At 38.3% G+C, this 70,491-nt stretch overlaps 4 protein-coding genes across 7 annotated transcripts; 3 read left to right on the top strand and 1 right to left on the bottom strand.

Moving 5' to 3' along the window:
- The first annotated feature begins 3,099 nt into the window (after window positions 1-3,099).
- Window positions 3,100-9,233, top strand: LOC110016637 (sulfotransferase family cytosolic 2B member 1). Of its 3 annotated transcripts, none has more exons than XM_023963849.1 (6): window positions 3,100-3,280; window positions 6,728-6,936; window positions 7,005-7,131; window positions 7,296-7,390; window positions 7,576-7,756; window positions 7,945-9,233. In XM_023963849.1, exons 1-6 carry the CDS (start codon window positions 3,145-3,147, stop codon window positions 8,052-8,054), a joined length of 858 nt encoding a protein of 285 aa, XP_023819617.1. In that variant the 5' UTR covers window positions 3,100-3,144; the 3' UTR covers window positions 8,055-9,233. The 3 variants fall into 3 exon arrangements, with proteins under 3 accessions (XP_023819617.1, XP_023819616.1, XP_023819615.1); XM_023963848.1 differs by lacking the exon at window positions 3,100-3,280 and adding an exon at window positions 5,602-5,832 and having other exon boundaries at window positions 7,005-7,134; window positions 7,299-7,390; XM_023963847.1 differs by lacking the exon at window positions 3,100-3,280 and adding an exon at window positions 5,608-5,832.
- Window positions 9,234-26,706: 17,473 nt separating this feature from the next.
- Window positions 26,707-32,197, top strand: LOC101170789 (neural cell adhesion molecule 1). The gene is made up of 16 exons (XM_011485079.3): window positions 26,707-26,875; window positions 27,250-27,321; window positions 27,417-27,614; window positions 27,740-27,877; window positions 27,949-28,092; window positions 28,174-28,291; window positions 28,604-28,758; window positions 28,844-28,977; window positions 29,104-29,239; window positions 29,350-29,517; window positions 29,619-29,738; window positions 30,120-30,247; window positions 30,344-30,512; window positions 30,618-30,810; window positions 30,887-31,015; window positions 31,133-32,197. Exons 1-16 carry the CDS (start codon window positions 26,812-26,814, stop codon window positions 31,161-31,163), a joined length of 2,097 nt encoding a protein of 698 aa, XP_011483381.1. The 5' UTR covers window positions 26,707-26,811; the 3' UTR covers window positions 31,164-32,197.
- Window positions 32,198-33,580: 1,383 nt separating this feature from the next.
- On the top strand, window positions 33,581-55,213 carry mroh1 (maestro heat like repeat family member 1). 2 transcript variants are annotated; one of them, XM_011485077.3, is made up of 45 exons: window positions 33,581-33,689; window positions 34,487-34,566; window positions 34,655-34,800; window positions 38,994-39,125; window positions 39,227-39,389; window positions 40,032-40,130; window positions 40,248-40,399; window positions 41,120-41,260; window positions 41,418-41,510; window positions 42,116-42,194; window positions 42,396-42,509; window positions 42,587-42,660; window positions 42,752-42,874; window positions 43,283-43,390; window positions 43,471-43,615; window positions 43,793-43,833; window positions 44,294-44,435; window positions 44,527-44,579; window positions 44,722-44,829; window positions 45,087-45,206; window positions 45,298-45,420; window positions 45,543-45,689; window positions 46,357-46,383; window positions 48,389-48,511; window positions 48,590-48,669; window positions 48,903-49,044; window positions 49,206-49,301; window positions 49,788-49,892; window positions 50,000-50,135; window positions 50,299-50,411; window positions 50,583-50,735; window positions 50,821-50,877; window positions 51,031-51,128; window positions 51,274-51,439; window positions 51,519-51,685; window positions 51,778-51,915; window positions 52,021-52,135; window positions 52,233-52,379; window positions 52,459-52,525; window positions 52,599-52,720; window positions 52,828-52,977; window positions 53,114-53,248; window positions 53,380-53,482; window positions 53,695-53,760; window positions 53,847-55,213. In XM_011485077.3, the coding sequence occupies exons 2-45, from the start codon at window positions 34,545-34,547 to the stop codon at window positions 53,921-53,923; spliced, it is 4,908 nt and encodes a 1,635-aa protein (XP_011483379.1). In that variant the 5' UTR covers window positions 33,581-33,689; window positions 34,487-34,544; the 3' UTR covers window positions 53,924-55,213. The 2 variants fall into 2 exon arrangements, with proteins under 2 accessions (XP_011483379.1, XP_011483380.1); XM_011485078.3 differs by lacking the exon at window positions 46,357-46,383.
- Window positions 55,214-56,360: 1,147 nt separating this feature from the next.
- LOC101167231 (cholecystokinin) lies at window positions 56,361-59,809 on the bottom strand. Its single transcript, XM_023964596.1, has 4 exons — window positions 59,709-59,809; window positions 58,187-58,266; window positions 57,950-58,112; window positions 56,361-57,403 (listed from the first exon to the last, which is right to left on the bottom strand). The coding sequence occupies exons 2-4, from the start codon at window positions 58,262-58,264 to the stop codon at window positions 57,270-57,272; spliced, it is 375 nt and encodes a 124-aa protein (XP_023820364.1). The 5' UTR covers window positions 58,265-58,266; window positions 59,709-59,809; the 3' UTR covers window positions 56,361-57,269.
- Between the last annotated feature and the right edge of the window lie 10,682 nt (window positions 59,810-70,491).

The following is a 70,491-nucleotide window of genomic DNA, read 5'->3' as shown; positions in this document are numbered from 1 at the left end:
TCTTATTGGCCTCTCGGACATTTATCACTCCCGCCTCCCCCGCAAAGCCATCAGGATTGCAGGGGGCCCCTCCCACCCATCCCAGAAACACTTCAACCTGCTCCTATCAGGGAGGAGACTGCAAAGCCTGCAGGCCAGAACCAGCAGACTAAAAGACAGTTTCCTCCATCAGGCAATAAGAACACTCAACTCCCTCCCTGCCCTCCCCCCTCTGCCCCCTCCACTCCATCAGACGAGCTCACACTGAAAACTTTCACAGCAGTTCAGAACACCATCTTCACCAAAGACTGCCATCACAGACTCATCCACTTACTGTTCTCACCACTGTTGTCACTTAAAACTGCCACTTTAACCATGTCATTGCTCTTTGCACTGTTTAGATTACTGTTATTCTTCTTATAATTACTGTCACTTTATCTATTTTTTTTAATGTTGTTTATTTATTATTGTATGTGCTGCTTGCACTGTGGGGTGAGAGAAAAGCAATTGCATCTGTGCTGTATGTCTTGTGGATGCATCACATTTGACAATAAAGCTGACTTTCACTTTGAACTCGTTTCTTAACATCTTTACATACAGTACAGACCAAAAGTTTGGACACACCTTCTCATTCATTTGAATAGGAAGGTGTGTCCAAACTTTTGGCCTGTACTGTATAATAAAGTCCCTTGAACAAAACAGCAGTATTTATTTAAACTTTTTCTTCCTTCCCTCAGTCTCTCTACTTCTGTATGTAATTATGTAGCCTAAATTAAGTTCTAAACACACTGGACGGTGAAGATATAATTCCACTCCAAAACGGTCTGAATTCTGCAATAGATTGATGTTGTCTTGCAGTTCCAACATTTGTGGACCCAAAAGAGGACTGTCCAATACCGGGACATTGATCCCAGGATGAGGATCAGTCATGTATCCACTCTCCTCCCATTCAATCCCTGGAAACAGCATACCCTGACAAAAAAAGATAGTGTTTATGAACAGTGCTGTTTCTTTTAAAACGTTTAAGATTATGTAGGCACAGTGACCTACTAATAATTGCTTATGTTGTTGCTGGCAGGCAGACCTCACATCTCCATAACTTTTTTTTTAATTTGGAAATAAGTGATCCTTAACAAAGTAGTGAGATTAGTACATCTTATAGCTCATAATGCCATGCATTTTTAACCTGCAGATGTGCTATTCTTCCTACTTGATTAAGAAAAAAATTTAATTTAGGGAAATTGTTTGCACCACCCAACAGTAATGCTTTTGACAAAATGTGCGATTCATTTTCAATGAAAATTCATTGTAATTGGGATTTCATGATACTGTTCTTGATACTTTTGTCGAATTGCACACAAATCAGTTGTACAGTACAGTGAGATTCAATCAAGCTTTTACCCGGGGATCAGAAACTGTTACGGGGAATCAAGATGACCCAAATGCAGGAACAGAGAGGCACGAGAAGTGAGGAGAATTATTTAATAAGACTCAGAAATCCTCTCCAAAGAACCAAGCCAAGTAAACCAGGAACCTAGGGAACAAACAGAAACTACACTGCGACAGACTGCTGAAACAGGTGAGCTTAAATAAGACAAGAAACCAATTAACTAAATGCAAGCAGCTGTGCACACTTCAGGAATGACAGGAGGAGAGGAGGAGTCCTCCAGGAGCCACAGCCAAACTACACACACAAACAAAGGGAAACTGACAAACTATAACAGAAACAGGTTTCTGGGTCGAGCCCAACTGCCACAGCTGATTTGGTGTCATGTTTTGCTCCTTCCTGATTGGATGGTTGTCCCACGCGTCACTAAAGACATCCAAACTGGCCTTGGATGCTTGGTTGGAAAATGTCGTGGCAGCAGAATAAGTGAAGGATATTACTGATATTGAGCAAGGCTTGGTCCTTGGGAGACTGCAGGATATTGTAAAATAAACCGGTAACACTCATGAAGACGTCATGCCAGAGGGGCTCAATCCCGTATTTGGAAAGAAGCAGAAAGAAACATTATATTGTCAGATTTCTTTTTAATATATCATTAACTTCTATGTATATATTAAATATATAATATTATATTTGATTTTCTTTTGCTTCTTTAATAATTCAGGTTGAGTGATGAAAATACATTATTACAAACTATGTTTTTTAATTTAAAACATTTTACATGAGAAACTGACTTTTTTTCAATATAGAAATGGCTTTCACTCGGAACGTTATTGAAATACGTTTAACAATGTAGATCTGTATTCCTGCTTAAACTGCAAGTTCATTTGCTGAGTTTCACATTCCCCAAGATAAATTAATTATGAATATTAGGTTAGGAGAAATTTAATTCCCAACAGGCAAAACATTTTCAAGATAAAAAAAAGTGTGCCGTGAGGTGAGTCCAACTAGATTCATTTCAGACATATCTTGACAGGACCTTCAGGAAAACTTTGCTCTATATATATCATTTCTGTACTGAAACAAGTGTTGATGTGGGATAATTTTTCTGTTAAAAGCACAAGCGTCATTAAAATCTTTTGGGTACCGGTACTCTTTTCACTTTTTCTTAATCATTTCGTCATCACCTTCTTTATGTTCCCCCCTGAATGCACATTTTTTCCCCCTCGGTGAGCAGAAAGACCAACAAAGCTCTCATTATTAAAATGCCCCAATGAACGTCTGTGTTTGCATGTGGATGCACACCTTAGCACACAACTGGACTCACATGCTGGGGAGACTTCACTGACACTGCAGTGGATTATCACGGAAAGACAGAAAATGGTATTTGGATATCCTTGTACAAACTCTGATTTATATTAAAAAAGAACCTCCCACAGCTAAAAACCTTCATGTCTCAGTGAAATTTCATAGTGCTCCCTGATTACATCTCAAACACTCTCTCAAATAGATGATGACTCATTCTTGTTCTTTCATTCATATTACAAAGGCTTAATGATAAAGCTGCAGAGGATTTTCTGGACTTCATCTCATTTGTCTTGGGTTGCTAGTAAACCGGAAAATAATTGTTGTACAGAGAAGGGGGGGGGGGGGGGGGGGGAGTGGCTCAGCCCATCCTGCAAAGGGCAAATAAAGAGGAGTTTGAGGAAGGAGAGTCAAAAAGTCCATCTTTGACAGAGAGGTAGGATCTCGGCACCAAGTCCCTTAGACCAGTTAGCATGTCCATCAGCGAGAACATCCAGTACCACGGCATTCTTCTGCCCGCTGCGGCCCACACCAAGGAGAGCTTGGAGTATGCTGAGAATTTTTCTGTGAAAGACAGTGATGTGTTTGTTGTTACATATCCCAAGTCAGGTGAGTTTGTGCTGTTTGTCCTCTTAAAAAAGGTGAACTTATTCTTCCACTGTCACACTGATTAACATTGTTCAGTTGTACAGGTGTAATGGGGTTTGTATGAATCATTTTTTTAATCCCAGCTTTGTGCATAACTGACAGTCTCCTCAGGCAAACTCAGAGCGTTTAAAAAAAAAGTATGCCAGTGTTTAATAGTAATATGATGTGTTAATGCTTTTACCTGAATAGTTTCATTGTAATTTCTGTTCTACATTTATTTTCTTCAATTTAGCTTTGTTTTATATCATATTTAATTGATTGTTTCTGTGTTTTTACTGTATTGTATTGTTTTTATTGCTCAGCGCTTTGTAATTTTATCTGTGAAAGGCGCTATATAAATAAAACTTACTTAGTTACTTAAATATAAAGTTAAACCATCACCTCTTTACATTGTATCTTTGTCCTCCTGCATGGAACAGCAAAAATAATGAAGTATGAAAGTGTCTGATTTTGTGCAAAACCTTTTTCTTTCAGTGGGCAGACAAGTCTTTTTCCATTTAGATTAAACTGAACCTAATGAAAGACGAACAGCCCAACCCCAGAACTAGAAAGTGGATGCATGAATACATCAGCGGCTACTGGTCTTTCAGGAAGCTCATTTTCGGCCTACAGCATAGAATTGTCTATTTATTTAAAAGTAAATTCTGCCCTACGTTCCTTTTCAAGAAAATGGTCTCTGACACTGTTGTACCAACTAGGAGTCTTTTCAAGTGACTTGACCAGTGTCCTCTCAATGGCCAGCAGAGCTAGGCTGCTTAAACGGCCTTGGTCCATTGTGTTTCGGGTGTAGGACTTCAGTCGCTTTAAACAGGAGAAGCTCCTTTCTACACCTGCAGATGTAGCTCCAATTGTTGCCACTAATGAGAACAGTTTGTAAAGCTGAGGCATTGCACTGTCCAACTCCATGTCTTTAAGGAACACCAAGTAATCACACAGCTTTCCCCTGTTACCCTGCAAGTCCTGATCTGAATACAGGACTTGAAGTTCTGACCTCAGTCTTCCTGAATCAGTGATGGCCATAACCTTTCAGGACACTTTGGAAGGCCTCCTCTGGAAATACCTGTCTCATGTCATCAAATTTCCCTGGATTGACTAATTCTAAGAAGAGCATGCTTTCCAAATTTGAAAAATGTTGAGGAATCTCCTCCAAGATGTTATCAAGGATGGCCATGTACAGATTTCTGTATCGCACTTGGGGATCCTGCAATTGGGTCAGATGGCGCTTTCTCATGGGCTCATCTCGTAGGTCTGATGTGAGATCTGCTGTTTTGGCATAAATGGCTTGAAAAAAAAACGTTCAAACTAGCCCCATTGAAAACAATGGACACCGGGCTTCAATAGGGAAATGCACTGTGACTCTGCAGGAATGTATGAGAAGGAAATCGAGTCAGCCGACCTGCTATATGTAACTGATTCTGAACGAACTCGTCTTTGAGATGAACGTTTTCTAACACATTTTTAGTCATTAAAATGTTAATACAATAGTACATATTTGACCATTCATTTTGTGACATTATAAGGGAAGCCGAGCTTCCCTTGGAGTCTTAAAGAAATCGCCACTGCATTTACAGCTATCTGAAAAAAGATCCGGGACTATGACAACATGCTGAAACAACACCGACGTAACTTTGTAACACCTTGAAATATATAAAGTTTATCATTAGACAACTATATAAAGACAATAAAAAAAGAAGCTGAAAAAGAATTGAAAACTGAGAATTTAAAAATACAACTGGAAAAGTCACTGGAGTGTGCTGGAGCATTTTTTGTTGTTGCTGGGTTTGGATAAAAGTGGGGCACACCCTGGACAGGTCAGCTATCCATCATGAGATGTTTTAGTGTCAATCTTGAAAGAGAAACCAATCTGTCACTCATTAAAGACCACCCTCCATAACCTTGTAAGATAATTCATGAAGACAATTTAAAAGGATGAACACAATTGACGTCTAACACAACAAACAGACAATTGTGATTAAAAAATATAGCACAGAAAACTGGACAACAGAAGGTCATGCTTTGAAGATGTTTTAATAAAGAAAAAATATCGCAAATATAAAAAAAATGTGCAATTTTTAATTTTTTACAAGAAATGGTATACTCATTGTGCTTAAAAATAATATTTTAAAAAAAATCACATTTACAGTCTTATTTGTGATTTGCTATGTATAATCCAGAGTGTTTTATTATAATTGATGTTTTTTTTTTTTTTTAAATAAAAACAGAGATGAATAAAACTGTGAATTTCGCAGTCATTCCCATTGGCTACTGAACAATTTTAGACTGATTGGTGATTGGTGTATTTTCCGAGTGGACCTGAAAGCACCATTGGAGCCAGAGTCTTGTAGCGGCATTCCAAGTTCTTACAGGAAAAATGTCTCTGTCAAATGAGTTTTTGTTGGAGTATGAAGGGATTCTGATTCCCAGAGAGACTCACTCGTTGGAGAGTCTAAAGTTTGCGCAGGATTTCAAGTTTAAAGACGATGATGTCGTTGCAGTCACATACCCGAAGTCTGGTGAGTCAGTCGGTGTTGTTTCTGCACCGCTGGGTCGTGTGAAGACTCTGTTCCTGTCGGACTTTGGACACAGTGTTTCCTTGTTCTCACAGGACAAAGTGTGCAAATAAGATTGGAGGAGAAGATTTAGGAGAAATCTGAGAGACTTTTAATGTGTGTTAAGTTTGCCAGCCTCTGGAATCGCAATAAGAATAGCGGCTTTATTACGATCCAGGAAGTGCTGTCTGTTTGTGTTTGATTGCAGTCAGTTCTCCTCCCAGCTTCCTAACATTCCTTTATATGAAGTTTCATTGACCATCTGATTTGGGAAAATGAACTTCGATTTGCTCATTCACAGCTATAGAACGGTTGTACAGATATTTGACCATTGTTTCTTTGTGCAATACTTTGTGTGATATTAAACTCTAATAACTTAGTTAATTATTCCACATTGTTCTGGTGCTCTGATGAAAATTGTGTTTTTAAAAATACAGTTAGAAAAAGCTTGTAGGTGTGACGTAGAAACTACAATCTGCAAGCGACAAGCTCTCTGCTCCGCTTCATTCTGATGCATCAAATGTAGTCATCCAAGCTGGCATCTGGCTCAAACTGTATGGCTGGATTTCTTTGATAGTGCTCACCACTTTTTTGTTTCACCAGTAATGTTAGATTGGACTGGATTGTGTGAGGGGCTGTAAGTTAGCAGGAGAGTGTGTAAACGGAGAGCTTTCATCAACGGGAAGGGGGGTGGGGTTGCTCCCTGCAGCGATCCTACAATTTAGAAACTATGTTCTAGAAAATTAACCAGGTTTTTATTTTATTTAAAACAGCATAATCATAATTAAAGGATCACTGGAAACACTTTAAAAGTACACCAAAAAATGGATGGTGGGTTTTTATTCTTCTGTTTCTGCAGGCACCACCTGGATGCAGGAGATCCTGCCTCTGGTGCTGAGTGGAGGAGATCTGACACCAATCCAGTCCACTGTCAACTGGGACCGGGTGCCTTGGTTGGAGGAGACCAGATTGGCAAATGTTGTGGATAAGATGACATCTCCACGTGCCATGGTTTCTCATTTTCCCTACAACCTCATGCCTTCTTCCTTCCACAGCTCTAAAGCAAAGGTAAACAAACAAAGACTTTGTCTAACTTCTATTTATGAACTAATAACCTCCACAGTTGTCCCTTACAGGTGATCTATGTCATGAGAAACCCCAAAGACGTTGCAGTGTCTTCATTCTACTTCCATCAAATGGCTTCTTTCCTCGAGGATCCAGGGACTTTTGATGAGTTCCTGGATAAGTTCCTGGAAGGAAGAGGTTAGATATTCAACGGTTGTCACTTATAGCAGAACATCAACCCAATTTGAATGAATACACAGGAATAATTGCTCTCATCGGACAAAAAAAGGAGAGTAAAATCGGAAAATGTTGGAGTAGCTTGATGTCTTGTGTGTCTAATGCATCGTTTGTTTTATTTGCAGTGCTTTTTGGGAAATGGACAGACCATGTGAGCAGCTGGAAACTTGCAAAGTTGGGAGAGAGAATTCTGTTTTTGACCTACGAAGAAATGGTTCAGGTGGAACATCTCACATTAGAAACTGTTCTCTGTTTCAACCACTCACTTCTCCAACATCCGCTAAACTAACTATAGTCAGTTGGTTGAGGATGAAGCTTCTTTAAGTCTGAAGTCTCTTCAAAAGTGTAGTTCAGGAAACTATGGGTGACAACTTCTTGTTTACGTGACTTGGTGCATCTCTGCAGGACCTGGGTGCAGCTATCAGGCGTATATCTGACTTCCTTTGTCTAGATCTGAGTGAGGACATCATTCAGAAGATTGCAGAACATTGCACTTTCAAGAGCATGAAGGCCAACACCATGTCCAACTTTAGCCTCGTCCCCAAGAAGTACATGGACAGTGACAAGTCTCCTTTTCTCAGGAAAGGTGAGCCCCCAGGGTCCCATATTGACACAAGGAAGTGCTGTTGAAGCCTAAATGAACCACACTTTCACACTAGTAACTATAGTGGGACTCTCTCTTAAGATTTAAATATAGTTCAAATTACAGAATGGACTGGGTTTTGTATCATACATTTGTGTCTGCATGGCTCTCTTGATATGCATTTGTCTCAGGTGTTGCTGGAGACTGGAAAAACCACTTTAACTCGGAGCAGGAGGCCCGCTTCACATCAGTCATTCAGAAGGAGCTGGAGGCAGCTGGCTTGTCTTTCCCTTTTAACTGAACCACACAGAAAGAAAGGGATGTTAGTAGACAGTGGAAGGGATGGTGGAATTCAAAATCCCTCCAGGTATTTTAATTGTTGCTAATTGGAGTTAGAGTCTCATCATTTGAGGTTAATTGTAAGGAGAAGATTTTAGTTGACTGCATGGAGGTGCACTGTAATCTATTTTCTGCATTTTTACTCAAAATAATGTGAATGTCAGCTTTTGTTTTAGTTTTGAAACATGTAAAGCAATAGTTAACAAGACAAATAAACACAAAAAGCACATTTTTTTGGAGTTGGCGACACACCACATAAAAGACAGAGCTGCAACTGTTCCCTGCTGCACCTGAAGACTGCTACCTCTCAGCCAGCCCTGTTCACAATCCAGGACTGCAGTGAAAAGTACATACACAAATGAAATAAACAGTTGGTGAAACAGAACTCACTATCTACAACTTTGTGGTGTATGAAGTGCTTCTGTGGTCTTTCCTGTCCCTGCTGCCTGGGAGGTGCCGGACGCACCCCAACTTGCCTCGGCTTCCTGGGTGCCGGACGCACCCTGGCCCGAGCTGCTGGTACCAGAGTCCTGGCCCGGACCGCCTGCCCCAGACTCTGAGCCCGAGCCGCCTGCCGTTTGCTGGCCAGACACACCAGGCCGGACAGCGCGGCCTCCCGGCCGTCCTCCGGACCCGCTTCACTGTACAGCGCGGTCTTCCGGCCGTTCCCCAGACTCTGGACTCTGTTGCCCCTTTACAGTTCGTCTTCCGGGCCCCCTCCTCCTTGGCTGTATTATGGAACCTCGGTGCGGTTCCTTGAGGGGGGGTGATGTCACGGTCTCAGTTTCTTTGCCTTTGTGGTTTGGTTCTTTTTGTTCTGTGATGTTTGAGTTCACTTCCTGTTTTATTTTGTAGGGTTTCCTGTTTTGTGTTGTATTTGAGTTTTACTTTGGGTCCCCATCTGTCCTGATTGTGTTCACCTGTGTCTCTTCTTGTCTGTGTGTATTTAAGTCTTGTCTTTCCCTTCCTCCTGTGCTGCTCCATAACATTCTGCTTCCCTGTTGTAAGTCTTCTCTAGTTCCCAGTTTCTAGTTTTGATGTTTCCCCATTTCGAGTTTTCTAGTCTTTCGATTTTGCCTGCCAGTTCTGCAGTGGTTTTATTTTTGTAGTTTGTTCTAGCTATTAAACACCTTTGTTCCTGGAACCTGCCTCCTCCTCCTCTCTGCGCCTGAGGCACAATCTAGTGAGCTGGCTCTAAGCAAGGATAAATACAGAGAATTATGTGAGGAAGGCTGCCTGATGTAAAACCAAAGCCAAATAAAATATGCTAATCATAACCAGAACTTTCATATTGGAGAAGATTGTGGTCCAGATAAACAACACTGATTCTGTTAATCTACAGGGTTCTGGTAGAAATTGGTCTACTTTTGGTTAAAGAAGAAGAAGAATTTGTGTTTTTTGGCAGAGAAAGGAAAGAAAAAATGTAGAACGGAGTAGTAACTTTGAATGAAAACATAGAGTTTACCCACATGATGGAGAGATAAAAGATGGATATCCTGTGTGTTCGAGTGACCAAATAGAAAGGTATATAAGATAAACGATTAGGATCTGGTTTAAGTTGTTTAATCATGGTGTGAATAGAAAGAACAGGGGAGGAGTGCTCCTGAAGGAGGAGTTTGCTAAGAAAGGGATATGGACTAGGGGATCCATTGTATTCCTTGATGTGGCGGTTGGGGTAGGCTTTAACTGACATGTTGGTCAACAGAGGTGTTGACCAGAGATGGGGAAGTTTGGTATTAAGATTAGAAATGGAGAAGAACAGAGACTTCCTCCCATTTTGCCAGGCGACTTTATCCTACAAAAGGATAAAGTGCATCCAGGGTCTTTTCCAGGGGCTTCAAACAGTGGTACATGCCCAGAATACTTTTTCAAAGAAGGATTTGGGAGGCTTTGCAAAGAGATGCCAAAGCCACCCTGTCAGGTCCTTTGCTTTCTCCAGCTTAGGGTTAAGTTGAAAGGCCTAGTTGCTTGAGTACATGGAATCAACTCATTCATTTCCTTTGCTATTTAGGTTGATAACCTTAAAACGTGAAACAATTAAAGAATGTGAAACACCTCAAACTGAAATTCACCATTTACGAACAAAAATGCATTTAATATGAGTAAACCAATGTTTTCCAACCGAATTTTAAGTTTTACGAGTCCACACCAGCTGTGTCTCAAGTTTCCTGTTGGAGCTGGAGTGCTTCTCTGCTGCATGGATCAAACAGAGGCACTGGCGTGTGCCATTCCTATCAAATGAGTGAACTGAGTAGAGGGTTTTGCTGTTGGGCTCAGTTGGCTTGGGTGTTGACGCCAAACTTCCTTCACCTTTACTGGCTTCCGCCAGTTAATCCTACTCACCACCAGATAATCAGTTGAAGCCCCGCCCCTTTCTTCACCTGTCCAAGACTTACTGTCAAAGGTCATACAATACAACCACAAGGTTGATCATTGACCATCTGCCCAGGGTGTCCTGGTTCTACAAACACGGATGAACACCTTTGTGCTGGAACATAGTGTTCATTAAAAATGTCATCAAGACCCAGCAAGTTAAGCTGCAATTGTACCGGTTGGTACTTCTCCTCGAGGGCCAAATAACTGAAATTCACCATTTCACTTCTCAAAAGATGAGTACTTTTGGACCTTGGTGGTCAGTCGGATCCCAAATAGTTGAATATTGAGGGGGACCCCCCCACCCCACACACACACACACACACACAAACAAAGCATAGATGCTGACGTCCAGGTCATAACTGGATGTCACGTCTGACCTTCCTCACAAGTACACTTTTTAATATGGGAGCTAATTTGACATTTCTTTGAAAAAATTATCAGTTTGAAGTTGAACTTTCAACATGCCTGTCTGGACCCAGGAGATCCTTTGGTAAAGATCTATTCTAGATTCTAACTTTCTGTCTGTTTCAAACTAGGACTCTGGAAATGACATTGTCAAGGGATCTGGATAAGCCAACGTTTACCTTTGGACTCACTGGGGATTTTTCCTTACAATCTCCTCCCTCTTACATTCTGCTCCTCCAAAGCCAAGGTAAAAAAAACAATTCTGCCCAATATTTCAATATCTGATCCAGCAAACATTATACAGTATATTCTCTTCTCCCTTTGGCACACCTGGGTCATCTATATAATAAGGAATCTGAGGGATGTCAAAGAATCTCTTTATTGGTCATCTTACAACATTTGCAACATTTGGAACAACATTTGAAAAAAGCTGCCTACTGCGTGGATGAGTGGTTTTAATGTGTTCACTTGACAGTGCTGTTTAGAAAATGGACTGACCATGGGGAGAGCTGGAAAAAAGCAGAGCTTGAAGATAAAATAATGTTCAGCACATATGAAGAAATCTTTAGTAAATACTTCCAATAAAATCTGTGAATTATATAGGTTAGCTCATATGAATTCTGTTACTGCTTTATCCTCCACAGGGTACTTTGAGTTGCCACTCTAGAGTGAAGGTAGGTACTTTTTTATTTATCTATTGATTTATTAATTCATTTTTTGTATATCAGACTATCTGCTTGAGTTTGATTCAAGTATTGTTTGAAATTGCAGAACCGCTTTGGCTCAGAGCAAATTGTTTGTCTCACATCAGTTATTAGCTTGTGGGAGAGAGTTTCTACCTACTATGAAGGCTGGATGAATCAACACAGACAGAAAGAAAAAAAGAACAGAGAGTTTTAAAAGAGACTAGGTCAACTTGAAACCTGATTATTTTATTTTGGGTTCATTTACGTTCACAAAATTAATTTAATTACACTACTCACATTTATTTAGGTTATTGTCCATATTTTCCAAGTAAAACACCCAAAAATGAAAAAAACAAAACAAAACAAAACACATAAGTTGATTAAAAGACTTCTATCCCAACAATGCTGCTGTAACTTGTGCTATCCTAGTCACTTTAACATTGGGAGTTGGGTCATCTAGACCCACTAGACAGTGCGCTGAACCTTTTTTCTTCAATAATTTGTGATCTTCACTGGTGTCCATGGATTACATGGAATCTTTCCACCTTTATCCACCTTTGTCATGGTAGGGAGAACACGTCAATGTAAGGGTGGGGTCATCTAAGATAGCGCAAGGGTTAAGCCTGTGTGCTTGTCTGTTCCCATTTCATCCAGCAGAGGTCATCCAAATGTCTCAGCTGCATTGACAAATTCATCCAGATCAGGGGTCTGCAACCTTCAGCACTAAGTGAGCCGTTTAGGCCTGTTCCTTACTGACAGGAGCCATAAAGCCTTACGTTACCCTTTAGAAGAATACAGCACTGCTTTGTATTTATACCAATAATACAAACAAATGCAAGTTGTTTTTTTTTGAATGAATGTAACATTGTAATAGACACATATAAGTTACCGTACTACTAAAATAAGACACTCTGTGCCAAAAAGAATCTCCTGCTGCAGAAAATATACTTCAATAAAATATTCAAGTCTAAACTCTTCTCTTGTTATACCTCACGTCCACTGTGGGGCTGTCAACCTTTTCCTTTCTTACTCTTCCTGGTATTCTGAATATAAACATGACTTCAGTTGTTTATGATCCAATAGTAAAGTATATGAAGTGTCTTCAAACGTGGCATTTTAGCAAAGAAAAAAAAGAAGCTTGGGTTACACTAAAATGCAAATGTATACTAAGCATTGCCACAAAACTGTTTTAATGATAAATTATTTGAGCAAATTGTAAAGTGGTAAAAAAGCACTAAAATATTATGGAGTACTAAGAGGTAAAAAAAAGACTCTTGTAAATAATTTATGTCAACATCACCATTTTAGTGTTAGAAAAAAAGAAAAAAACATAGATTATTATCACACCTCCTAAAAAATAATATTATCATTCTGGAAAGCTTGCAATAAAATGAAAACATATGAAACAAAAATAATGTTTCTATTGGTGCTGTTAACTGTTAGTTTGTATTCAAGCAAAAAAGCTGTCACATATGATTACAAAGACAGCAAGAAAGGCAATTCAGAACATCCTTACATTTAAATATATGTAAATATTTTGTGCTGGCATTATTTTTGTTAATCATATTGTTCTATAACATTTAGAGTTTCTGCTAAATTATTTTACTATTCAAGCAAAACTTACACTGCTATTGTGAGTTTAAGTTGAGCAGACGTAGTAATACCAACACGTCACCAAACACAAAGCATGAAATTGATTAGATGGACAATTCTGTTCATGCATGTTATACTTATTACTGATCAAATTCATATGTACTATAGCGAACTTCATGCATGCTGGGTTGGGTGTAGGAGCACATGTGTTCGTCTCTTGGGTGCTGACACTGCCTCAATTATGGCATGGCCTTTTGTTATCAGGGAAACGTTTGTGCTAGTGTGTGTGTGTGTGTGTGTGTGTATCCTAGACAATATGTCCTGGACACCCACCTCGATGCCGCCATGTGCCCGCTGGTCCTGCCCTGGGCTGCCCACAGGATGCTACCCAGCTTTGATGCCCTGCTCAGCAAAAAAAAAACAAAAAAACACACTCTCTCACACACACACACAGTACAAGACATCCAACAACTTCTCAGGAGATTGGTTAACGTTTTGATGTTTTATGATGCTTGCATAATGCCACTTCAACTAAAGCTGAAGACAACAAAGTGCTTTTAATGAGCTATCTAATTCTGCCAGTAGTTATATGACACCTCCTGTCAAATATATGTTTCAGTGGAGTCCTTCACATTTCTTCTGACTATTTGTCTCATAATAACACCAATTAAATTATTATATGTTTACACTGTTTGGTATTATTATGATTTAATTCTTTATGAACAAACAAACAAACATAGCCATGCTGGGAAAAATCCTTTGGTATTCACATACAATATTTTTTTTGTTGCTTTTTTTTTCTTTCTATCATAAATTGCTTGGAGTTGGAGAAGTTTGAGAAACTGGTCTCATGCAAGATGGAAAAAATGTTTTTTTGCTAATGCTGTGTGGGAAAGTCAGTGAGACCATCAATTCTTTTAATTTGTCATGCCCTGTAGCTCTTGTAACAGTGTGTCAAAGAATAAACCTCACACGAAGAGAACAACATATTTACTTCTTTTTAGCTAAAACATTTTTAATCCCTCAAGCTGTAAAATAAGTTTATCTGCAAATTTAGTAAAAACACAACAGACATTTTTTTAATCGGCTTTTACTTCCCTAAATCCCATTATGATGTGAAGCCATGCAAATACAAACTATTATTAAATCTACACATGTGTGTTTTTCCAAATTAGCAGATCACCAACTTTTGATGTGAAGTATAGGATCCTCTTTTGTTTAAAAGAAAAATAAAATGCATTATTTACCATCAGTGTACATCACAAACAGTTGCTGCCAGCCTTCCCGAGGGTCAAATAACTAACTGTAGACATTTGATGATAGACCCATGATAACATACAGTGCAGACATCCTTAACATCCTCTCCGTGTCTTCTCCACAACAGAAACATTGACAAACCATTACTTTTGAATGAATTATGTCATGAACTAATTTTCCAGTTTGTGTTTCTGCCTGAGATCCTATCAGTTGCTGCTTCATGCTTATGCTCATGCTGTCTTAGAATTGTCTTTCCAAGAATGCCCAGCTTCCATGTTACATTTATCAAACATGCTTTTATTTTGAAGTATGGCTGTTCTGTCTTCAAAATTTAGTTCACTTGTGAACATTTGATCTTTTTTTTACTGCTGTCTCAATGTTTCTTTCGAAACTGCCAGACAGATCAGGTAAAATGAATTTGCTGATGCACGAATTGTTTCAGTTTCTCAAAGGCACACATGCCCCTCAGTCACGCCCCACCCAGGGTGTCTGCGCAGTTCCAGGCCGTGGGGCAATTAGCAGTAATAGCAGGAAGCTAGTTAGTGTTATCTGTTGCCACGGCGGCCTCCACTGGCACTGACAGACCCTGGACCGGTCACGTAGAGATGCAGACAGAGAGCCTGGGAGGGAGGAGGTAGGGAGGCCAGAAAGCCCCCACAAACGGCCCAATAGGACAACTATGTCATACAACTGCTTCAGAGATAGGAGATACCAGAAACTGCTGGGGCATCCGTTTACAGTTGACAGCTTCATACAAAATCTGACAATCATACATTGAATGAAATGAAAATAAAAGGTATTAAAAGTTTGCAGTTTAGATTTTTCATCAAGAGCAAAGGTGGACCATCATCTGCCGTTCGCCTGAATGTTGCTCGCGTGATGGCAGTTCCTGCCTGTAGTAGAGATGTCCCTTCATTGTTTGAGCAGCACGTCTCTCTTCCTGTATGCATGACAATAAGCACAAGCCTGGGAGTGGCTGTGTTTAGGGGTACAGCAAGGGTGACGACAATAAGAGTAGTGCAGAAAAATGTAGGAGGATGTGGTCAGGGAGGCCCGAAAAAGACCTAACATAATAAACAACAGAAATCCCTGAATGAGGCTCAGACAAAACAAAAGTCACGTAGGTTTTACCAGCTCCAGGTCACGCCATAAGCCTGGCAGGAGCATGCAATCCACAGAATCATATTGCTCCTGGTGTAATTGTATGTTTTTGAGTTTTTGTGGAAATCTGTTGAAAGTCAAGATAAAGAAAAACTCTCTGTACAGTTTAAACCAAATATATATAAAAAAAAAAAATGTGCTTCTTTTAGTCAAACTGACCACTTTTAGTAGTAGTAGTAGTAGTAGTAGTAGTAGTAATAGCAGTAGTACTGGTAGTAGTAGTAGTAGAAGTAACCTTTTTATTTTGGACAGGTGAAAACAAGTGTAAAATAACAAAATAAGACAAAAACAAGACAAAAATTATATAAAACAAGAAAATTATATAAAAAAAGAAAAGACAAAATTATATAAACACAAGTCCAAAAAGGAGTGAGAAGAAGAAAAATCTTATAAAACTCTCACCCCCTTTACCTTAAGTCCTTACTTTCCCAACTAAACCCAGTACACCCACCATCAAAGTCCAGTGCCCTACCCAAGTGTATATTCGGTTACAGCTGCACATGTAATTCTCATTACCAAAAAACATGCAAATGAATAACAAAACGTATTCTCAAAGCATGCAGATTGACAAATGCTGATGTTTTGTATTTTTTTGTATTTGTACATATTTGTCCATGATCATATTTCTGTATTTATACTTAAATTCTTTTATGTTTGGACATTGTTTCAAGCATTTACTGGTTCTGTTCCACAACTTCACTCCACAAATTGAAACACAGAATCTCTATTTATTTGTACGTGCTTTATGTATGAGAAATTTATTTTTTTCCCTGAAATTGTATTTTCCTCTCTTTTTAATAAACAACCTTTGGATATTCATCGGTAATAAATTGTTTTCGGCCTTAAATATTATTTGAGCAGTACAATACTCTACTAGATCGTACTAGATAGCACTTTTACGACAATGAACAGTGCTAGTTTCCTTGAATAAAGTTTTTGATGCTGCAGTGAATGGATTAAAATCAACTTCTGTGTTTTACAAAAGAAGAGTTTGATTTGAGTTCAGGATTTGAACCCACACCTGTTTTTGGTAAACAGGCAAGGTAGCACAGCTGTTTGCAAGGCTGTTGAAAATGTCCCCTTTTCCACATTAAAAATGACTTTGAGATTACAACACCCAAAATTTTGAATTTAGTATTGCAGAATGTATGACATTTCTTATTCTGATTATTTTTAAATGGTTGAGCATCATTAGCATTATTGCTGTTTTCAATATAGTGTATTTACATATTCAGCCACTGGCCACTTTATTAGGCACACCTGTCCATCTGCTCATTAATCAGCCAATCGCATGGCAGCAATTCAATGCATTTAGGCATCAATTTGGTGATGAAAGGTGATTGAAGTGACTTTGAACGTGGCATGGTTGTTGGTGCCAGACCTGTTGGTCTGAGTATTTCCAAAACCGCTGATCTACAGGGATTTTCACACACAACTATCTCTAGGGCTTACAGAAAATGGTCCAAAAAAGAGCAGCAGGATAAGACACCATGTCATAAAGCTGGAGTCATCTCAGACTGGTTTCTTGAACATGACAATGAGTTCACTGGAATCAAACAGCCTCCACAGTCATCAGGGCGCCTTTAGGATGTGTTGGAACGGTAGATTGGCATCATGGATGTGCAGCTGGCAAATTTGCTGCAACGGCGTGATGCTGTCAAGTCTACATGGACAAAACTCTCTGAGGAATGTGTCCAGTACCTTGTTGAATCCATTACACCAAGAATTAAGGCAGTTCTGAAGGCAAAAGGGTGTCCAACACGGTACCAGCTAGGTGTGGCTAATAAACTGGCCAGTGAGTGTTTATGCATTAATGAGAAAAGCCAGCAGTAACCTGAAGATATATGACTTGATTTCTGTTCAAGAGGTGAATTTGTTTTTATCCATAATCACCTGACCAGCTCCCGTCTCTGATCCATGGCCCAAATCAAATAATTTATTTATTCCCTGTAACACAGATTACTTCTTTTACATCTTTCATTGATATTATCCAAGTCCAGAACTGCAGCATAATTTTGCTAATTGTTTGAAGCCCTATTTACACTACACTGTACTTTACAGATCACATCACACATAGACTTTTTGTCGTACTATAAACTTGTTATGCTTGCATATAAAATAAAACCTTGATGTTCTGGTAAAATTTGTCTTGCACCCCTTTTATTAGGCCTGTCTTCTCTTCAGTTGTTTGGCTTTTAATAATTTGCGTGCCTTACTTCTCCCTTCCATTATTTGGCAAATTTTTATATTTAAATACTTTCGTTTTATATTTATCTTGATTCTTTCCTTCCTACTCAGTTTAATTTGAAGCTGAAGCGTTAAATCTGCTCTTTGAAGTATCCTGATCTGTCTAAATTTATCTGATAAATTTATGGTAAGAGACTGATGTGTACGTGATCATAGAAAGCGGGTTACCGTATGTGCTTGCGTGGGGAATCTTCTCTTTTCCCTTGATCATGTGCCCAAGCCAGCGGTTTAACAAAAGAAAAGGTCTCGGCCAATAGCAAAAACCGAGATAAGCTCAGCTAACCACTTACGGTAACCCTGCCTGGTTACGTGCCGGTTTGCCTCATCTTTGTTAATGGACCATTTCGCTTTGATTTGCAAGTGTTGCTTCCTCAGCTCTATCCACTGTTCTTCTGTGAAAACGGAGTGTTTTTTCCCCTACATAATTATTTTTCCTTAAATGACTTTCTGCTGCAATTTCATTTGATTCTGTTTCCATTCAAATCTCTGATTGAGACATTGGGATCGTTTGGAAAAGAACATCCTCAGAGGAAATTGTAGTGAAATGTCACTGCTAGGCTAAACACTTGCAGCCCATTGTACTGTTTAGAAATGAATTCATTCATTCATGAGATGGCATGCAAAATAAACCCCAAGTCAAATAAACAGGTCTCCATTCTGCTAAAGCTTTGTGTTTGTAAAGCTTAGCTGGACTGTGGTCAACAACTTCCTCTTTTCACTCCAGCTATACCTAAACTGCCCAGTTTTAGCAGAGCATTGTACTCGTGTCATCAATTTGTAAAAACATGATTTTTTAATGTGAAATCACATTTCTGTGTGGGACATCAAAAGGGATTTAAAAAAAATCACATTCAAAATAAGTGCGAAGGAAACTGATTTCTAGCCAAAAACATGTTGATCAGACTTTATTTAACTGCAAAAAATAACTAAACAGCCTCCTTATAAATAGCAGTGTTGTGCGCAAATATGTAAAGATGCTTAATTTTAGATCTACTGTCTTCATTCCACCATCTGGCTTCCTCCTATTGTTTTTGCTGATTGTATTTTGAATTTCACTTTAACATTGACAGTTCCAGCAATAGTCCCATTGCTTGGTCCCATTTTTCCCACATTTTGGCGACAAACGATTTCATTCCAGTGTTGTGATTTACGGGACTTGGTTTAATTTTGCAGCTTCCAGAAAGGGTTTGAATCCTCAGATGAGAGACTTGGTGTAAGTCTTTCATCTGAGCCTCAGGGGCGACATCAGGGCTGTTTAGACTGCACTTGTGCTTGGAGTGCTGTCAGCCATCTCGCCACAACATGAGCCCACAGTGTCCAGTCCACATTTTTCTAGAAGCAGCTCCACCAGACTTCCTGCTCATCTTCCTGGACCTTTTGGGAAAGCCTGCTTTCGGCAGACCCTTTGAAACAGCAGTGTAAAGTCTGTGATCACTATCTGCACTTGTCCTCATCTGACCAAGTCCTTAATGTCATGAGTAATTGCTCCCTCCAGCTGACCTGATCTCCCGTGTGGGGTTCCATACTGCTTGGTTGGAAAAACAGAGCATGCAGACAAGTTACATTATCCCTTACCCTTGTCTACTGATACTCTGTTTTTAGTTCACATTAAGTTGTAGATCATCAAAAAAGGGAACAGACAGTAATCATCAGAGTTTGTCCCATGGCTTTAAAGTCACAGAAGCAGCAAGCAGGAAGTCGTCTGCTCAACTGTGATTACGCTGAAGGTATGTGTTGAGTGCAAGCGTCAGACAAAATACTCACCCCAGCAGCAACACACACTACACCCGTGTGGCTGTAAACAAGGCCAACAGACCACATTGTTTGTTCAGCAGTTATTTATGTGAAAACAATGGTTGGCGTAAACAGTTTTTCATGACCGCAGGCCGTCTCTCTTTGGGTTTTCTCAGTATGTATAAATATCAGGTGAATAAATATAACTGAAGCTCTATTTGTGACAGCATAAACAAAACTGTGTATTTCCTCGAGAGGTCAGTTTGTTGTAAAAATGCAAGAGAAGTTCCTCAAATTTTGGAAACAGTACACGCTTTTGCCTATTTGGTGTATTGAAATGTTTTATGCCTCAGACAATTTACAATTGCAGTGCAGCAGCCGGGCCTGCACAGCCAAAACATTTTTTCTCCAGGCACTCCTGTTGAGTGTATATGGCCCATACAGTATGGGTGTGTGTGGTTGTGTGCCCCTGTGACAGACTGGTGACCCATCCAGGGTGTGTCCCGCCTTTACCCAACAGTAGCCAGGTTAGGTTCTGGCAAGCCTGTGACCTTTAAAAGAATAAAGCAGGTTAGGAAAACGTATGGATAAAATTTAAAATTGCTTGCATTGTTTGTTTTTCAGTCACGTTCTTACTTAACACAGAAGAGTAGAGGTTAGGCAAGTGGACTCATAAATACATTTAAAATAAGGCTGAGATCCACAGATCTTGCAGAGGCATTAATCAAATGCAATTCACTATGAAATCAAAAAACAAATGGATTGACTAATGAGGTTTAGAGAAAAGGTGCTGCAGCTGTGAGAAATGACAAGAAGTACTGTACTGTACCTTTTAACAGTTTTTAGGCCCTTAGGAAGCCATAGAAAAGTTGAGTTTTTAGCCTTTTCTTAGAAATATTAGAAGGCAGCTTTACAGACTACATCATCCAATGTGTGGCTCTAACAGCTCATGAGTTTAGCTCCTGAACCTACAGTCCCTGACAAAAGTCTTGTCGCTTATCCATTTTGTAGAAACAAAAGCGTATAACCACACTTTTAATGAATCCATTGGTTTTAGAAATGTCTCATATGAAAGCTAAAACCCTCCCAAATTATGTTCAATCTACTAAAATAAAATAAAAAATAAAATTGTAATTATTGCGTTCGAACGATTTAATTATTTCGTTCGCACGAGTTAATCATTTCGAGGGAACACAATATTATCTTGTGGGAACGTAATAGTATTTCGTGTGAACAAGATATTTATTTGTGGGAACAAGATATTAATCTTTGGGAACAAGATATTAATCTGTGGGAACGAAATATATTTTAATTTTTTAATGTCAGGACACAGGCTCCGTACAAAGGATACAATGAAAAAACACACAATGACATACTATTTACCTCTTCTTCTTCTACAAATGTAACTTTTATTTTATCGTGCCTATTTTTCTTAATGCTCCACATCCTAAGCACATATATTTTTACTCTTGCTTTTGTAAAATATTCACCATGAGGGTGTATCTAGGTGATGGTAGATTTAAAAAAATAATCTAAAAATGTAAATAAATTGCAGTCAAATAACATTTTATTTTCTATTCAATATCAAGATGGATCTAAAGGAGTTAGAAGGAGAGCCTTTACTGGGATTTAGGTTGCATTACCCAAATGATCTGACCTTCCTGGATGATGCAGGGGACGGGGGTGGTCTTCATGTCCTGGAAATGGCAGGGGTGAAATGACCCAATATTTTGGAATAAATCACCTAAGATCCAAATGTGTGGATGTAGTTTCACTGTCACGCCTATGTGTGGAAAAGAGAGGAAGTTGTGTGTTATCATAGAAATGGAAAAAATACATCCATGGCTGAGAACAAAACCTTGTGGAGAGAAAGTAGGAGCCTGGTTCCACATCTTACAGGATATTTTAAACATTTTAAGGCAGCTGAAAATGTGCTCAGTTCACACAGCGTAAATAAGTTGATTTCTGGTTTGAGGGCTGTAGAAAGATTAAATGGTTTCAAACCAGAAGATTGCTTAACATCTTTAGCCATGTGAAGAGATTCCACATCAGAGAGTCTCCACTTCTTAAACCAGACCGGTCGATATCAAGGAAGATGTTTAGCGACAGGAACACAGACGGCTGCGTTGACTACTGCTCATTTAAGGGTTTTGGGTAGAACTGGATGAAGAAAGACGAAAGAGAGTGAATATGACCCGGATTTCTTTAAATGTGGTTAGGAAAGTGCCAATTGTGTTAATGATTTGTGTTATTGCCGGGGTTGGTGTGGATGCAATAGCTTTAAAAAGCTTTATTGGGCAAGTGAACTAACAAAAACAAAGCAAAATAAAATAGACGGAAATAAGCCTGCACAAAAAAATCCCAAATGTATCGTTATTTTGATATCAAGCTGTATAATATCCATATTACAAAAGACATTCGAAAATTGCAATAAATGGTTACCTTAAATGTACTAAAGCAATCTTGTAGCAGCTTGTGGTATTTAACGAATTAAATAAATTCGTTTATGCATTTGACCAATCTGACGGGGTGGGGGGGGGTCTAAGAGGGGTGAAAAATTAAGGAAAACGTACATTTTTAAAGTGACAGACTTTCACTTAGTTCTGATCAGTCACTCAGAAGTTGGGAATAAACAACAACGTCAAAACAACACCAACAAAATGTAACATTTTGTGTTTTCTCGGTCCTGCTAATATGTAAATAGTACAAACACACATTCAAACCCATCTGCTGGCTCCAGCGCAGCCGTCTGTGTTTAAACTCTATCTAATCCCAGTCTGGATGCTACAGATAAACAAGACAGTGACTGAGCGGCGACATATGAGGGACCATTTTATCTGGTCTGTGAAATGATCCAAATAAATACATACAAACATAAATACATACATTTACTTGTGTCTGTGTTTACTGCAGATAAAACTGATTATTTTTGTGCTATGGATATTTTATTAGATATATTATTAAAAAGTCATTACAGAAATCTTAAAAAGGGATTAACGAACCCGATGTAAACTCCTCTTACTACTACTTGCATTCAATTTTTTAAGGACTCTCTTCAGCAGATTTGATAACAAAGTTTACAAGCAGGGCAAACAAGTATTTTCCAAAATAGATGACAAGCGACCCAAAAGTCACAACATAAGCATGTGTTGGGCTGAAACTAAAACAGGAAAACGGAGAAGGAAAAATATAATCTATGGAACAATATAAAAGTTTTATGTTTTTCCTCCTTTCAGCTACCTCACAAAAATAGCTTTAAACGCTAACATTTACTGTAGTTTTGGTTAAATAAACAAAAAGCCAGGCTCAGGGGTTGGGGAGGAAATGCAGGTCTGTGTAGTTCACATAGAGTACAAAGTTAAGGGTGTGCCTGGTCCCGTCATAAGAGTTGCTCTCTTTCTTTCTCTGTCTCTGACTCCTTCCTGTCTGTCTCCTCAGCTGACCCATTGTTGGTTCCATCAGTTGTTGCTGGTATGTGGTCTTCGTCTGTGGACGTCACACATGAGCAACATTTGGCTAAAAGGCAGGAACGACCTTTCAATCTGGACACTGATGAGTGGAAACCAGAGCTGCATTTTCTAGAAAATGTAAAGTTTGCTATCAAGTCTGAAATGATCAGCTGTCGTCTGAAGAAGCTGAAATAAATATGAAAATATGCAAAAAGAAGCTGTCTACTGTCGAACGTCACTGATAATAATTGTAGGTGCCATTCATTTACTGTGGTTTTTATTAGGGTGAATGAATATTGTTTTTTTTGTGTGTTTTGATAATAGTATTATTGGCAGTCATTGTGTAGGTAATCACCTGGTGGGTGACATGTTTGTGGGCGGAGATATTCAGTGATTTTAACTCAGGAGGGGTGAGCTGGGTTGCCGTATTTTTTGTTAACCGCTTTTGTGCAATTTTTTATTTTTTTATTTTTAGTTTTTTCCTTTGGATCACAATATCATGAGTGGATGTAAATATCTTCTTTTTTCACTAATAAAAAGTACAAATACGAACTTTGTTAAGCTTCCTGGTTGTGAGCCGTCATTCAATAACCGAACCCAGCATCAGCCTCTCAGCGACTCTTTGCTTTTTGAAGTCGCTGCAACTGCAATAATAATGTTCTAATTAATGTACTACTTAAAAAGTGCTGAAATGTGAGAAACTGAAAAAAGGAGCTCTAAAAAGAACATAAAACATTCATGTCTCAATTATCGTTTTGTTTCAAATCCAAATAAAACAAACCAACAGCTTTATCAACTGATGCTGTTTTTGCAGTTTTGTCCCTGTGAGGTTTAAAAAATTACGGCATTCATAACATTATTCTTAGTACAGAAGAATATATGCATAGAGATTGCTTAGATTTAATCGTCCAGTTTCATTTAAGCATCGCTCATGTTTCAAATAATCCAAGAAGATAAAGTCTGGAGCGTAAATATTATAATTTTACACTTTTACCTTCTTTTAAACAGACAAAGCTGAGTCGTGTAAAACAGTTTAATCCCTGTAACCCCTAGAGGACTGGAGGTCCAATATCTTTCTGTTTGTAAGGATGAGAGGCACCACCAACAATGCTGCAGAAAAAAGAACCATGCAGTGATTTTCTGTAACAGTATTGTGCATGTAAATAGTTTTTTTCTTATAAATCAGTGGGGGATTTTTTGGGGAAATAAAATTGGAATTCATGTTTTTAAATGACAAAACTCATGAACCTCTAAATATAAAAAAATTTTCTTACAAATTATCACACCACAATCTTGTACCTTTATATGCTCCAGTCTTTGTGCAGACTGTGCTTATAGCAACCAGAAAACACAGCCTACATGTCTGTCAGTGCTGATGTGAAAAACACAAGACTTTTCTGCACACATTTGCTGCTTTCCAGAATGTTGTACTGGAAGTGGGCACAAGATAAAACTAAGAAACTAAGATAAAACTAAGTTTAAAACTTTGTAAAAACAGAGGAAAAAATGTGAAAACAGTAAAAACTGAGGTTCCAGAGAGGCAAAACACAAAAAAAGGCTTGAATTCTTCCCCCGATCATGTCCTTTATAAACTAAAAAAAGATACATTTTTAATGTCTAAATGCTAAGATTAGGTTCTGAAACAAAAAACATCAACATAAAAACAGAGCAGCAACTTAATTATTTTTAAAAGTTCTGATTCAAAACAAATTAACTTGCAATCAAATTGACTGCAACCACCTCCACAGTAAAAAGAAAATCTTTGAAAACTTCTTCACTCCATCCATGGGAGATGTCTCTACATTCAGCCTTATGCTTTGCAGAATCCACTTATCAGGGAATGTCAACATTAAGACAACCTTTCTGCAAGAAAATATCATAGTTGCACAAAAATATTAATCTACAACAAGAAAAAGCTAACAGTATAATCCTGACAGTTTAATAAAATGTGATGTAGTTCAGAATATTAAAAGTAGAGCAAAAAAATGAAGCATCTTTCATGCTTAAGACTTATTTTTCATGGACGGTTATATGACTAATAAAATTTGCTTCTTATACGGTAATAAATTTCTTGGATAAAATGAATTGTCATTTCATTTAGACTCTTGGGTCTGTGCAAAAGTGCAGCATCATCTGTCCTGTGTTGCACCATGTCATGATGGACCATCTGGACCATCACATAAAAAAGCAAATATGACGCAGAGCTGCTGTCAGTGTGTGTCCACCCTCGTTAATGTTCCTCATTATAAGCACACTCCGATCTAATGAGCCATAATAACGCCGCCTGATAAACAACTGATAGGGAGCCCCTTTGGGTCTGCCAGCCTTTGACTGGAAGCTGCACATTGGTGCGGATGCAATGATAGGCTATCAAAGCGACTCTGGGAGGGGCAGGGCTGGCTGTTGGCCAATAGAAGTGATAGGACCCCCAGGAATAAAACATGATTGGCAATGGAAATTATATGATGAAAGGTTGAGATGTAGGCCATGTGAGCTAATGCAAGGGTTTGGAGTTGCTTAACTAAATAAAGTTTTGAGTAACCTATGCACGTCTTTGTAAGTATTAGGACATTAACAATCCTTAGGTTGCCTTGGCTCTATGCCTGAGTCTTGATCCAAATCTAATCTTGAGCTTTACTTTTTAGACTGTTTATAAGGCTTTCACCTGCAATAAAAACAAACAAGCTAGGTTGAGGAGACAAATCTCAAGTGACCATACTGTTTAATTTCCAGATTAAATGCATATTTCTGAAACACTAAAAAGCATCTTTAAGCTCACAGTCATTACTTTTAACTGATTTATGTTTTTTTTTTTTTAAATCAAAGTCGTCTACGCTCAGATCATAGAGATGACTGATTGGAAACTGTGTGTTTGCTCTCGGAGGAGAACATTTGATCAAACACAAGTCTGACCACTGAAATGAACATATTTTACCACATTTTTCTTTTCATGATTGATTTTTCAAGATATTTCCACTGAGAAACACACAACTTTTGATCCTGAAAACCATCAAATTTATACATGACTGCTACTTGGGCTTTAAAATGTAAGATAAAAAATCATTTCCGATATGTAGATTCCGACTGGCCAAACAGATTTTCACAATCGCAGTGTTTAAGAGTTCAGAAAAAGCTTTCTTTATCATGGTGTCATTCTTTTAACCTTGTCCTTCAGGATGTTCAGTGCCTCAGTGATGAAGATTGGAGGCACAAACCACTTTTTTCTACAGTTTAGAACATGGTCTGGCAAGGAATGTGACCTTTTTAATTGAGAGGAAAAACGATTGAATGATAAAAATATCTTTCCTGATCTCCCCTTTCCCTGGAGGGCTGAGTCCCCTGCTTTCATCCGCCAGCCTAGAGGGAGCCGGGTGAAATGGGTGGAGGGAAACAGGGAGACAGGGAGAAATGCTGATGACAGATGCCAAAGTTGTCTTTAAAAGTCAACACTAAGAAGATTTCCACCACAAAATGGGAAGGTTGCTAAAAATTAGCTGTAAAAACAAAAGAAAGCTTTGTCAAGTCTCCATCATCACCTCCCATTTTCTCCATGACTGACCCACAGTTACTAGGCTGCTGGGATGTAAAAAAAAAAGGCAGGGAGATGAGAGGTCTCCCCCCCCCACCCATCCTCATTTCCTGTCATTTCATCTGCTCTGGTGTCTCTATATAACCTCTCACACAAACCTTTCAATCTCAATGTTGTTGGGAGGGTAGATAGTCTGCATGAGACTCAAATTTATTCAAATTTAAAGTTTAATTCTATTAAATCAAATTTCTGCATATCTCTGCATATTGCTGCCAGCTGAAGATGTTAAACAAATCTCCACTGATACTGAGAATGGCCTTGCTGCTACTGCAGGTGTTCAGCACAGGTAAGAGGATCTGAGATTACAAAGACTACAGCTGTGGTGCTGTAAACATTGGTTTTTTATTCTGTCAGATTTCTTTCAAAGATTTTAAGAATGTGAACAAATTGATTGTCAAATCCAAAATATTGTTTGACCACTGGAAAAAAAATGTTAGAAATATTTGTTCAAAAGCAAAACACCTTTTTTTCTCAGATGTGGCTCAGGAGATAAAAATTGACAATAAAACAACATAGATGTGTTTTTATGGTACGATTCTTAAGAGATTTATTTTGGAAAGACTGATTCAAGATTAAGACAAACCATTGTGAATTTTCCAATTCATGTTTGTACCTGGAACTTTTCACTTTAATAATGATTCTCCACTACTTTTCTTCTAGATGCAAAAATGGACATTATCACAAGTAAGCAAGACTTTAAAGTCGGAGAAGAGATACTGTTGTTGTGTAAAGGTGAGTTGAACCAAAAAATGCATCCACCAACAATTTGAAATGCACACAAAAAAAACCACTCTGGTTTGTTTCTGTTATTAACTTCTCTCCTGCAGCTGGGGGAGAGGGAGATATCACATGGCTGAAAGGTGGGGATGAGGTAGATGATGAAGAAATTGTGCAAAAAGTGGACGAGACATCCTCCAAACTGGTCATCAAAAAAGCCTCCCTGGAGGATGCAGGACGGTACACCTGCAAATGTGACTATGACAATGGACACCAAGACGATACCCAAGTATCTCTGTATGTTTATGGTAAGACACGACTCAAGATTTCTGAACTTTGTCGAGGAAGCTGTACACTAAAGCAGTTTTGGTATCAATACATTTTACTTAATAACTGCATGAACAGGAAAGATTTGTACTTTGTCCATCACCAGAGGGCCCATCATTTGGTAGCACCACCACCTACCATGAGTTTCTGGAAGGTACAGATGGGAATGTACCATGCCTGGTGACTGGGAAGCCAGCAGTTGATGTCCAGTGGTTTAGAGACAAGCAAGAAATCGCTTCAAGTGGTAAGAGCACTTTTGAATAACTATTCTAGATTTTATAAAGCCAAAAACAAAACCAGAATTTGTTTTTTCAGGGCACAGTCATCTTCGAAAGATGCCCGATAACACACTTCATATTGGAAAAGTGAGGAGAGAAGATGCTGGGATGTATGTGTGTCACGCCCAGATTAGAGGAAGGCCAATCTCCAACCAGCTCCATGTTTCCATCGTTGTCAATGGTTAGTGACAGCATAAATGCAATCCAGGAGTTGAAACCAATAGGACTTGTTCGCATTTTCATATTTTAAATCATTCTGCAGCTCCCCCGACTGTGCATCTGAGAGAAGAGGTGCAGAAAGTGATAGCAGGACCTGAAACAAATGTCACTTTGCTGTGTTTGGTGGACGGTCTTCCAAAACCCAGCATCAACTGGTCTCTGTAAGATCTCCGTCTGTGCACCACATACACATTAGTAGAAATATCAATGTCTGACCATCTCTGGTACAATGTAGGAACTGATCGTGTCACTTTATATTTTTATAAGAAGTAAAAAAAAATATATTATATAAACACATGTTAATACTTTTTAAAACTGCCAAGATGGCTCAAAAGGTTTAGGCAGCAATTGTTGTGAAGGAGTGTGTGTCTTTGAAAACGCATTTTTAAAAGTTTGGTTTTTAAAACAGTTTTTCTAAATTAGTATTATTATTTCTAAAAGTGTCTTTGTTTCGTATTATTTTGCATTTCTAGGCCAGTAACTTTCGACCCCTCCCGTCATCACTTTAACTCAGATCGCAGTCAGCTGATCTTAAATTCTGTAGTCAGAGCAGATTTTGGAGAATACATCTGCACTGCAATCAACAAGATAGCCGAGGACAGCGCCACATTCACGCTTCACGTCTTTGGTGAGTCTTGTTGATGTCTTATATTGTCTTGTCATTGGTATTTATTGTGCTAATGTGCCTTTGTCCTCGTTGTGTTTCATTTCAGAGGCTCCTGAGGTGTTTGTTTCAGCAGATCAGCACTACGTGTCTGTGGGAGAGAGTGTCTCTGTATCCTGTAACGTGTCAGGTTATCCTGAGCCTGAGCTGCATTGGCTCAACAAGCAAAAGGGACAAACACTGGTAAGAATGCAGGAAATAACACTCTTTAGCAAACTAAGTTATGCAAATGAGCATGTTTTAACCAACATGCAATGTTCAAAATCAGGTATGTCAATTTTTGCTTTGTCCTCTGTTGCTTTGTGTCAGGATATGACTTCAGGTCGTGTCCGTGTTGTGGAAGGCGTGTTGGAAATTGATGATTTGATGCCCTCTGATGGAGGACTGTACTCTTGCATGGCTGTGAGCTCCTCTGGAAATGCATCAAGAGATGTTGCAATATACAGTAAGTTTGTCCCTGTCACCTTTTCCGGAGGATTAAAAAAAAGTCACTCTGGCATTTTAAACATTTCTAACATGATTTATTTTCATTTTATTTCACTCCAACTCCAACAGCTCAGCCTGGACCTCTTCATTATCTGTCAGTCTCTGGGGGTCCAACCTCTGTGCTCTTCTCGCTCAAAGCTCTCCCGATCAGTGGAGGAGCACCAATCAAGAGTTTTGTTCTTCAGTGGAAGGAAAATCCAGAAGAAAAGTGGAGTGAAATGATGGTTCCAGTTTCAGGTCTGCTTTTTATCTTTATCCATCATCAGTTAACACCATCTTCATTTTTTGCTCTATGCAAAATTCCTCCTCCAGAGTGACTGAATTGAGCATTTTTGCAGATCCCCTAACTATTACCAACTTGAAGCCGTACACAGTCTACACAGTCCGCCTGGCAGCCTTGAATGTGGTGGGACCGGGTCTGTTCTCAGAAGAAAGCGACGTACGCACTGAAGGAATAGGTACCTTTTTCCATCTCTTCAAACAACGAAAAAAATATATATTTTTAATTATGAAGTGTGGTTTTGAAGTTCTTTACCTCTGGGGAAATCAATGTCAGTTATTTTTTAGTATCCACATTGGTGTGTGCATGCAAGGAAATACTTTCTGCTTGTATGGTTTGCTGTTCATCTCTCATAAAAACTAAACTACATTTCCATCTTGCCACCATCATCTGCACCCCGTTGGTTGCTCACGCTCCCCTTGACTCCATGTAACCTCATATCATCCATTCTTTAGGAGGTAACGTGTCACAGGATTTTTTTTTTAATTGTTGAATCTAATTGCAATAGTTTATTGATGATTTTTAGGGGTTATATTTCATTTCTGCTTCGTTTCTGCAGGTGAACCAGACAGCCCAGTGGTATCTGCTGATCAGATCAAAATTGAGGGCAACACCTTCTCTGTTCCTCTGAAGCAGAGTGATGATGGTGGATCCCCCCTGCTCCATTTTCAAGTTAAATACAAACAGGTATGAGGTGGTTAACACTTGTAAATCCAATTTTTCTTTTTTTTGTCTAAATTTCTGTAAGATTTTTTTCTATCTTCCTGTGTTTTTTTCAATCAGGATGCCGAAGTAGATGAGTGGAAAGAGATACAACTTCAACCTGATACAAACTCTGTCACACTCAAAGACCTGGCTTTTGGATCGGACTATCAACTGGAAATCATAGCAGTCAATGCAAATGGTTCGTCCATGCCGGCCACATTCAACTTTACCATTGCAGAGAGGCCTGGTATGCTACCTGCCACATTCAATGCCATATTGTCAAACTGAAAGTCACCATTTCAATGTTTGTAATGGTTCCATTTGTGCTCTTTTTTTTCCTTTCTTTTTAAAGCGAGTAGCAACCTGACCAAAGGAAGTGTGGTCGGCATTGTCATGGTGATCTTCTTGGTGGTGTTTCTAGTTGTAGACGCAACCTGTTGCTATAGAAACCGCTGTGGGCTTCTCATGTCAATTGCTGTGAAACTTTTTGGGCAAAAGATTCCAGGCCTCAAAATGCTTGATGGAGAGGATGGAACCACTAAAGGGTAACAGATTCTCCAAAGAGTCGGATTTGCTTTTTAATCATTAAATTCCAGACATTCTTCTATCATTTGGTTGCAGGGAAGTGAAGCTCAAAGGTATATCAACACCCAGAGGAAGCTTGCAGAGCTCAGGGGTTCAAACAATTCGCAAGGAAGCGGATCAGCTCACAGAGGTCACATGTGACAAAGCTCCACTCACCAAACACGAGTAAGTTCATTACCACATAAACCGTGCAGCAAAGCTGATCGTATTTTAAAGCATAAGCTCTCGTCATTATCATTGTTCTTTTTATTTTTGTAAATATATATTTTTTTCTTGCTGTAGGAAAACACAGATCTCCACTGTTGATGCGTGAGATGAAACCTGTGATGGTGCAAAAACTGGTGAAACCACAGTGAGAGAAGGAGAAAAATTCAAACAGACAAACCCACAGGGAAAATCCCACTAACACTCATGAGGAAACGAGGAGATTGGGTGTGTTACATCTGGGTTCGTCTCGGCTTCTGTGCTGTCAAAGTGAAGAGTCCGGAGACTTTGTGGGTTTTTTGCTTTTGCAGGGAATTGTTTGTAATTTTGGGTTACAGGGTAAAATTGTGTATTTTTTGTAAACTGTTCTATTTAATAAAAATACATGTTTATCATAAACACGCAAAAGTAGAAAAAGGGAAAAAAATGGCAGCACGTGTGCTCCTTTCTCCTTTCCATGTCAATCAGTTCTGTTACTTTGGTATAATCACATTTGTTTTTCCATCATGGCAGCTCCAGTGTTAGCTACAAGTGACTCCATAACTGCTGCTTTACTGCAGAACACCAAATGTTATGTAAGCTTTTGTATGTATTTATTGAAATGCTGCTGACCGGATTGTAAGTGTGTGTGTGTGTGTGTGTGTGTGTGTGGGGGGGGGGGGTTGTTTCTATAAACAATTTTTATCTCATTTTATGACACATATAACTTAATAATCAGCTATGTCGTGTAGCACTTCATTCAAGACGTGTGCTGTAATGAAAACAAATACTTTCTATGAGTAGTCTTCAAAATGCCATTAATCATTTTGGCTGTATGACAGTTTTCCACAATTAACAACTTATGTCAATTATTCTTGAATTTTTATGCAAAAAATTATGCACAGGTTTTGTAACATAATAATCACGTCTTTTTTGCGCAGCTTTTCTTGTTTTCTTAAGTTAAAAGTTATGTGGATCCCTCAACCACATCAGTGACTGTTTTTTTGACATTGTTCTATTTAAAACTGTACATGGTTGTTTATATAAATCTTTTATGTTTGTATTTTGTAAAATTGAAAAACAGCTTTCTGAGTTTGATTTTGCTCAATGTGAATGTTTTTACAGCATCTCTGGTCCAATATAATAAAATTCAATATTATTGTTTGTTTTTTTTTCCTCTGTTTTTTAACTCTTTGTCATTTTACTTTGTTAATATTAATGTTAATAAAAAAAATGTTAGCATTAACAGGAAACAATGAAAGAAAAAAAGTGTAAATGAAAGCCTTTCCAACAAGCTCCAACCATGCAAGACTTACTTTGTTTCGGTTTTGTCAGTTTTAGGTTATTATAGTTACCAGTATGAGTTTGTGTTTTAATAACAAATGGGTACCAAGGTGTTGGCCCCATTTACTAGATACTTATATAGGTTAATTTAAGCAATATGTAAAAAAATAAACAAATGACGAAATAAATATAAGATCTTAAAGGGGGTTGAATCTTTCCTAAATGTACTCAATAAACAAAATAGTAAATAGAAGACATAGAAATACTGGGAAAAAAATTAAAAAACAAGAATAATGTCCTAAATTGATAAGCTAAACTTTTACTAAAGTTGTACTTTATCATAAAGGTGCTTATTGTATAAAACAATAAAAAAAAAGATCAAATAAAACGTCATTATACCCTTTAAAATTCTTTAAGCAACAATTCCCTTATCAGATAATTGTGCATGCAGGCTCCCATCATGGTAAGGAGTAACTTCTGATTGGTTCAGGGCACAGGCACTCCAGTCCAAACAATGCCTTTAGTTCAGTAAGAGAGCTTTTTTTTTCTTAATTCAAAAATTCACATATCTTTTTTAATCCATGAATGCAGCCTCTATGGTGACATGGAGCAGCATAGAGTTGTCTTCCGCTTAAATAGTGTAAATACATTACAATAAATAATTAATTAAATCAATCTATTGGATCAATGAAAATCTGCTTTAATCAGTGCTAACATGAACTAAAGATTCAATAATTAACCAGACACTCGATCAAAAATGAAAAGAAACAGTAGTTTTTTTTCTTTGTCCGATTTGTATTCAATGTATTTGTCTGTAATGACTGTCCAATTTAAAGAGTGCTATGCTATTATTGTCATTATACAATTATTGACAATAAAGACTTTCTATTCTATTCTACTCTATTCTATTCACCCCTTTGACCCTTCAAAATAATAGTGGTACATTAGGCAGACGTGTCAACTTCAAAGTATGTATTAATATTATTGTTTTTTTTTTAGTAACGTTGCGTGAACATACAACACAACACAACACTCACTCAAAATCTAGTTCCATTGATTACTCGGAAAGTATATTTTTTGGTGAAAACCTTCATCCTTTTAATCTTATTTTTTCCCCAAACACATTATTAATATTACGCTGTTATTACAACTAAAAAGAATATTCAGACCCACAAAAATGTGGCTTTTGTAAGTTTAGCTTAACTACTTTGTAATTGAATGACGTCACTTCCATACCTCACGCGAGTGTGGAAACGCCCCCCTGCAGCTGACGCATTCACGCTGACAAGAAGCACATGACCAGCCGTGTTTACACCTGCAGCTCCGATTGTTACTGACTCTTTCGTGCATTCAGTCAACAGCCAATCTTCTGGTAAGAGACTATTGTTTGGTGGTGTTTCGGTAGAAACCGACTTTGAATCAAATGCCACTGCCAGGCCGCGGTTCTCCCTCTCTAACTAAAGGGAAGCGGCTTCCGTATTGACGGCTTTTCGACTAGCATGCTAACTTGTGTCAGTTGGTTAGCTCGTTATACCAGCATGACCACTCAATCCAGTCATGAGTAAACATTGGGACACAAGTCCAGCAGTTATCCTGAACGCTGTATTGTACAATTTTCTACTTTTCTGATGAAATGCTTCACCGCGGTAACTGCCTCGCGCCTGCCTTCTTTTCAGAACATTTTACTAATTAGTGTCAGAAATGTCAGCTGACAGCTGCACGCAGTTAATTAAAAACACACTGCGATATTTTCCAGTTAAAATTCTATACGGGGGGGCGTTTTTGTCTTTGTGTTTTCTGCTTCGAAACCGTTCAACAATGACAGGAAACCATCATTTAGTTTTAGTTCAGCTTTTCAGCATTTAAATATTAATATTGTGAATTTTGTGAACTAACTTTAGTGCCAGCATAATGAGTGATACATTCTTAGTATTACAGTAATGAGTTGTTTTTTGGAATTCTTTATATAAAAAAAACAGTTGGCACAGATTTTTTTTTTATTTTGCCTAAAAACGGCATATTAATAGTTGAAAGACCACTGGAAATGCTTTTAGAATAGATCAAAAAATGATTCGAGTGGGACTTTTAACATTTCTATGAAGTTCAGATGAATCTGAAGTTCTAGGTTTCACACTGATATTCTGAACTTTGCAAACTCTCTGTTCTCAGGAGAAAAAGTCAAACATTTGTGACTGGCTCCAGAAAGCCAGCCATCTAGCTGTCCACCATGGACAACACAGATGTAGAACGTGAGTCTCTTTTTCTTCTCTTTTTATTTTTGTTCTTGTTGCATCACTGCTTGCCCCTCTCTAACAGTTCTTACACCTTTCTTTCCAGAGGTGACTCTGGCCCTGCTAGATGCAGCCAACGACAAGGACCCAGCTGTCCAGGAGCAGGTCAGGAAGTCTGTGTTGACTCTGGGAAAGCAGCAGCCAGACCGGGTATTAGCCATGTGTCAAGATTATCTTCTAAAACACCCTAAGGTAAAATTCTGCAATGCAGTACAGTAAACCCTTGTTTTTCGCGGGGGTTACGTTCCAAAAAGACCCCGTGATAGCCAAAATCTGTGAAGTAGAAACCTTTATTTTTTTAAACTATTATTATACAATTAAATACTCTATTATACATTGAAAAGAAAGAACAAACCAATTTACAGGCTCAAGCATTTGTTTCACAAATAAAAGTACTTTAGAAACCTTTTTATCAACAAATAACTCTGTACTGTACTGTCAAATAATAATTTTAATGAATGTGAACAGAAGGCTTCAAATCGCGGAGATTAGCCCCGCCCACCGCGACCCGAGTAATTGGATTAAACAGGAGAAAATTTAAAATGATTATGAAAAAAATACAAAGTACAGTCGGACTAATAGTGACTCAGGTGTATTTCACTGCTTTACAGACTGAGCCGCTGCATCCTGACTCCGCTCTGCAGTGTTTTTTTCTTTTGAAGCCTGCGGTGCAGCTGTGTTTGTTCGGGAGAAGAGCATAGTGATAGGCAGTTGTTGTCGCTCTTTTTTCCGCTTTGCAAAAAGATCCTTATACACGTGCACATATTAAAGAAGAAGCGGAGTGACTTTTTAGCCAATCAGAATGCAGAACACAATGCACGATGCAAATCCGTGAAGTAGCGAAACCGTGAAAAGCAAACCGCGTTATAGCAAGGGATCACTGTACCATCATTTCAATGTTCTTATTTCAGCTAAATGGTAGAGTTGCTAAATAAAACAGATTGTGACCATTCGGAGCAGCTTCTCTAGTTCTTCTGCTCAGGCAGCAAACGAACACAAACAAAGCTCCATCCAAGAACTGTATTACATAACTGTCTATCGTCTCTTAAATGTAGTCTCTTTGTAGTTTTAGCTCTAAAATGATCATTTGATCTCAGTGTAAGAAAAGATTTGTCTCAACATTAAAATGGCGTAAATGGTAAATGGCGTATACTTGTATAGCGCCTTTCTTCCTACAAGGACTAAGCGCTCTACAGTCACACACACATTCACTCACACATTCACACACTGGTGCCAAACACAGGCGCCCGCCTGCCACCAGAGGCAAGGTGGGGTTCAGTGTCTTGCCCAAGGACACTTCGACTCATGGGCGTGGAAGCCGGGAATCGAATCTGCAATCTTACAATCATAGGTCGACCGCCCTACCGCTGCACCACGGCCGCCCCATTACACACAACCAAACAAATAAAAAAACAACAACCTGCTACTGCTTAGCCAGAATCAGTTAATCAAGTGATCAAATACCCTTTTGTTAAAAACATAGTTAATCGTTCAAAACTTCCACTCATTTCAGACTTAATCAGCGTTCTCATTTCTTCTTAGGTTGGATATTATTCTCTTTGCTTGGCGTTTTAAAGCTTATGTGACTGCAGTGCTGCATACATTTGCAGGGTTGCTCTGATAACAAGTCGGTTCATTTTTCCTGTTGGCAGCGGCAGAGAAATGTGCTTGCATTTACGGTTTGATAGCTGCTAGCTGAATGGCTACAGAAAGTGTTCAGAATCCTTCCAAAATTTTTTCCCCCTCTTTGTGTCATTGCAGCTGTTTGCCAAAATAAGGAAAGTTCATTTTATTTGCAAAAAATAAATTGAAAATCTTGGGTAAAAAAAGAACAGAAGTGTAAAAATGTCTGCAAATTTACAAAAAGAAAAACGGTGATCCTTTGCTCTGTATTGAGTAGAAGCACTCTTTTGAGTGAGTACTGCCATGATTCTTCTTGGGAATGGTGCTCAATTGGATTTAAATCGGGGCTCTGGCTGGGATAGTCTAGAACTGACACAGAGTTGTTCTGAAGACACTCCTTTGTTTTTTTTAGCAGCATTTCTGGTTGGAAGGTGAACCTTTGACCCAGTCTGAGGTCCTGTGCACTCTGGAAGAGGTTTTGTTCCAAGAAATCTCTGTACTTGGCTGTATTTCATCTTTTCTTCAACAGCAGCCAGTGGTCCTGTTCTTGCTGCACCTCTGAAGAACGATGCTGCCACAACCATATTTCACTGTTGGGGATTGTGTTGGGCAGGTGATGAGCAGTGTGTGGTTTTCTCCAGACATACCGCTTAAAATGAACATGGAAAAGTTTAGTTTTGGTCTCATCAGACCAAATATTTTTATTTCCTATAGTCTTCATGTGTTTCATTTCGGCAAACTCTGGGCTTTTATATGTTTTGCATAGAGGAGAGGCTTCGATCCGGCCTCTGATCCCCAACTGATTAAACGCTGCAGAGATAGTTGACTTCGTGATATACTTTCTTCCATCTTTTCAACACTGGACTGAAACTCAGCTACAGTGAGATTTGTGTTCTTCTTTACTGCTCTTGCCGAGGCTCTTCTCCCACGATAGCTTACTTTGGCTGAGCGGCCAGGTCTTCGTAGAGTTCCTGGTCGTCCTAAAAGTCTTCAATAAAAGGAACCCCAAGTGCTGCAGAAATTCTTTTGTAACTTTGGCTCTTGGACGGGTCCTTCAACCTCATGATTCTCATTCGCCCTGACGTGCTCCATCAACTGTTAGGGGTTCTATATTGACAGGTTTGTGGCTTTCCTGAGCAAGTCAAATCAGTTTAATTAAACAAAGCTGGACTTCAGTGAGGATCACAACCAAGCATGGGATTAAATGGGTGTCACAGCAAATGGTGTAAATACGTATGACCATTGACATTTTGCTGAAATTTCTACACCTGTTTTTTTTTTTTTTTGTGAGAATAAGGGCACTCAGTGTACATTATTGAGAAAATAAACATTTCAGATTCAAAGAGAAAAATGTAAAGGGTTCTGAATGCTTTCCATGCCCGCTGTACGTTGACTTCTCTGTTTTTGAGTTTATTTATGCATTACTCGAACGGCCTCCTATTGTTTAACCACATGAGTGCTTGTAAAGTAAGGGAAGTACTTGCCTGATAATCAGGATGTGAGTTTGATGACTTGTGTTATCTCCACAAAATGTTTTTTATTTTGTTTTTTTATATTTTGTGTGGATAACATGCCACTAAGGTGTATGCTTCAGAATTTACATGTGGTCAACAGATAGTTTGTTAGCTAACTGAAATGGGGCTTAAATGCTGAAATGGGGTTTATATGTGAAATATATTTAAGATTAAGATCAACTTTTTCAATCTCCGTTGGGAAATTCAGTCAGTTTTTCAGTTAAAACAACATTTTTGACAACACTGTTATTACAGCTACCTATGTGGAACCTCAGTTCTCTTTGGAGTCACAATGTGACAGTTTATTCCAACATCTCTGGGTGGTTAAGTATTTATATGAATCTGAAATGATTCCTTCATATTACTTTGTTCTTTCAGAGTTCATTGAAAAAATATAGTTAAACCAGGGTCATTGTACTAAAGGATTTTGGTAGCTTAAAAAAGTCTGATTTGGTAGAGTAAATCTGGATTTTTGTGGCAGCCTTTACAAACATGATTTTTATTTTTTCAGCAGAATCTGTCATATTTGAAAAAAAATTTTATGTATCTAAAATCTGCAAAAAAAACTAACAAGTTTTTAGTGGCTGTTGAAAAGAGAGTAACTAAACGCACAATAATTTTTATTTTTTATTCAGCAAGAGAAATGTCAATAAGAACACATCTGATTTATGTTGTTTAACAAAAACTACTGAAATGCAGTTAAATACAGTTCATGACTCATAAAGACAGGAGTATCAGTAGATTTCCAAATGAGTAGTTAAATTATTAGGATTAAGCAAGATGTTACCTTCTTATTTTAAACTTGTATTTTTGCAGATTTATTTTGTTCTTTATGTTTTCAATTGAGCCTTTTTGACTGTTTATGTTGGACTTTATGTTGACATTATTCTTTTGTCTTCATCTTGTTGGTGTCTTTCATTTGTACCACATTTAAGGTTTGAAATGGAAGATTTAAAAAGCTTAAACCTTTTACTCGTTTTGCTTCACACACTCCCACACTGCAGTAATGCTTTACATCTATATCAAGCTCAGACAGGTACCAACCCAGCAATTATCCTCTATTGAGAGGAATTGACTCATCCATGATGCAGCACAATGTGCCTAAAATCTACTTGTTGAAGATTCAGAAAATGGCCACTGAAGATGAAATATCTTGCTGTTGCTTTGCTGTTATGTCTTCATTCGATGCTGCATCTGTGGTCCTTTGTCCTCTTAAGTTTTTTTTCTATTCCATTTCTGTCTCTGTAGTTGGTGGTGATTCATCGAGTTGTCATCCTTCAAACTATCGAGCTGATAGTGAGCACTAGGATCGAGGACGTCAGTGCTTCCAGAATCAAGAGCATAATCTCACTAGCCTCAGATGAAATGACCAGATCAAAGGTATTATCATTTCTTTTTAAACTAATTGAAGTAATTAAAGTTTTTAAATAAAATGAATTGAATTTGGTTTTCTTTTTGTATTTCCTTCACGGTCGATCCAGGAGGTCCTACCTGACTGGCAGCAGGCTGCAAGTGACATCTTGGTAGCTGTGGGAAACAAATACATCAATGACATCATGGAGGAAATTTTAAGCAAGTTCCAGCCTGGAGTTCTGCCTCATTTCTTTGTCGTCCAAACATTGGCCAACCTCTCTGACTCAAACGGTAAAAGCAGTACCTGGGGAAAAAACAAAAAGGAGGAAATGCAGTATACTGTATGCACAAATGCAAGAACTGTGTGTTGAAAATCCAGTCAACATAAAGGAACATTTTGCTTAGTTTTCATGTTTTTTTAAAAAATCTATCAAAATCAATGAAAATGCAGTTTTAATTCGAAGGGTTTGATAACTAGAGCAACTTGTGATGAAAAGCTAATCTGCTGCACGATAAAATATGAACCCCTAAAATTCATCCTGAATCCCATAAACAATTTCTGATTCCTGCGGTGGTTACAGGAAGTGTCATCTGTCTGTAGAGAGAGAACTGAACACTGAAAGCTAAAAACCAAAAAAGCTGTCTAGTGTTTATGTTCCTCTTTGCTTCTCTGGCTCTGGTGTTACTGTGAGAATGTTCCCCACCTAATCCATCACTGGTACATTAGTCTCTAATTTACTGACATTTTTGATCATTTAGCCATTGAATGAAATGCATATAGAATGTAGCTGAATGTTTAAATACAGACATATTAGTGTAGCAGATGTTTAGAAGAATTTAAAACAAATATTATTGTAGTGCATGTTTTGGGTTTTTTAAAGCAAAAAATAGTAAGTGGTAAACAGAGATTGTTGTCATCTTATTGTTCTGTAGTTTATGGGATGGTACCGTTCCTGAATGCTATTCTGGGCACCATGTTACCCATGCTGGGCATAGCCAAACAGGACAACATGAAGTGGGTCTTTTCTTCTGGTAAGAGCCACAAAACTCCCAACAAATCCTCTCTGTACAGTTTTACCTTCAGATTTTTATTTTCTAATTGCTTATTTTTCTCCTGACGATGTGCTTTTCCTTGTTTTCCGCTTCCAGCTCTGTGTCACTTCAGCGACAGCATTTTGGAGTACTTGGCCAACCTTGACAAGGCTCCAGACCCCACAGTCCGAAAGGACACATTCTGTAGTGAGATCTATGCTGCATATGACATTCTCTTCAATACCTGGATACAGAGCAGGGAGCCAAAGGTGAGACGCGTTTGAACTGAGCAAAGTGATCAGAACTGTAGCAGAAAAAACCTTAACAAGTTGCCCCTTTAGAATTTATTAATACCTCTCTTGTCAATGAAATGGGATCCCACAATGGTCTCTGATATTATGTAACAATGATAAAAGTAATAAAATAAATCAAATTTCAACTACCAAAAGTCACTCATTGACTTTTTAAGAATCCCTGCAAGTTTGAAGAAACCCTAGTTTTTGCCCACAATCTTTTTATTAGGTTTTTAATCATTAGGTTGAACGTTTCAAAACCAATGTCTGATTTTTTTTTTTTCATTGTTTTCAGTCAATTTCTATTAAGTATTTTCTTCCTTTTCACGTTATTTAAGTGATGATTGTTTTTTTTTCTTTCATCCACAAAAGGGCACGAGCAATTTGTCTTCATACAGGAATTTTGTCTTCATACATGAATCTACCAACTATATAAGGAAATAGCTAAGAAAACATGTGGAAGTGGATATGTTTAGACAATCACAAAGATGACGAGGATCTGCAGAATGCTTAATTTTTATTAAATAAAACTAAACTCCAAAGCAATAGAAGCAGTTTCAACACGTAATGCCCTAGTTTGATCTCCACCTTGTCTGTTAGCGACTTAGTTGCCGTCACAGAGGAGTGACTGTGCAGCACATCACCGTTCATTTGTCACGTCTGTCCCTTTACATCCCGTCTTCACGTCTCTTTCAGCTCAGGCTGACGGTCGCTGAAGCTGTTGGCTCAATGTGTCACCTGATGCCCAGTGATAAACTGGAGGAGCAAATTCCCAAGATCATCCCCACCATCATGAGCCTGTACAAGAAAAACAACGAGCACTATGTCATAAGCAAGGTACATGCAGTACATGATACAAATATCCAAACCTGTTTGTCATTGACATGATTTCTGTTCACATTCAAAACAATGCCTCTGCTCATCCTAACATCATTCATGCTTGTTTGTGTCAGTTCGAGTGCTGTAACACAGTTTATGTCTTTAATGTGACCAGAGTCTGTGCCAGGTCATTGATGCCTCTGTCAACATGGGCAGCAGGGTGCTGGAGACACAACTCGATGGTCTACTCTTTGTGCTTCATCAGCAGGTACCCTTTAAAACCGTAACCAATTAAAAATCACAGGGTTTTACATGAGTTGACTATGGATATGAACAGACACGACATGTTTTTGTGCCATTTTACAATGGCACAAATGATACATGCATAACTGCCGGTATACCTAATGACACAAATTAACCATTTCAAAAAATCCATATTTTTTTGTGAGATTTAGACTGCAAGTGTTAACTGCTATATTTTAACAGATTTACTCTAATTGCAGTCAATGTAATGTTATTTGGAAATGTAAAAAGGCCACTTCTATGTTCCAATTACATCAATCCTTTTTGTAGAGATGTATGAGGAAACCCTTGGTCTTAATCTCCTTATAAGCAATAATCAACTGTTAAAAATAATTATTCTGGTGTTTTTTTGGATTTGTGCATAAAATAAGTGAGGTTGCATAATAAATACTGTTTGATAAATGGTGATTCCAGGTTTGTGTGTTTAAAAAAAAAAAAAAAAAAAGTCATACTGAGGCAGGACTGTCGTTTGTTTTTGTTTTACATGACTGTTCTACCGTTTTAATGATATCCAATTTCACAGTGAAGCTGACTGATTGGATCCATGAATATTTACTTTGTCCCGCTTAGGTCTGTGCCCCTGTTGACTACAGTGATCCACCTACTGTCAAAAACCACAACGAAATCCTGCGCTGTTTCAGTTTGCTTGGTATGCAACTTCTGTTCCTCTTTGAACCCTGATGTAAATGCAAAGTTCAGTTTTGAACATTTATACTTCAAATACATATTAGCTCACCTGGGTAATGTGATCATGCATGAGTTTGTCAGACCAGATCTCCTCAGTAAACAATGTTAACTGTCACAAGCTTCTGTTTGTCACATTCGACTTCTCCATGTGCTGTTCTTTCAGTGAACTCTTTCCCAGACCGGCTGGTGATGTTTGTTCTGCAGAAGCTGGAGAACAGTAATGAACGCAGCAGGATGGGCTCCCTGGCTGTGCTTCGTCACTTGATTAACTCATCCAGTGAGGAAGACACACACAGTCTTAGTTTTCACTTCATCCATTTCATTTTGAACCAAACGCTTTGAAATATGTTGTAGCTGCTACAATGGAGAGTAAAAAGCTGCTCATTCTGGCCAGCATAAGACAGCCAATGGCAGACCACAGCAATAAGGTACCGCCTCCTCACTTAAATCTCTGTATGAAGATGTACACTTTCTTTTCTCTTTATCTTTTCAACACTTTTGTCCGTTTTTGCCTCTAAGGTTAAGAAGCGTGTGGTGCAAGTAATCAGCGCCATGGCACATCACGGATACCTGGAGTTGGAGGGAGGGGAGTTATTGGTTCGATTCATCGTTCAAAACTGTGCTTTACCGGATACATTCCAGGTAAACCGCTTAACTCATTGATGACACCACTTCCTGGGATTGCTGTTAGGCTTATTTAGAATTGGAGATAATTGTTTTGCTGTCATTGGGCTGATTATGACTATGAATCAGTAAAACATCACTGAATGCAGAAAACAAAAATATCTTAAATAAAACAAGTTTAGTTAAAAATTGGTTACAGATGTTTGTAAAATGTATCTTTTTTGCAATAAACTTACAAAGTTATTTTAGTTTTAATTTTAATTCTCAAAGTTGGTTAGCAGTCAGGATTGCGGCTCTTTGCAGAAGGAAAAATCACTTTTTTAAAGTGTGCAACTAAAGTTTTTCTTCTTTTTAAATGAAATTTCAGGGCTGACTGTATTTAATGTAAATGCTATTTCCACTCTCTGCTTGTGTTTGTGTCTGCAGCGAAGCCAAAGACCCACTGATCCAGAGGAAGTGACTAATGAGGCATTGAGGACAATGTGTGACAACACTCTTCATCTCCTGACTACCACTGTTGGACGACTAGCTGATGTGAATCTATATTTGTTTTGCAGTCTGCCTGTAGAAAACATGTTTCAAAATGTCTAACATTTACGCTTTTATTTTGGAAGGTTCTATGGCCCAAGCTGCTGTATTACCTGACTCCTTCCCAGTACAGCAATGCCACCAGTCCTCTCTGTAAGAGCCTCATCGTGCTGGGCAGCAAGAAGAAAACCGGCCAGGAGCCCAGTTTCAACATAGACTTTAAACAGGAAGGTTGGTGAATAAATGATGGACCAGGTTTCTCTTTAGTCCAAACAGTTTACTTCTGTTGAAGATGATTTTTTTTTAATGTAGATGTAGAATATATTTTGAATATATGATTTACCGTAATTAATCCAGGTTTAACTGATCAACTTCATGCTAAATGTGTCTTCTGTCTTTTTCTACCAGTCAATCTTCCATCTCCTCAGACACTCATGATCAGACTACTGGTAAGCATTCAGACACTTCATCTAACTTCCTGTAAACGTAACTCTACATGTGTAGAAAGAGGAGCTAAATTGGCCAAACTGTACAGTAAATTAAATGTTTTAGACAGTTAAAAGTCTAATGCGGCATGTGATTAAATTGTAATTATTGCATCAAATATCCTAAATATCATGAAATAGCATAGTCATACTTATTTGATTTGAATCTTTATTTGCAAACATGTATTACGGTAAATGTTTCTTTTTTATCTTTAAGGAAAATCTTTTAGATTTTATTTTTTATGCTATTTTTTAATTCATTTTAAAGAGGTTTTGATCCAAAACAGGAACATATAAAATGTAATTTTGGTTGGGTTTATTACTGGTTCTATTATTTTCTAAAAATGAAGTATAATTGTAAAATGAACCTGTATTTTTTTGCTTCCCTCTGTTTGTGTCCTCATTCGGGGTTGTTGTATTCTAGGTCAATGCAGCATTTCCATTTAACAGCAGAGGTCATGGCGCTCCGTCCCTCTCCCTCCTCCAGGTCCTCAGCATCAACATACACCCGAACGCAGAAACTCTGTGGGAAAAGGAGATACCGCCTCTGCTTGCAATGCTGGAGGGTAGAAAAATGGTTCCTTCTAATGTTTATTTCCTGAAAGAAAACCTATGTTGTGCTTGAACTGCTTTCCTAATATGTCCTGATGTTAACAGAGTCAACGGCAGAAAGCCTAGACAAGAAACAGTGGGATGAGAAGATGCTGAAGGTCTGCTGTTTTTAATCTTCAATGTGGTTTTCTGAGCCAGAAGTGCCATTAATGTTGATTTAAAGAAAATAATGGTTTCTTTACTGTAAAAACATCTGCTTTAGTGAGTCAACAGTGCAAACATTTGAGAAATATTCCACAGCTCTTGTCTGAAACCCTGGCGGTGATTGAGAATGAAAAATGGGTGTGTTCCCTGGCCGCTGAGGCAACAAAGTACCTCTCTACGTACAACAACGCCCAAGAGGAAAAGGTAAGAGTTTTCTTGATTTGAACATTTTTCTGTTCAAAAAGTGCAATATGAATAGAAGTCGGCAGTTTTGCCTCACTAAAACCTTCACAGAAAGCTGAACACCCACTGGAAACAAAAGCTTTGATTCTTAGTTTACCGGTAGTTTATTCTTATGATCTTCCTGCTAAATAAGGTTGTTGGTGAGAACCGAGCAAATCTCCTCTCAGTGAAGCAAAGTGAACACATGGCAACATTGTCTTTTGCATTATTTTTTATAGAGTTTCCTGTATCGATGCATTGGGGTGACACTGCAGCACTGTTTCAACAAGGAGTTTGTGAAAAAACAGCTCCAGGAAATCCTCCTTGCTGCACGACACAATGACGCTGTGGAAAGAGAGGTTTGTCACACGCAAAGACAAACGAGCAAACCCTAAATGGCTTGCATTGTGCTTTTCTTTTGTTTTCATTCCTTTCTTCTGTGTTGATCAGGGAGTAGCAATGGGCATCGGTCTGTGTGCCAACAGCCACTTAGAAGGAACCCTAGCTAAGCTGGAGGAGTTTGGGAAATCGGACGCCTTTAAAAAGTCGCAAAGCATCTTCAACCTGCTCAAAGTACTAAGATGTCATATTGAAACCTTTCTGTTACATTTGAAAATTTAGAGATTCAATAATATATTTGTTTGTTGAAGTCTGTCTAATGAAACCTTTATATCGCTCACTTTTGTCCACTGTAGGATCGCAATGAAGTCGAGGTGGAGAAGGTGAAAAGCACTTTGATTCTCTGCTATGGACAGGTAGCTCTAAACGCGCCGCCAGAAACGATCCTGAACCGCATCGATCAAGACATCCTGCGCTCCATTAGCAAACACTTTAATACCAAGGTATTAAACATGTCCCAAGAAATGAGCAGCTGTTCCAATCAACTTATTTTTATTTTTTTATAAAAGGAAAGTTTATTGATAGAGAGGACCCACTGTTGTCTAACCAGTTCAGAATTTAATGCATCCTTTTAGCATCTAAACTAAAGGCTCTCTTGACATATAGCAGATTAAGTGGTTAAACTGGGATATGTTTCTGTTAAGAATGCAGTAGAGTTCATTTTAGTTAATAGAAAAGAGTTGTATCTTGGCAAGCATTGCATCTAGTCGTTATCTTGTGGATTGACTCCTATTTTTAAGTCCTAGCATTGGAGGATCATTGCTGGAGACTCGTGACCTGCAAGCATTTTTGACGTAATCTTGTTAAAGCTTGTTTTCTCCAAAGAACGCTGACTTTGTCGCTGTCTTTGGGCTTTTGGAGGTTGGCCGTTTGAAAGAAACGATGTCACTATGTCGGCATCCTGCAAACACTATCATGTGACTGGGATAATTGTCACTTAAGCAATAAACAAATGTCACGAGCAGCTTATTTCCCACTTGTTTATGGAGTGTGGTTTATTTTTAAAAAAATGTAAACTCACATTTAGTGGTAACTGTAAAAATCTCACATGTGAAAGTTCCTTATTCATTGCAAACAAGCTTATCATCACCTCTTTTTTTTTTTATACAGGTTCTGGGGATAAAAGTAGAGACAAAGGTATTGTAGCAGGACCGATGGGGCTCTTTAGTTTAATTATTTTCTTGTATTCTTACTTAGCTCTTGGGGTTATTTTCATTCTCCTCCTCTTGTGCTCTTACAGATTTTCCTGAAAGTTTTTATGTTCAAAAATGCAGCTTTTGTTTTAGTTTTCTTTAGAGGCTCATGCTAAGCTCATTTGCATCTATTTTAAGGTTTTCACAATGAACCCATGTAACAGGAAAATTTTAGCTTATTCTGTTTACCGTATTTTCCGGACTATAAGTCGCCCTTTTTTTCATAGTTTGGCAAGGGGTGCGACTTATACTCCGCAGCGACTTATATATTAGAAATAAATTGAAATAAATACATTGTTAACCCTCCTGTTATGTTCATTTGTGAGGAACAGAGATGATGTTCCTGGGTCAATTTGATGTATGAGGTATGTTAAGTGTTAAAAGTATGTTAAGTGACTCAGAGAATCAGCAAACTTTTTTTTACAGTAAGATCTTGAAGGCTAACAACATAATATTCTATTTTCCAATGATTTCATAGATTCAGAAATGGAATAAAAATGACAACTGTTTCTACAAATACAGGATGAAAACAGAGTATTGGTTGGCCAATGATGCTTCATGAAAAGAATAAATAAATAAGTTTGAGAAAGAATTACTGTAAAATTATGAGATAAACAGTCTGCTATGATTGTGTCATATGAGGTTATTAGTGAAAGTTATTAGTTCTTGGTCTCAGATTTTGTCAAATCAATTTCCCGTCAAAATGCGACTTATAGTCCAGTGCGACTTATCTGTGTTTTTTTTCTACTTTAAATGCATTTTTGGGCTGGTGTGACTTATACTCCGGTGCGTCTTATAGTCCGGAAAATACGGTAACTAATATGCTTTTGGACATTTGGAGTATCACTTAAAGCTGTGAGATGCTGACAGGAACAGAAAAGAAAGTTGTCGATCCATCTGAGGTCTGTTAGGCTCACTAACGGTTCAAATGTTTCAGTTCTTGGAGTATAAAAAGCTACCTTTCTAGCAGTATCCAAACCAATCTCCATGTTTTGTGCCTACTTGATATCAGCTTGGCTGTGACCTGATTTGCTGATGAGCATCAACTTACATCAAGAAGCAAGAGCTAGTTTTTTTTTTTAGTGGAAGGCAGGGACTGAATACTTAATTTCTTTTCTCTCTTTTTGGCACATTATCATCAAAATGTTTCACCAATTACTAAATTTAAATGTGAAGAGAGGGAATTTCAAAGTTACATTTTAAAATTAAAATAAATTAAAACAATTCCAGGAAGATGCTTCAACAAGGTCAAAGGTAAAGGCCAGATCAACGGTTCTAGGGTAGTTACAGTAACTGTGAGAGAATGTCGTCTTCACAGACTTTATTTCATTTTGAAAGAAAACTTTGTTATATCTATTAGTAACAGTAATGTATTTTTGTGTCATGTTTTAGATGAGTTTAGTGAGAAGCTGCATTTACATAAAGACTTTTGCTCAATCCTAAGTCAGACTTTAACAAATTCTCTACTCGAAGATCAATTTTGATTGAGCTTTCACTTTGAGTTCTTTTTATTTTCTTTTGATTCTTTTACATTGTGATTATTTTTTTATTCCTAATTTTACCACTAGTGCTCTCAATGTTTGTTTTTTTTAACTAATTTCTAACTGGGTTCTCTCTTCAGGCTTATCTGGTTCTTTGTAGACCAGAATCTGCAGGTGGTTTGTTGCTGTATCTTTCCTTCAATCTGACTCCTTAAAACTTCTCTCCATCCGTAGGCATGGAAGATCAATCTGCAATTTTTCAGTTTGGGATTGATTTAAACTGTTGAGCTTGATTTCAGTTTTTGCTTTGGAGAATCTATCTGACCGTGTTCTTGGTGATCATATACGTTTGGAAAAACGTTTCCCACTTCTATCATTTCTTTGATTTTCTTTTTTTTTTTTTTTTTGTATTTCTCTCATTAACTTTTGTTGTGCCTCCACTTCTGCATGTCTGTTTCTCTTATACAGGACCTGACAATGAAGCTCAGTTTGATCCAAAGTGTTGGGTTGATAGCCAAAGCAATCGGCGTGTGTGTGAAGAAACAAGGCTACGTCTTCTCTCGAAAGCAGGAGCTCATCTCCGTTATGCTGGTCAGTGTTACGATGAAAGCCCAACTTTGTCATTTCCCTTTTATTTTCTGTCTGACGTGTATCACCTACACTGAGCAGGATTTCATCAAGTCGGAGCAAACCGACTCACTGAGGACTCCAGTACGTCACCTGGTGATGAGCACCTGCGCCAACCTCCTGTATCCTTTGCTTCAATGCTTTGCAAAAGGAATTTTCTTATAACACAGCAGAGTTTTCAGTGCTTGAAATGGGATCAGCATGATTTTGTGGGATGTAAAGGCTCAAAGCAGAGGAAGAGTTGAGATTATCATATTTTATTAAATGTCTACATTGAGTGATCATATTACATATATGACATCAACCATTACTGGACTCTTTTTCATCGTTTTATCTTTGACCATGAGTGCTTCAGGACTCTGGAACCAGCACTGACGGAGAACGAAAGCTTTGACCTGCTAAAGGTGTGTGTTAACAGTGTGTTTTCACTGCCACCTGAGACGCACACTCCAGAAAAAATCAAAGAGGAGGACTTCCTTGACCCCAAGCAGAGACAGGTGAGCTAAAACACACAGAGATGTGTGGAAACACATAATCCCTGGAACCACACCTTATTTCAAGGAGTTGCCAAATCCAAAATTACTCATGTTAACCTTTAAAAATGTTGAAATGTAAAACGACAAACAAAATAAAAATGTGTTACTGCTTGACTTGACAGGCCTTATACAAAGACACGCTGGCTGCACTGCAGGAGCTGCTGAAGAGCGTACTAGCCAGAGATCCCACCCCCGACGGTTTGCAGAATGTCTTTAAGGTGAAACTTGATCCTCTTTTATGTTTACCTTAATTCCAAATATATAAATATATATTCATGAGGCATACGCACTTCTAACCTGTTAAACACAGTTGTATTGGTGTAAAAATCACTTTAGTTGTCATTTGGTTCAGGTAAGATTTATGTGGACTTCAAAAACTCATACTTAAGACTCTTTACTTGAGTACTTACTCTTAGTAACTAGAATTATTTTCTTAAAATAAGAAATCTTTTGAAGACTATTTTTCTTACTCTATTGCCTTTTTTTTTTTTTTTTTTTAATTTAATTATTATTATTTTCCCACCTAAAAAAAAGTTGAATTTTTGACTTATTTCTGGGCGGCCTGTTTTTGCAGTGTGCTCTAGTTCCTCTATTAGTAAACATACATTTATTTTTTTTTTTACATCCTTGCTAAATGCACAGATTTCTGCTTTTTCTGTTTTTTGTTTTTTCATCTTGTGAGGTGTGTTGTTGTGTTTTTGCAGCACATTGAAACATGGCTGAACTCTGGGCGGGACCATGAGAGGGAGAGAGCCATCATAGTCACCTCCCACATACTAGCTTACTTTCTGGACAACCTGAACGTCAAGGTCAGAGATCCTCCCCCTCTGAACATCACACTCTAAAGTCTGCTTGGTGACTAGCAGTAGCATCGACGTGCATCACGTGTGTCACATTTTTGTGTTGGTTTGTCCAGAACATGGTATCTTTTCATAATGTTGGAGCTTTGTTGGGTCGACTGTCTCCTCGATGTTCGGACCCTCTTCCTGCCATACGTGCTGCTGCTATAGACTGCATATACTCCCTGCTTTACATCCAGCTGCGATATGAAGGTACACCATCGTGTGAAGAAATGTACTCAAAGATACTGTCTTCAGTCTGTTATGCTACAGTGAAGATGGTAGAAGTTCTCAGATCTTTGTATTCATGCCAGTCTACATTTCCTGTATTTTTATGTAAGAGGTTTGGGAAGGTTTCAAAATGTCTTTTTTGTAGGGTTCTCCTTGGATTATAAGGATGACGCTGTTGAAGGTCTGCTGCCTTTTAAGGATGAGCTTGAAAATCCGGACCACTCTGTTCTTTACAAGACCTGTTCAGACCTTACCAAGGTAAATGCAGAGCCCCTCTGCAAAGCTGGGGGGTTTATCCTTAAAATAAGTGTTTCTTTATTTCTGTTTGTATCTCAAGCAGTTTTTACCACTCATCAATGGACCTTTTCCCTGGAAATGTTCATCTGTGTCCCCCAAAATATGTAGATTGTTATGACTGTGTTTTTTCAGGTGATGAGCAAGCGTCTGCCTCAGCAGCAGCTGACCACGTTGGTCTTCATGTTGTTTGAAGGGCTCGTCGACAGTCAAACCAACTGCTGCAGGGCTTCATCCGTCATCCTAAATACTCTGCTGAAGAATAGAGGAGGTGGACTGCAAGATCTGGTAAAGTTCCCTGGAAACACGCACATGCTTATAAAGCCCTTTTGTTGAGATCCATTTAAAGTGTTTGTCATGACCTGCGCTGTAGGTCCCTGAGATGCTGGAGGTGCTACATGTGTGTCTGCAAAGCATTACAGATGAACAAGTAAATATTTTACATGCCTACATTTTTTTTATTAAAATATATTTTTTTTATCTTCTTTTTTTGGTTATTAAGACTTTTTACAGGAACTGAAGTGTTTCATGTATGGTAAAAAGCAACAGTAACAGAAAAATGCTCTGTCTTGATTTGTTTCAGGTGAAAGTGGCAGTGGGACAGACGGTACTGATTCTAGCATCTCAGCATCTGCAGACTGTCATCAACACACTAATCAATCAGCCGCTTCCTTATGACAGGTTTGTGTTCAAACTATATTCCCACCAGTTTGTCCACTAAATGTTTTTTTTCCATGTTGCTAAACGTTCAGTTTTTTATTCACATTATACTTTACCTTCATGCTTCTTTCTTCAATGGTAATGAATGTTTGGTTTTACCGAGCAGCTGGACCAGCGAGATATGGATGTCTTTGGGGGCAGACCCGATTGTAGCCACTCAGATCATAGAAATGGTGATGGAGAAGCTTGTCGTCATGGCTCCCTACGTTGACAAGAAGGAGATGATGACAAGGGGAGGGACAACAAAGGTGGCCACCAGTCCGCCACTGGCTGTAAGTGACACCCTCTTGTATATCATATGTAAAGGGTGATGTGACATTGTGGTCATGTCGGCATACTCTTTGTGTTCAGATGACATGTGGTCTCAAAGAGCTCCTTTTAAACGGCAACTGTCAGGAGCCCACAGTCAGCCTGTTTCCTCGCCTCTTCTCCTGCCTCACTGTCCGACTGGGAGCAAGTGTCGGCGTCTCCGCACCTAAAGACAACACCACCAAAAATCCATCCATCCATGTAGCAGGGTAGGAATTTTTATTCCTAGGTGAAGGTTGTAAAATGTATTTGATCGATAACGTACATCTTAATGCCGTCTCCTTTTTCAATCCTGTTTCAGGGTAGCGGCCGACGCTCTCAGAATCTTGTTGGCGCGAGTCCAGTTAGATGAGGTGTCCAAAAGACTGGAAGAAGATAAAGCTTGGGATGCAATAAAGGAACCAAGCACACACATTACTGGAGTGACTTTATTAGCAAAGTAATGAAAAATAAGTCTAAGAGCCACAGATACAGTCATGCACCTTCATCTCTGCAAACACTAAGATGCAACTGTTAACTTTGAATGCTGCTGTTCTGTATGCAGGGCAATGGCAAAGCATGCTGGTCCCAGGTTGCCTGCTATCATAGAGTGTATGTGTCCGTTCCTCAACAACATTTATGAATGTCAGAGAATCACAGTCACAGCTTTCTTCTCTGAGGTGACGAGCACAGCATATTTAGAGCAAACTAACTGAAGGGGAAGCAGACGGTGCAGAGCATTAACAGTCTCTTCTCTTTGTCATTCCCTCATCTCAGCTGCTCAACCACCACGTGGTGACTGAGCTGATGCTAATAGATGTGTTACTGAACAACATGATGGAGAGGGTATCGGATCCATGCTGCACCGTTCGCATGTTGGCCGTTCGAGGGTTGGGGAACATCGCAACAGGATCGCCTGAAAAGGTAAACGCAGACAGAAGCCTATAGAGATGCTCTAAAGGTGTCTGTTTTCTCACTGCTTCTTGGTTCGTGATGCTGAAAGGTGAACAAATATGCCAAGGAGCTGCTGGCAGCCATGAGCTCAGGAATGGAGGAGAAGGATGATCCAGGTGGGGGAACAGTACCGTGTGATAGCTGATGTAAGAAATGCTCCTCACTCATCAAGTCGCCTCCTTTCTGCAGGTAAGCTGATTGCTCACGAGGCCATGTCTGGACTGTCCAAAGTCCTTCAACACCTGGACGAGAAGAATATCCACCTACTCGTAGTTTACATCTTCATGAAGATCAAACCATTTTTGGAAAGTGTAAGTCTTTGAGTAACTGTCAGCAAAAGTGACACCTGTTTTAGGTAAAGTGGGATGAATTTGGACCGACTCCTCAAACGGCGTCCTAAGACTCTCTACTTCTTTAGGAGAATGATGACATCCGCTATGCCTCCATCCTTCTGATGGGAAACCTGTCCAAGTTTGGTTCAGGAGAGCCCGTGTTCAAAGACCAGATCCACAATGTTCTGGTCAGCCTGCTGTTACACCTGGTTGACCCAAACCCACAAGTGGTTAAGGTACAACTAAGAAGAAGAAGAAAAAAATAATATTTATTTCAGAGTGGGCAAATAACTAATGTAATTTCTTACAGGAAGGAGTTATTATTATTTTTATTAAATTTTTTACATTTATTTATTTTTGGTTTTTTTCCAGGCTAGCAAGTTTGCCATGCGAGTGTGTGCTCCTGTGGTGGGTTCAGAGCAGATCACTGCCATGTTTCAGAACCATCTACATGATGACAAGAGCTTGCACTATGGAGAGTTCATCAACGATCTCACGAAGTATCTGGTAAGCAGGGCTCTCTGCAGATACATTTACTTTGTTGGGATAACTTCTGCTGTTTCATATTTGGACAAAGAACAGAGCAGAAATCAAGCTTTTTTACTTTGATGATCTGTTTAATGTTTTTTTGGTTATAGATTCAAGATTTTCCTGGCATGCTGAACTTCTACCACATCTCAGTGATCCAGTTCTTCAAGAGTAATTGGCCTGAAGTCAGAGCAGCAGCCGCCATGTTTATAGGTACTGTAGCACCTTTACCTGTTTCTGAATGCACTGATCAGATTCCAGGTTACTGCCAAAAAATACTTGTCGGTTTTTCTTGGGATTATTCCTTTTTTCTCAGAATAACAACTGTTATCCACTTGAACAATCTGCAGCCTCCTTTTCAGTCTCTTATGATATGTAAATGCAAAGTTTCCTAAACTTGTTTGATTTCATTGGTCTGTCATCAGGGTTTCTGCTGGGAAATCTTCACCAGGAGCATTTCTCCCAACTCAACATGGCCACAGTCACAAACGGTAGCACGTCCTTCAAAATAAGACTTGATTCTGTGTTTTTTTTTGTGTGTTTTTAGCTCAAATGTTTGTGGTTTATGTTTTTACAGGTTTAGTGATGCTGCTTCAAGATTCAGATCCTGTGGTTCGAGTGAAGGCTGCTGAGGCCATGGGCCAATTTCATTGACACACACACACGCGCACACACACATCCTGGTCTTGGTCAGCAGAGTTCATCAGTCATGGAGCCCTCTACAGATGCCTAATAAAGAGCAAAACCTTCATTCCAATTGCAATATCCAGCCAAAAGCTCCGCAAACATTCAAACCAAACGGACTAATAAAGAAAATAGTCTGTAGTACATTTATAGATGTTCCTTTTTCATACTGAAAACATGCATTATTGTACACATGCATAAGTACTTAAAAACATTGCTTAGCTTCTTCTCACTTAACCTATGGTACTTGAAGGAGCTAAGCTGATTATTAACTATGTTTTGGTGACTAAGGACCATGTTTATAGACCGTCTTTATAGTTAGATGTGAGGATGCAATAGATTTATTCTACTGGTAAATTTTACTAAACGTGTTGAACTTTTTGTTCAAAAGAACAAAAACTAATATTTTAGAATATATTTAGTTTCTTCAACGGTTAAATGTGCAATGATATGATTATATGATAGATAAACAATGACAGCAAAATGTAGCTCACTTGAACCACGCCTGATCTACAATCCATCCGTTCTAACATTTTTTGTATTTTGACCATGTAATTAGACAGTTAGACATTTTAACATATGAACAGATTATTTAGAAGAAGAGGAAAACTTCATTATTTCCAGTTAAACAATTAAAATATCTGGAGCCATATCTTCTCATTTGATTACTTCTTCAAAACGGACAGTGATGTTCATCATTGACTTTAATGGCTTTGGCCTTTTCTGTTGGGTTTTAGTTCCACATCCTGAAAATAGCAGCAGTTCATGCATTTAACAGTCCAGCTTAAATGAGTGCCAAATGTCCGTTAGGGTTCTGTACTACCGTATATATTTTTTTGCGGTTCTCAAATTGAATGTCAAAAATGTTTCAGTATACCCTTTGTATGAGTGTGGAAAATGGGTGACTTACCTTTGTGTCAGTGTTTGTGTGACTGATATGTTCTAGTAACAATGTTTATCATGTAAAAAAAGAAAACCAAACAAACCAACTTCATGTGGGTTTTTGACGACCAAAATTTTCAATAAGAAGGCCGCTGCACTGTCGTTTGCTGTTGAGAATACTTTCATATTTTTCTTTGCACTTTAAATCTCAGACTTGAGTTTCTTAAGAAAAAATGTGAAAAAATGTTCTGTTGTTGGTCTCTCCATGAATCATTCCAATTTTTTTGATTTTAAATGTGTTGCAATATGTGCTTTCTTTTGTTGGTTCTGAGTTTATGCCCAAACAAAAAGAATAAAAGGATTTTTGCCCATAATTGACATTCATTTCTCTTTATTTTGAACCACAGCTTTTCGTGCTTTTACATAGTGACTTGATTTCTTGTATCAAAATTGTTTTTACTCATGGTATCATTGTTGTCTTTCAGCTTTCCTTTTTTTCAACATTTTCATAATGTAGTATGTATCTGTGTGTAGGTGTGTGTTTGTGTGTGTGTGTGTGTGTGTGGTTGACATTGCATTTCAAATAAATATGTTCAACTCTGCATAAACGTTTTCATTTTCTAGGAAAGACTGGACAATGGCGATCTGTATTTTGAATAAAGATTTAAACTTAATCATTTACCTTTTAATGTTTTATGTAGTTTTAGCTTTGTTTTTTGCAGGGCGTGTCTTTGTTGCACTATTTGTTTAGAATCGTTTATTCTCATTTTATAGGTGTACACAAAAAACTCTTGCTTTTACCATTTCCTTAAATTTCCTACTTTTACATATGCTTAATACCTGTGAATACTAATTAAAACCAGACATGTTCTGAGGTTGCTTTTACAGGAATACAGCTGATGTATTTCCTGTTGTGTGCACATGGGTGCAACAAAGACATGGACCAATTGTAACCCTTGTGCTATCCTAGGCATTTTAACGTTGGGAGTTGGGTCATCTAGACCCACTAGACAGTGCGCTGAACCTTTTTTCTTCAAAAATTTGTGATCTTCACTGGTGTCCATGGATTACATGAAATCTTTCCACCTTTGTCATGGTAGGAATAACACGTCAATGCATGGGTGGGGTCATCTAAGATAGCACAAGGGTTAAAAAAAAAGAAGCTAAAAATAAAAATAAAGGCAGTTTATCTTCTTTTTGGGGTCAGTATGTGGGACCAGAATCGACATCTGCATCAAGACAATGTATGAGCGTGGATGTTATTTTTCATGTGTCAAACCATCGCAAAGGCATTTGTTCAACTCCCCTATAGATAACTTTATCTTTCCAAACTTGTCGCTTATTGAGAGGATTTGCAGCAAATCGGTGTTGTTCCATGGATCCATGTTTTAACCCTCACTCATGAATAGAGTTTGGCATTTTTCAGGTTTTGTAGGCTGTCTTGTCGTATGTGACTGTAGGTGTGTTTGTCTGATGGAGGTTCAGATGGCTTTTTTTGTTTGAATGCATTCAGGAGCCCGTATGATCATTACAACTGATTTAGAAATATTTTTATTCAGTGTGCAGAATATAAGTGAGCAAACATAAAGTTCTATTCAGGAGGCAGTTGTATTCTTACAAATAACATAGAAATGTTCTTTTACCTCTGCTGATGTCTATGCTATAGAGAATACCGTCAATCATTCATAGTCATAAAGTCACATGCATGTCAGAGTCCGGATCAGCACTGTGAGATTAGAATTTGTTTACACTTGTCAAAGCTGTCAGTACTTCATAGTTTTCATGGCATGGATGCTGTCAGACGCTCGCCGCTTACAGAGACATTCTGTGTTTTCCTCCACCCCGGTGATGGGACACATTCCAAGTGAGCCAACCAACTGCTCTCAAAATGCAATTATTTCTCAAAAAAAAAAAATGCATTTCAGTTTTTTTATTAATGCCTTCCCAGAGAACAATCAACATTTATTTGACAGAAAGTGAATGTGAAATGGGATCAAAACAACTTCTGGATTTATTTTATTACAGAGGACAAACATCCTTCCAGATGAAACCATGTTTCTTTAAGATGTAGAACTAGTGCATGCAGATCTTGTAATCCTTGATTTTTATGTGTCACTGATGCCTCTAATCTAGTACTATTCCTATATATCTTTATATAGGTTTGTGAATGAAGCTGACAAGCTGTGCCTCTTCTTTCTCCCATGAGATGTGGTATTTTTGTGTGAATTTGCTTACATTTTAACTAGTAGATGATTTGATATGAAGATTTTTTTTGTTCTAAACATGTTCAGAACAAAATCAGAAACAAAAGGTGAATATTTTGATTTGTTTTGATTAAAAGCTTGAAAAGTCCTCTCTCATTTGGTGCAGAATTAAAAGGGTGAACCGTGTTTTAGGGCTTTGATTTAGATGTTGAGAGATGAAACTTGCAGCTTTATGGGGAATATTCATACTCCTCCACACTACGTCGCCCAAAGTCCATCCATCCCAGGTAATCTCTGTCCTTTATCCTGTGACTGGGGGCTGCAGCTCTGCTGGTGAGGGAGGATCTGGTCTGGAGGGATGAGCCTGAAGCAGAAAACATTGGGGGGGTAGCTTGTTAGAGCCTTATTTTCTTCTAAATAGTATTACTTTTATTGAGATTATTCTCTGATTTCTCAAATTAACTTGTCAAAGTTGCTCAAGCAGATTTGATCTGTTTTTCTGGACCTATATTCTTTAAGGTCAGTGAGCTCCGCAAGTCAAACAGTGTTGACTCAGTCATGATAGAGGGTTGTAATGCTGATGGGGAGGCAGAAAGAGGTTAGGAGGTAGGGACAAGTGTGAGGGAGTAATGGAAAGGGCAGGTCAGCGGATAGGATTTGAGGAAACGGTTATGGAAGAGACAGGAGCGGGGCACGGGACAATGGAGAGCGGAAGCTAGAGGGAGGTGGGAAATGCCAGATGGCAAGGTACGGGCTCAGCGTGAATGACGGCAGCCCGCAGACAGACGGATGTCAGGAGGGGAGATGCAACAAGAGCGGGACAGTGATGCCAACACGAAATGAGTATCAAGTCCACAATTGCCACAGTTCCCCTCTCTGGTTTTCTGCCCACATGTTTCTGATCACTCACTTTTTCTAGAGAGGAGTCTGGCCAGCAGCTGGCTCAGGCTGTTCTGGGCTGATTCACTTTGCAGCTGTCCTGAAGGGGGCGCAGGAGCAGAGCGAGCCTGACGCGTGTGATTGGTTAGTGGGACAGGTAGGCTTTCTGTCACAAGGGCTTTTCTTTCAGTTCTCTGAAACAGAAAACAAACACATTGGAGAAAAGAAGGAGAAAAGACGACATTGTTTTTTCGTTTGTGCGTCCTACCATGGACTTTGAAGGCAGAGTTAGAGAGCCAGTGAAAAGAGCAGCCAGGATAACACACACGTAGATTCCTACATTCATGACTGAACAGACAGAGAGAAAAAAACAAAGTTAAAACAAATCAATGTCAATTAATTTCATTTCTTCCCCTTCAGCCTGTTGAGCTGGAAAAATAAAATAACGTGGTGTATTTGTGATGTAGTTTTTTTTTCCCCATTATAAAGTGATGCAGTAGTTAAACGTTCATAAACACTTTCTGAATTGGGATTAGACACATCCAATTTATTTTTAATAAACAAAGTCATCTTCAACCAATAAAATGTAGGGTAGGGGGGATAAACCCTTTTGATAATCACTTGAATACTTGACATAAGTCCTGAAGCAAAGCTGTGATTCTTTCATTAGTTATGATGAATGTTGTTTTATAACAGTCTTCCAATGTTCAATTAAAACCAACAACTTAAGTAGCCGGGAGGCTTTCAATCTCGTGTAATTGAAAAAGCCCACCAGCGCAGTGTTCATATTACAGCAGAGCTCTCTGCAGACCGCTCTCATTGGCTTCTCACAGAGCACATCTACTCACTTTCAGATCATTTACCATGTATTTTGTTTTTATCATATATGTTCTCTGGATTTACTGTATTTTAGATGTCATTTTAAAGACTTAGCTTGATTTTATCTATTTTTTCTTGTTATAAATTAGATTTTTTAAATTAAAATCACCATACCCGTCTCTTTTTGAAGGTTCAATAGAATAAAAATGTATTGATCCCACGGTGGGGAAATTGGTTATAACGGATTTAAAGCAAGGATTTTGAGATTGTTGCTTTTTCAGATGGATGTAATAAGTTTTGCAGCATCCTTTTGAAAACCATGTTTCAGATGACAGGGTGAGAATGTAAACAGTCATTCTTTTAATGCTAATACAATTCCTAAGAGCAGCTGGTCATTGTTACTCATTCATTATTCAAATAGCTGGTAATGATGTGGTTCTGTGAGAAAGCCTCTCTTCTCCTCAGCTGGTGATGTTCTTTATTTTTATTTATTTATTTATTTTTCAAAATACAGCCCTTTTTATGAAAATCAAATTATGTAAATGCTCACCAAAAATGTAGTTTATTCAATTAAAAAAAACATACATTTATCTTCGGACTTTACCCACAGATAAGTCACCTTGACCTAATGAAAAATCTCATGTTTACAAGTAATTTCTGTAATAAAAAAAAAAAAAGTATTTGTCTCCCACAATAGATACTTTCTCTATGTGCTGAATTGAGTTATGTTAGAGATTAGAAATTTAAAAAACATTATCGGTTGATTTTTCCACCGGAAAGCCCTTTGTTCTCACTGTGTGTAAAATATTTGTAACCAAAAATATATAGTTACAAACAGAAAAATCTATAATAAAAAATGTATAATAAAATATATTTTGAAATATATCATTTTGCATTGGATACTTAATAAAATACATAAAATATCAATAAAATGAATCAAAAAGGAAACCAAAGGGAAATGTCTTTCTTACCTGCGTGTCTGGCATGGACACACTGATGTGAAGATGCTGAACTTTGCTCTGGTGCTGAGGCTTTCAAACAGTGCCAGAATGAGGGTGAGCATGCTTTATAACTACTGAGAGGATAGGGGGCGGGGCTTGGAGTGGTGGGAGGAGCTTGTTGCTGCCGCAGAACACCCCAGCATTGACGCCAATGAAGACGCAAACAGTGCACACAAGTGCACCCCAGCATGCAGAAAGAGGCATGATTGAGTGTGAGGCCTCCAGCTCCCACTTGTGAGTGAGGAGGAATAGAGGCTCACGCAAACACAGAGACTCGTGCGGTCCTGTGAGTGACATCTTAAAAAGCTTGATGCTATTCTAGCACCTTTGTTGCAAAACTTGGAACAGTGTTTGGATCTGACAAGTCCAGCTATTTCAGCTAGAAGCTGGCTTTAATTCTGGGAATTACTTTCATCTCAGTACCGTTAACTTTGCATGAAGTTGAGACACACTGACTCTGAACTACGTCATAATGCAATTAAAGAATTTCACTGAATCCTGCTTTATGCAAAAAGATTTCCAAACCAAGCACATCCAAAATGTTGAAGTAAGCCTTTCCCTTGTTCCCTCTAAAAACATTTCTCTCTTTTTCCTGTGCATCTGCAACAACTGATAACTTTCTTTGAATGTTGACTTTATAATCAGTGTATTTGAGGCTTCTGCTATCAAATATATGTATATATCAAACATATATATATATATATATATATATATATATATATATATATATATATATATATGATTACGTTTTGAAGCAACATATTAAAACAAAACGTTGAGTTTAAATGATGTCAATGAAACACTGATGTGTCTCATAAGGACCACAGAAGAGTCTTGACTCATGCAGCTTGTCTTAGTTGACTGTAATTTTACTAACAGAATCTAGGTCATAATTTAACAAATTATTGGGAGTTATGTTTTTTATTTTTTATTTTGGCAGGTTCAGATAATTTTTCTTGGATATTTATGTAATATTATATATTGCAATTAATGTTGCAATATAAGAATACAATTCTCAGATTTTACTGTAATTTCCAAACATCTTTTAAAGAAAGAGAGAGCATGAAACTATGAATAATGGAAGACATTTTGGTGATGAGGGAAAAGTTTAGCTTCAGTAAAGAGATACTATGAGTAGAGGCTTACGCGAATCACTGCAGTACATGCTTTTCTGTATATTCTTTTTGCACTACATTTTATAACCTATCAATTATTCTTAAATATAATCAACCTGGCGCTGAGTTTAAATAAAAGGGGAAAAAATTATTAAAACAAATATTTTTGTTCTTGAAGAGTTTCTGGGATGAAGAGTAAATGAAGCCAAACATTGTGCTGTTTTTGTCAGCTGATAGAGACCAAAACCTCACCACGGCCAGCTCTGTTATCTGGAAGTAAAGGTGCACAAACACAGCAATGTCTGACTTTAACTTCAGCTACATGGGTCCAGCTCTTCTCTTCTCTGAACAAACTTTGGAGTAAAACACGATTTTTCAAATTGTCATGCGTGTTGTGATAGAAGAGTTTCAGCTGAAATGAAAGGCAAGGTGTACAAAACTGTGGTGAGACCAGCCAGGTAGTAGAGATGAAGATGCTGATGTTCTGAGGATGGATCAGGAATGAGTACATCCCAGTGGGACAACACATGTCAGAGGTTTTGGAGATAAAGTTGTGAAGCCCTCAAATTCCTCTCCTCCTGAAGGATTTCATCACCAATAAGTGGAGCTGGGAGCCTCTTTAGATCAGTTCTGCATCCTATTTGGAGTGATAAAGCTAAAAGATTCAATAATCTGTACGCTCTATGAAGAAATAATAACAACCCGTGTGCAAATGTCCTTTTATATGATTGCATTCAGTCATACATATTCAGCAACTTGGATTCAGCATCATGATTTAGAAAACAGGATTTACAGAGGATATTACTTTGTATCTGTTTGTGTGTGGCTCTAGAGTGGACAAGCAAACTGTCCAGAGTCTGTCCTACCCTGGAAGGGTGGATGAGTTTGCAGAAGAGACAGTAAACCATACATTTCAAGTCAATTTTCCAGCTGGCTGCCAGATGCAGTCTGATTGTGACATTTTACGGCTGAAACTGCAGCCAAAAGTCCACTTGTCTGTGCAAATATATTGAATACAAATAAGTAAAGATACACATCAGGTTGCACAGCAAACAAAAATTCCATTCCATTTAGTATACCATTTAATTTTGAAAAAGTGTAACATTTTAAATCTCACATTTTTATGCTTTAGTCATTTAAAAAAAATAAATCAAACCATCATACCTTTAAAAGTAATTATTTCGAGACACCAAGAAATGGTCTTGAGATGACGTGGAACAGGTCTTTTGAAGTTTAGAGCAATAATTGATCAACTGAACCTTCTCTAGCATCATAATGAGCACCAGGCTTTGAGCAGCAAAACTTATATATGGACAGGATATGTACAATGTTTTTGGTGGGTTTTATCCATCTAAGATAATCACATTAGATAGCTGTTTGTGTACATGGATGTAGGATTTCTTGATTGTCTCAAGACAATTTTCCCCATAGTCAATAGGTTCAAGAAACATCAGTCACTGCCAGTAACAAAACAGAAACCTGTAGGGACAGTTCATATTGAAGTTTAAGTAATCAGAGCAAAACCAAAAAGGCAATCTTTTATTGGAAGAAATCCCCCAAGGGACAAAAAATAAATGTTGAAGAAAAAAATCCAAAAGTTTATTTGCTTAACGTTAGTTAGACTTTTTAACCCTTGTACTATCCTAGGCACTTTAATGTTGGTAGTTGGGTCATCTAGACCCACTAGACAGTGCTCTGAACCTTGTTTCTAAAATGATATGTGATCTTCACTGGTGTCCATGGATTACATGAAATCTTTCCACCTTTATCCACCTTTGTCATGGTAGGGAGAACACGTCAATGTAAGGGTGGAGTCATCTAAGATAGCACAAGGGTTAAAAACATTTTGACTTGTGTGCAAAAAGCAAAAAAAAACAAAAAAAACAATAAATTGTTCACAAATAATGAGATAAAACTGAACATTAATTTGCATGTTTTTAGAAGGAACAAAGAGAATATAATAAAAGAGGACAACTGGGACATTTTTGAAGCTCAGGCTGGTGAAGTGTCACTTTAACCGTGTGTTCATCCACCCTCCTTCAAAAAGAGCCTCCTTTTTCTGCAGAGAAAATTCATTTGTGCAAGAAGTGCAGAAGAACACAGATAAAAAAAACAACTCTTGATCCAATTACCTAACTTTGAAGATTTTATTGAGAAGTCCCAGAGACTGAAGTAGCAGTGAATAGCTGGAGGAACTGAAGGGTGAACCTGGATTTTGAAGAGTTTCCTCCGAGAAAACGTTAAGAGTCAGCCTGCCGCCCAGAGAGCCACATAGCAACTTTTGAGAGGATTGAGATTAGTTAAAAAAAACTTCAGAAAGGTTTAGTTCACGCTCCGCAGAGAATCAGCACACAACTCACAAGTATTCCTTCACTCAACACTTGCCTAAGGCCGTGTCTCATCTACGTAGTTTATTCACAATAATTATGTAAAGCTTTCAACGACTAACAGAGTTTTCAGGCATGTACCACTGATGTATAATTTTTTTATATTGAGTTTGCGGCGCACATACAAAGTCAAAATTGCGTAGTTGATGCATGAATCCCTGATGATTTGCTTATAAACAGCATAATAATCACTCACGGTTCATGTTCTACGTTGATTTACCTGTTCTTTGCCTGGTTCATTTGTACTTTCCCGTGGTTTTAGAGTGGTTTATTTGTGATACATCTGCGAAAATTTCATGAATACACCACAACTTTTATGATTTTTTCCACGTATATTCAGGTATGACCAATTTTTGACCATGTAAAATGTAAGTTGTGTCTGTGTGACACAGCCTTGAAATAAGAAGTGGACCCACCTTACCCCACCTGTTGACCAATAAGAAAAAAAAAATTCCTTTGGCACCCAAAAGTGACAAAAATATCAACATAAATTCACTCATTTTTACCAAATTACCTGCCTCCACTTAAATGTGTAACTTTATTTTTAGGGATTTAGCAAGGCCCGCCCCCTTTATAGCCATGGTAAAAAAAACTTAAAAAAACCAACACGTGTAAGGATCGTCTAAACATTTTCTAACATTTTCTTTACAGCAGTGCTGAACAAAATGGACTGCTTGTCGGCTTTTCTGCACAATCTAATTACTTTTAAAATAATTCATGCATTCAATTAGGCTGTAGATGAGGTAAAGAAGCTTTGTGATAACTCTGTTTTAATCTCAATGCTCTGCTGGAATGAAAAAAAACAAACAACAAACAATAAATCCTGATGATGAAGCTGCAGTCAGAGATAAAACGCACATGCAAACAGATATTAAAAAGGAATACATTTCTGTTATTCGTGATTAATCAGTTTCTCCTCCTCCCAGAGGTGAGTCACGGTGCTCCAGTTAATTGTAGTGTTGTTGCTGTGTGGGTCAGAAAGCTCTTCAGATGCACGAGGACCGTTCTTTCCCTCTAATCAACCAGCATGTTCTGGGTCTGGTGTCAGAATGGATGCAGAGGAGCAACATGGTTTTGTAAAAATAAATAGTTGTCACTCCAGAAAACCTAAATGGGCATGTGGGTGAATGTGTGTACTCTGAAAGGAACCTGTTATGGAGTTGTACCGATTTAGGCTTAAACCGTTAAATAATTGAGGATGTTGTGGTCTTAACAACGATCAGGGATAAATCTGAGCTTCAATGAATCTTTGTTAATAATACATGAGATGTCTCACTGAAAACTCTTTCCCATGCAAACCTGGGGATTATCATCAGATATTTCCTGACCTTGAAGATTTAACATGTAGTAACTGAAATGCAATTCTAACAAAGATTAGATTAGATCAGATTAGATCAGATTTGCTTAATTGTCATTGTCCGTTGTACAATGAGATTGAAGCATCACCATTACGATGCAGGAATAGCAAGGAACAACGAAATACAATATCAAACAAACAGATCAGTATATACAAGTGTACATGTGTAAACTGTGATAAAGAATGTCCGAAATTTGTGTGCAAAATTGCGTACAAAAATTGTGTGTCAACATGTCAGATGTGCAAGGGGTAGCAATGAGGTAGTGTTGACGTTGTGGACATAGTAAGTGGACAGGAATATGGATTTTATCTATGCATTTAGGGATTGAGGATGGTTATTGCCTTTGGAAAGAAGCTGTTTTTGAGTCTATTTGTTTTGCTTCTGATGCCTCTGTAGCGCATCCCAGAGGGCAGCAGGTCGAACCGGTCTGAACCGGGGTGTGAACTGTCCTTGATAATGTTCTGAGCCCTAGTGAAGTAGCGCGCGGAGTAGATGTCCGTCAGGGTGGGGAGAGGGCGCCCAATGTTTTTCCTAGCCGTCTCTACGACTCTCTGCAGTCTCTCCTTATGCGCGACCGTGCAGCTGCCGAACCAAACTGTTATGCAGTATAAGAGCAGGCTCTGGATGGATGACTGGGAGAAGGTCAGCAGCAGCTTGGTGCTGATGTTTTACACCCTGAGGACTCTCAGGAAGTCTAGACGCTGCTGAGCCTTCTTGATGATGGCTGTGGTGTTGGCTGTCCAGGAGAGGTCGGCAGAGATGATGATGCCGAAGACCCTGAAGGTGTGGACCCTCTCCACATACTCCCCTCTAATATGGAGGGGGGTTGGGTCCCCGCCATGCTTCCTGAACCCAACTTATGGAAAAGTGGAAAAGCTGAAGTTTTTGTGAAACAAAAAGTTATTTTGCAGACAATTGCTGAAATGTGTTTGTTTTGTGTTGAATCTGAGGTTGGGAAGATGTTCCACTCAGAAAAAATAGGGGTAAAAGTCTCCATCTTGTAGCCACAGGTGCATCTAACATCAGATACGGCTAACTTGAATGTTTGCATTGAAAACTGGTGACCCAACTCTTTTATTTTATTTTTTTTCCACTTTTCTGTGTTACAGCAGTTACATTTGCAGCTTGGCATGATATTATAACCTATTTATGAGACAGTGGTATGAGATGATGGTGTATCATTTTGAATAAAGTGAGACTTCAAAACAACTAGGTTTTCCTAAATCTATTTTTGAAACTACACTGGCTCCAAAATGAGATGATTTTTTAACAAAACCGTACAAATCAAGTAAGTTCTGGGTTAAAATCTTGTTGCTAATTTATAGTCGAACAAGGATTGTTTGCTTTCTAAGTCTGCTTTAAAAGTATCAGCAGATATTTCCCTGAATGTTAAAAAATGTCAGTGATGTTTTTCTTTTTCTTTCAAAACAGTGTTTCATTTTTTGTTAATAATTCTCTGGTATTGCGCTGCAGTGCAGCTTTGTGATATTGTCATTTGAAATTTGACCTCTCTGAACTTAAATGCATCACACTTTATCTTTGGAGCTAATCATATGTGGTAAATTTAATCTGTCATACGCGGTTAAATGTATATCAGCATTGATTTTCAATTTAAAGCAAATTGTGTTTCATTTCCTGATTATAAGAATTTAATAAAACCACGTCGAGCCATTTCGATTTTAATAAATAATCTGTGAGTTCAGGCCGGTTTGCTGAACTGTGAGGTCTTATTGAGACATCAAGATGAGTTTCTCAGGGGAAATAATGCAAGACTAAATTCAGCTGTAGTTCTAATAGATCCTTTCACCATCACTAATGCTTCTCTCTGGGCCATAAACGCAGCGCTCTTGTGTGTCTCTGTCTGCAGCCCAGTTTGTGTGTGAGACAGTAAACACATTAAACCGGGCAAATATGTTATTGGGGGAAGCAGTCAGTCTGTAATATTAGGAGACACCCCAGGTATGCTGTGAACTGCTTGGTGTTATTAGCTGGCAGGAAGTGATGAGGAAGGCCTGGGGTGGAGACATTTATCTTGAGGAACATCATTTTATTCACTCTCCACATACCTGCTTCATCCCGTTCAGGGTTCAAACCAGCAAGTATTTCAAGATATTTCTGCAAGAACATCATTCATAAAGTTAACAGTCTCCACACTTTCCCTTTATTTCTAAAACTTTTCTGTCGGATTTTACCATTTTGCTAAGCATTTCATTCTCTGTGCAGCAGTTTTGCCACATTTCATTTAGCATTGTCCTTTAATCTCACCTGTCCCCTCTCTTGGACGCCTTCATTCCTGGCCCCAGGTGATCTGTAACCGGGTAGAATTTGAGAAGTTTCACCCAATCGAGCTGATTGCACTAAAAGTAACGAGAGCAATAGAGCAATAGAAAAACTGCAAAAACAGATGTCAATGCATTAAAAAAAACATTCAGGATAAAACATAAATCAGTTTTATTTAGAATGTTTCATCGTGTTCATACATGCAACTTAAAAGAGGCACACAAATGATCGCTTTTTTATCTGAGGATTTTTTTGAGTCTTTAAATCAGTTGAAGAAGTTTGATTTTCACTATTTTTGAACTCTATGAGCTTTAATGCAACATGTGACACCTGTGCAAATCTGTAATGAGTGACGAGGTTCTGAGCTTCTTTTACTGTAGATGTTTCACATAATTATCGCATTAACTCTGAGTATTTTTTTTACAGCTTTCAATTCAGGATTGTAATAAACTCAAAAACCAAAGTTGCCGGAACCAATTCCTTTCATATTAATCTATAGGAGGCTTAGTACACAATGTGTCAGTTCCTATTCACTCTGATGAATGATAGCCCAACTGTATAACGGAAAAAAAAAACATTACTAGATTACTAAATGTGTGTTTGAATTTAATTGAACTGTTCTGGGATTGGTCATAATTGTTTGTATTTGGGATGCACTTACAAAGTGTAACACATGTGACATTTTGGCTACATTATAAAATAAAGCAGCCAAAATGGTGCCACGCAGTCGACTACAAATTTAACCCTTGTGCTATCTTAGATGACCCCACCCTTGCATTGACGTGTTACTCCTACAATGACAAAGGTGGACAAAGGGGGAAAGATTTCATGTAATCCATGGACACCAGTGAGGTTCACAAATCATTGAAGAAAAAATGTTCAGAGCACTGTCTAGTGGGTCTAGATGACCCAACTCCCAATGTTAAAGTGCCTAGGATAGGGTTAAGCCAACATCACAACACTGGTTTGATTAAACGGAGGATTTAAAATGATAAAACTGAATCTTCTCCGTGGACCGATTCTGTGTGAGACCCATCATCACTTGGATAATGAAGTGGCATCAAGGACAGCTCTCTGGAACCAATATTTGCTTTATCATCACCCTTATCTAAGAATACATTTAAATCTCTAATTTGTAATTTAAACTGTCGTTTTTATAAAATAGATTACCTTTGTTGAGGAATTCCTTATTTTTTCCCCCCAAATTTACATTTTCACTTAAATAGTTAATGATGTTTGTTGAAAAATGTATAAAAGAATCATCAACACATAAGAGTCAATGAGTTAAAAAAATGGTTTCAGGGTAAAGTATAAAAAGAATGTCACCAACTGCTGGGATGCACAGAAAACAAAAAGCAAAAAATCTCATGTATCCACACGGATGTGAGTGCTGTGAGCTGATGTTATGTAGAGACACACAAATCAAACTCTGCTGTCACTACTGTGGGTTTGGTGAGCAGGCTGCATAAAGCGCAGCATCGTTTCATGTGAAGAGTTGACCTTTTGTAACTCTACTCTTCGAGTAACTTGACAGAGAGCAGCTTAAAGAGCTGCAAAAAGATTCTTCAAAGTAATGGCTCCTTGGTGATGAATCTGCTCTCGTATTGAGTTTTTTCAGCTTAGGGCGGGAATTTCTTGTCAAAGTTCGAGGTTGGGGTTTGGCAATAAAGAGGTTCATTTCTCTTAAGCAAATTCTGAAGGGGCTGCTGGTCCAGGTTAAACAATCATCTCCTCTGTGTGTTATTTTAAGATATCAGCTCCTCTCTGTTAGGATACTGACAGGCTGCTGTAAATAAGCCCTGGATGCAACATTTTGTGAATGAAATACTGTTGTACTCATCAACACAGGAGGGATTAGATTAGAGCTTGGCTTGAAGCACACATCCTCTGCTTGTGATTGGTGAGGCAGATGACTGGCGAGCCTTTGAAGGACGGCAGACATGGCGTGAAGCATAGACTTCTAATTGGATCTAAGTCTGCAGTCGTTTGTTTTGCTGGGAACAGAAACACACTGACAGAGGCACTTGTTTACAAGACAAACCCTGGAGAATTATCTGAGCTCCTACATCAGGACTGAAGTGTTTCACTGCTATACAGGGAGGCAGAAAAAAGTATGAGGTAGTCACCGGTTCTGCAATTTGTCCCACTTAAAAAGATCAGAGAGGTCTGAAATGTTGATCATAGATAAGCATCAACTGTGAGAGAAAGAATGAAAGCAGGAAAACACATACCGGTAGTCTGATTTAAAAAGAATTGATTTGTATAATATAACCTTACATAATTTTTCAGCACCACCAAACAATCAAGATTTGTTTTCCTTTACAGACCTGTTCTTTTATTCTCCACTCATTACCTGTATTAATGGCACGTGTAAGAACTGGTTACCTTTCTAAAAGACACCTGTGCACACCTTTAAACAGTCAGACTGAATCCGCTCCTCCATGACGAAGACACCGGGGACCAGATTGTTCAACTGGACATGTCTGGAATGAACCAATCAAAAATAAATAAGCAGATTGATGAGAAGAGATCAACTGTTGGAACAATTATTAGAAAAACGGATGAAATACAAGATCACTGACAACTGGAGGTAGATGCAAGATTTCACATGGTGGGGAACAAAGGATCTTGAGGTGAGGAAACATGAGGAAACAGACCAGTACTTCACGGGACCTCAGGTAAGGTGGGATCACCTTTGTTTAATTAAGACAAAATAATTTCATAATTTCCTTTTTTTTTAACATTCTGTCTCAAAGTTGACCAAACTAATCTTTTTAATTGGGACAACTCGCAAAATTGATGACTGACCAATACTGTTGTGTCACTCTTTCGGCTCTAACTTTTTCTTTCTGTGTTTTCAGAAGTTTAGTTTAACAAAAAAGGAAGAAAACATGCCATTTGTTCAGGTTTTGTTTTTTTTATAAAAGTGCCTGTTTCTTTCTTCCAACAGAAAGAAGAATTGGATTATTTTGTTCAAGTTAGTGACGTTTTAAATTGACATGACATTTTCATCAAACTGGTCTTTGAATGACATAGACTGCAATTCAGCTTTTTGTTGAGTCTGCAGCCATTATTGACCACAAGGCCCAGTAAATTCCCAGCTGTTTTACAGCTTTTTAAGTGGAAGAAGTATTATGAGTTTATTCCACAAGTCACTAAAATTGAAGTCTTAAAAGAACTCCCCACTCTTCATTTGTGGAAATCTGTGCATTAAATGAATTTGAATGGATGGATGAATTTAATGCTGGTGTTGACTAATCAAGAATGGCAAAAAGTTCAGTCTGAATAACAAGACCAAATAAATAAATTGTAAAAAAAATCTGGCAGACATGAAGTAAACAAATTCATGGTTTCCTCTACAACGAGTGGATTTGAAGCAAATATTTTAAATGACAAATAACTTTTTTTTTTCTCCTGGTGCTTGACATATTTGAGGGAAATTGCATGTTATTGTTACAACATGAGTTTTCTTTTTCCACATTTTAGCTGAATTTTCAATTTTAAAGCACAGATTAGTCCTTCAGCATGAAAGGCAAAGATGCTGGACGGTACTGACGGTACTGATTCAATCAAACATTGACAGCAGTGTTAGACAGAATGGTTAGATTCCTTT

The sequence above is a fragment of the Oryzias latipes genome, chromosome 16 (assembly GCF_002234675.1).
Source record: "Oryzias latipes chromosome 16, ASM223467v1".
NCBI lineage: Eukaryota > Metazoa > Chordata > Actinopteri > Beloniformes > Adrianichthyidae > Oryzias > Oryzias latipes.
Note: the sequence above shows the minus strand (reverse complement) of the source record. Positions and strands in the feature narration are given on the sequence as shown.

Coding starts and splice junctions, on each gene's coding strand:
- LOC110016637 (XM_023963848.1), top strand. CDS start 5,691: ATGTCTCTGTCAAATGAGTTTTTGTTGGAGTATGAAGGGATTCTGATT. Junction 7,135..7,298: donor GTTCCTGGAAGGAAGAGGTT/AGATATTCAACG, acceptor TATTTGCAGTGC/TTTTTGGGAAATGGACAGAC. Junction 7,757..7,944: donor GTCTCCTTTTCTCAGGAAAG/GTGAGCCCCCAG, acceptor CATTTGTCTCAG/GTGTTGCTGGAGACTGGAAA.
- LOC101170789 (XM_011485079.3), top strand. CDS start 26,812: ATGTTAAACAAATCTCCACTGATACTGAGAATGGCCTTGCTGCTACTG. Junction 28,093..28,173: donor TGTTTCCATCGTTGTCAATG/GTTAGTGACAGC, acceptor ATCATTCTGCAG/CTCCCCCGACTGTGCATCTG. Junction 29,240..29,349: donor AAGAGATGTTGCAATATACA/GTAAGTTTGTCC, acceptor CAACTCCAACAG/CTCAGCCTGGACCTCTTCAT.
- mroh1 (XM_011485077.3), top strand. CDS start 34,545: ATGGACAACACAGATGTAGAAC. Junction 43,391..43,470: donor CTGTTGGACGACTAGCTGAT/GTGAATCTATAT, acceptor TTATTTTGGAAG/GTTCTATGGCCCAAGCTGCT. Junction 50,878..51,030: donor AAAGCATTACAGATGAACAA/GTAAATATTTTA, acceptor GATTTGTTTCAG/GTGAAAGTGGCAGTGGGACA.
- LOC101167231 (XM_023964596.1), bottom strand. CDS start 58,264: ATGAATGTAGGAATCTACGTGTGTGTTATCCTGGCTGCTCTTTTCACT. Junction 58,113..58,186: donor CTCTGCCTTCAAAGTCCATG/GTAGGACGCACA, acceptor TTTCTGTTTCAG/AGAACTGAAAGAAAAGCCCT. Junction 57,404..57,949: donor CAGACTCCTCTCTAGAAAAA/GTGAGTGATCAG, acceptor TTTCTGCTTCAG/GCTCATCCCTCCAGACCAGA.